The sequence below is a fragment of the Erinaceus europaeus genome, chromosome 2, assembly GCF_950295315.1.
Source record: "Erinaceus europaeus chromosome 2, mEriEur2.1, whole genome shotgun sequence".
Lineage (NCBI taxonomy): Eukaryota > Metazoa > Chordata > Mammalia > Eulipotyphla > Erinaceidae > Erinaceus > Erinaceus europaeus.
In genome coordinates, this window is record NC_080163.1 from 151,401,133 (window position 1) to 151,470,260 (window position 69,128).

The 69,128-nt window shown below is 48.1% G+C and overlaps 4 protein-coding genes and 1 pseudogene across 13 annotated transcripts in view; 2 read left to right on the forward strand and 3 right to left on the reverse strand.

Moving 5' to 3' along the window:
• Positions 1–14,091: 14,091 nt before the first annotated feature.
• Positions 14,092–34,678, reverse strand: USB1 (U6 snRNA biogenesis phosphodiesterase 1). Of its 3 annotated transcripts, XM_007520087.3 has the most exons (7): positions 34,393–34,678; positions 32,434–32,600; positions 28,072–28,255; positions 26,612–26,665; positions 22,410–22,515; positions 19,200–19,283; positions 14,092–16,458 (listed from the first exon to the last, which is right to left on the reverse strand). In XM_007520087.3, exons 1-7 carry the CDS (start codon positions 34,488–34,490, stop codon positions 16,354–16,356), a joined length of 798 nt encoding a protein of 265 aa, XP_007520149.1. In that variant the 5' UTR covers positions 34,491–34,678; the 3' UTR covers positions 14,092–16,353. The 3 variants fall into 3 exon arrangements, with proteins under 3 accessions (XP_007520149.1, XP_007520151.1, XP_060041438.1); XM_007520089.3 differs by lacking the exon at positions 26,612–26,665; XM_060185455.1 differs by lacking the exons at positions 14,092–16,458; positions 19,200–19,283 and adding an exon at positions 19,325–19,429.
• Positions 34,679–34,682: 4 nt separating this feature from the next.
• Positions 34,683–41,275, forward strand: ZNF319 (zinc finger protein 319). Of its 5 annotated transcripts, none has more exons than XM_060185454.1 (2): positions 34,683–35,274; positions 37,521–41,275. In XM_060185454.1, the coding sequence occupies exon 2, from the start codon at positions 37,761–37,763 to the stop codon at positions 39,513–39,515; it is 1,755 nt and encodes a 584-aa protein (XP_060041437.1). In that variant the 5' UTR covers positions 34,683–35,274; positions 37,521–37,760; the 3' UTR covers positions 39,516–41,275. The 5 variants fall into 5 exon arrangements, with proteins under 5 accessions (XP_060041437.1, XP_060041433.1, XP_060041434.1 ...); XM_060185450.1 differs by lacking the exon at positions 34,683–35,274 and adding an exon at positions 35,286–35,511; XM_060185451.1 differs by lacking the exon at positions 34,683–35,274 and adding an exon at positions 35,582–35,780.
• A 4,034-nt stretch (positions 41,276–45,309) lies between these two features.
• LOC103110921 (mitochondrial import inner membrane translocase subunit TIM14-like) lies at positions 45,310–45,898 on the reverse strand (annotated as a pseudogene).
• A 4,218-nt stretch (positions 45,899–50,116) lies between these two features.
• On the reverse strand, positions 50,117–56,510 carry SPMIP8 (sperm microtubule inner protein 8). 4 transcript variants are annotated; one of them, XM_060185459.1, is made up of 8 exons: positions 56,391–56,510; positions 55,093–55,320; positions 53,221–53,282; positions 52,788–52,962; positions 52,279–52,340; positions 51,670–51,734; positions 51,295–51,327; positions 50,117–50,285 (listed from the first exon to the last, which is right to left on the reverse strand). In XM_060185459.1, the coding sequence occupies exons 2-8, from the start codon at positions 55,316–55,318 to the stop codon at positions 50,255–50,257; spliced, it is 654 nt and encodes a 217-aa protein (XP_060041442.1). In that variant the 5' UTR covers positions 55,319–55,320; positions 56,391–56,510; the 3' UTR covers positions 50,117–50,254. The 4 variants fall into 4 exon arrangements, with proteins under 4 accessions (XP_060041442.1, XP_060041440.1, XP_060041439.1 ...); XM_060185457.1 differs by having other exon boundaries at positions 55,093–55,336; XM_060185456.1 differs by having other exon boundaries at positions 55,093–55,377.
• An 8,177-nt stretch (positions 56,511–64,687) lies between these two features.
• The window catches only part of CNGB1 (cyclic nucleotide gated channel subunit beta 1), an 80,851-nt gene continuing 76,410 nt past the window's right edge, over positions 64,688–69,128 (forward strand). Inside the window, 3 exon segments of the mRNA XM_060172105.1 lie at positions 64,688–64,846; positions 68,018–68,078; positions 68,327–68,399. Coding sequence (XP_060028088.1) covers positions 64,688–64,846; positions 68,018–68,078; positions 68,327–68,399 — 293 coding nt within the window.

Here is a 69,128-nt window from a genome sequence, read left to right on the forward strand (position 1 = left end):
AGGAAGAGTGATGGCAAAATAGGTATCCCAGTGGATAAAAAGGACTTGGAAAGTACCAGATGGATCCACAGAAAGGGGACATATTTGCAATAGTTTGTAGCGCTAGGATTTGGTCCAAGTTTGGTAAAGCTTCAGTGGGCAAAACTGACTTGCTGAGAGGAAAAGAAAAAGAAAAGTGGGGAGCAGGAGAGAATCAGGAAGTCCTAAACAAAGGGACAGAAAAGTGAAAGCAGAGACTCTTCTCTGGGAGAAAAAGTCCTGGTGGAGGCAGGGAGTCTCTCGGTAGGAAGAAAGCTTCAAGGCGAAGGTTGAAGACAAAGCAGGAAGGGGAAAAGAGAAGGGGCCTCATTATTGGGTGGTAGTTGACCACCTTCTGGTGTCATCTACTTGTACCTAGTTTTTTTTTTTTTGGGGGGGGCGGGAAGCTGTCTACATCTGGAAGTCATCTGCTTCTGGAGGCTTTTCAAAGAGCCTCCGTTTAGTTTTCTTGAGATGTTTCTATGTTGTGAGGTGGTTCAGTGGATAAAGCCTTGGACTCTCAAGTATCACATGTGCCAGAGTGATACTTTGGTTTCCTCTCTATATAGATTAAAACAAAACAAGACAAACAAACAACGACAACAAAAACTGTACAAGATGCCTTCCATCTAGGCTCAAATTGCTTTTCCAGTGGCGGTGTTTCCAGAATACATGATTACCCACTTAAAGTCATGTTAAACGGTGATCAGGAAGTTCCCCTCCCTCTCCCTGCCTCCCACCCTCCAAGCCTTCCTTTCTTCACTGCCTCAGCTGATTTTTTCAGTTAGAAAAACAAAGAGAAAGGGCCCAAGTGGTGGAGCGCCTAATTAAGCACATGTTACCATGCACAAGGATTTGAGTTTGAGCACCCACTCCCCACCTGCAGGATGGGGAAGCTTCACCAGTAATGAAGCAAATACTGCAGGTGTCTATCTTTCTTTCTCCCTTTCTATCTCCTCCTCCCTTCTCAATTTCACTTTGTCCTATCCAAGAAAGGAAAGAAAAATTGGCAGGGCTGGGTGGTGGCACACCTGGTTGAGTGCATGTTACAATGTGAAAGGACCTGAGTTCAAGCCCCCAGTCGCTACATGCAGCGGGGGAAAGCATCATGAGTGGTGAAGCAGGTCTGTAAGTGTCTTTCTTTCTCTCTTCCTCTCTGTTTGCCCCTCTCCTTTCAATATCTGACTGTTTCTATCAAATAAATAAATATAATTAAAAAATAAAAATCAACAAAAAATGGCTGCCAGGAGAGATGGGTCCATCATAAAAATAAACAAATAAGAGAGAAAAAAGGAAGGAAAGAAGGAAGAAAGAAGACATAACATCCGGGAGTCTGGCGGTAGCGCAGTGGGTTAAGCGCAGTGGGTTAAGCGCACGTGGCGCAAAGCGCAAGGACCGGCGTGAGGAGGATTCTGATCCCGGTTAGAGCCCCCCCCACACCTGTAGGGGAGTCACTTCACAGGCAGTGAAGCAGGTCTGCAGGTGTCTGTCCTTCTCTCCTCCTCGCTGTCTCCCCCTCCTCTCTCCGTTTCTCTCTGTCCTATCCAACAACGACATCATCAACAACAACAATAACTACAACAATAAAAACAAGGGCAACAAAAAAGGAAATAAATATTTTTTAAAAAAAGAAGACTCAACATCCAGTGGGGGTAGATAACATAATGGTTATGCAAACAAACTCTTCAGACTCATGCATGAGGCTCCAAAGTTCCAGGTTCAGTCCCCCACACCATCATAAACCAGAGATGAGCAGTGCTCTGGTAAAAAAAAAAAAAAAAAAAAAAAAAAAAAAAAGCCACAACATTGAATCTTCCTCCTTCCACAGGAGTTGTGGATTTGTCATGGAGGCATTGAGTCCCAGAGATAACCCTGGTGGCATAACTAACTAACTAACTAACTAAATAACTAAATAGATAAATAGTAAATTCCTCAAGGATAGGCCCAGGAACTGAGCACATATTGGCAGCCTTGTGTTTTTGGTAGCTGGATGAAATCTCTTTACCAATGAAGGAAGGGTGGGGGGTTCCCTTCTCTTCCTTGCCCCACCTCTGCCTTTTTTTTTTTTTTTTCCCTCCAGGGTTGTATTTCTGGCAGTTGAGCCATATGGTGACTACTTAGTCCAAATAAAAGCTGAAGGCTCTAAGGTCTGGCAAAACAACTCACTGGGATACTGTGTCACGTTGCCATGTGTGCTACCCAAGTTGTTTTTTTTTTTTAAAGCTTTTATTTATTTATTTATTTTAAAAAAATTTTTATTTTATTTATTCCCTTTTGTTGCCCTTGTTGTTTTATTGTTGTAGTTATTATTGTTGTCATTGTTGGGTAGGACAGAGAGAAATGGAGAGGGGGAAGGGGAAGACAGAGAGAGGGAGAGAAAGATAGACACCTGCAGACCTGCTTCACCGCTTGTGAAGCGACTCCCCTGCAGGTGGGGAGCCAGGCCTCGAACTAGGATCCTTACACTGGTCCTTGTGCTTAGCGGCACCTGCGCTTAACCCGCTGCGCTACAGCCCAAATCCCCACTACCCAGGTTTGAACCAGAAAGAAAGAAAGAAAGAAAAAGAGAAAGATCATTGTGGAGCTGTGAAACCCTGGTGTACAAAACAAACAAATAAACAAACACCAACACACACACACTCAGCCCAGCCTGACACAACGACTTAAGAGAGGAAAGACTTTTCAGCTACCAAACATCATCTTGGTGTTCCCAAAATTCATCTACATGGACTGACTTTTTTTTTTTCTGAGTCTGTAGTTGTTAAATGTGTTTTGTTGAATTCTTTTATGATTTCCTTAGGACTGGTCCTAAATTAGTGCTCTTCATTCAAGGAAGAAGACTAATCCCACCAGGAGCCTAGAGCCTCAGCAGGGGATCCAAGAATATAGTTCCAAGACCTGGAAACCATTTGGGTGGATGAAGAAAAGAAAGACAATTTGGTGTGTATGTCAGTGAATCTTTTTTCCTGGACATCATGTGGATTTTCTGTTATGTCCCTCAATTTTATTTGTAGGCTGGGAAGAGAGCATAATGGTTATGCAAAAGACTTTCATGCTTGAGACTCCCAGGTTTAACTTAACCCCCAGCACCACCATAAACCAGAGCTGACCACTGCTCTGGTATTCTCTCTCTCTCTCTCTCTCTCTCTCCCTCCCTCCCCATATGCCTCTCCCTCTCTCTCTCTGTATCTATCTCTGTTTCCCTCTAATTAAATCAAATTAATAAAATGTATAAAATTATTTTTAAAAAGTATCTTTGGGTGGAAGGTCCCAAACTCCAAATTCTGGGGATGACCGCTGGGGTAAGATTGTCATAGAGATACTAGGCATCCGGGGTCACATGGTGGTGCACCAGGTTAAGCGCACATAGTGCAAAGTGCAAGGATCCTGGTTTGAGTCCCCAGCTCTCCACCTGCAGGGGGGTAGAGTCACAAGCGGCAAAGCAGGTCTGCAGATGTCTTTCTCCCTCTCTATCTCCCCTCCCCTCTCAATTTCTCTCTGTCTTATCTAACAAAATGGAAAAAAAAAAGGCCATAAGGAGCAGTGGACTAGCACCAGCACTAAGCTTTAGCAATAATCCTGGAGGCAAAAAAAAAAAAAAAAAAAGAGAGAGAGAGAGAGATACTAGGCATCACACCCAACACACACACACACACACACACACACACACACACACACACACACACACACACACACACACACATAGTTGCTTGTGTGTTGTCATTTTCCTCCAGGCAAGGAGGACATTTGAAAGTAGAGGCTAGTCTGTGGAGCTAGTTTGGGGACCATTTTACCTGGAGCTGAAATCTAATGACCCAGATAGGAGACAGCACAGCTGAGTTTTGTCACCAGCCACCGTTTGGCCCTTGCTTGTTAATGCCTCAGGAAGGTCTACAGTGTATAAAGGGGCCTGTCAGAACTGTCGGAACAAGAAAGGAGGTCACCTGCATATTAAAGTGGAGTTCCCTGGGGATTTTGAATTTGTCAAATTGTCATTTTAGCGTGTATGTAGGAGCCTCACTAAATCCTCAGGGCACATGGATGCAAACATATTGTTGGTTATCCCATGGGAAGTCAAGCTTTGGAATTCTTTATGAAGTTGGATTTCTTTATGAAGGGGGATAATGAATGAGGCAAGGTGTAGACAGAGGGCAATGAATACTTACTGTTAGAAGGAATGGTAGACAGGGTGGTGTTTGGTCTAGACTCCAAGACAAATATGGGTGTGACAATTGTTTGTTTCTTTTCTTTTCTTTTTTCTTCTTTCTTTTTTGCCTCCAGGGTTATTGCTGGGGCTCGGTGCCTACACTACAAATCCACTGCTCCTGGAGGTCAATTTTTCCCATTTTTGTTGTCCTTGTTGTTGTTGTTGGACAGGACAAAGAGAAATCAAGAGAAGAGGGGAAGACAGAGAGAGGGGGAGAGGAAGACAGACACCTGCAGACCTGCTTCATGGCTTGTGAGGCAATGCCCCCCTGCAGGTTGGGGCTGGGGTCTCAGCCTGGGCCCTTATACATGGTGACGTACGCTCAATTGGGTACACTACTGCCCAGTCCCTTTGGTTTGACAGTTATATTGCAAGAACTCAAACCTTTGACTGATAACCTTGCCCGTTTGGTTCTTCTGTTCTTATCAGTGGATAGAGAAAGGGAGAGACAGAGTAGAGCACTGCTTTGTTATTTATGACTTCCTACTTGTTTTTGCCTTTGTCTCTGTGCAGTGCAAGGCATGTACTCTTCTACTGGGTCACCTCCCTGGCCCTGCTAACTTTAACTTTGTTTGTTCTAACAAACCTTAGAGTTTCAGATGGAGCCCCTCAAGTGCATTTGACTTTAGATGATATTGGGGAATTAAACACTGCTCAGTTCTGATCTGTGGTGGTGGTGCTATGGATTGAATGAACCTGGGACTTTGAAGCCTCAGGCATCAAAGTCTTTTGCAAAACTATCATTCTGTTTCCCCAGTGTTGTATGCTTTACATTGGGTTGTTCTAGTTCTCCCCCGCCAAGAAAATTGGATCAGTCCTGCTAGTTTCGCGGCCCGCTTGGCCCCGCCCCTAGGAACCCCGAGAGGGTTCCAGGGTTTGAGAGTTCCAGAGTTCCAGAGTTGGAGAGTTGAAGAGTTAGAGAGTGCTTGGCGCCGTGGGGGAAAGAGGCAGCAGAGTTCTATTTGGTGATTAGTTTGTCTTAGTTTAGAAATCGTTGTTCCTGAATAAAGAAATACAGCTTCCCTGCCCAGCTGTATGTCTCTGGTCGTCTCTGTTACCCACCCGTGAAGCTAGCCCGGCCAGCTGGAGCCACCGAATTTTAACAACACCCCAGATTCCATAGTATCTTTTTTCTGTGTTAAGGGTCTCTGCACCCTTATGTGTTCCACATTAGTATCATTTATTCCCCCCAAAGAAGAAAAGCAGCCCAGGAGGTGGCACAGTGGATAAGAGTTTGGATTCTAAAGTATGAGGTACTGAGTTCAATCTTCTGCATGGCAGGTGCCAGAGGTATGCCCTGGTTCTCTTCCCCACTCTTTAATAAAATATAGATATTAAATTAGTAAATCTATAAAAAGAGAGAATAGGGAAATCTAATGGTTGATTTAAATCATTGATGAAGTAAGTGCTAGAATGAAGGTGTAAAGGAACACAGGAAAGTTGAGCAAAACCATCAGAGACATAGAAGGAGTTGGGGGTTTGGTTGTAGGAAGGGTCCTTCTGAAGCACAGTGGGTGTTCATACCCTAATTCATGAGAAGAAAGTGAGGTTCCAGATTTGATCCCTGGTACTCCAAATGTCAGAGCTGAGTAGTACTCTGGTCTCTCTCTCTCTTTTATTTCTTTATTGGGGAATTAATGTTTTACATTCAACAGTAAATACAATAGTTTGTACATGCATAACATTCCCCAGTTTCCCATATAAACAATACAACCCCCACTAGGTCCTCTATCATCCTTCTTGGACCTGTATTCTCCCCACCTACCCACCCCAGAGTCTTTTACTTTGATGCAATATGCCAATTCCATTTCAGGTTCTACTTGTGTTTTCTTTTCTGATCTTGTTTTTCAACTTCGGCCAGAGAGTGAGATCATCCCATATTCATCCTTCTGTTTCTGACTTATTTCACTTAACATGAATTTTTCAAGGTCCATCCAAGATTGGCTGAAAACGGAGAAGTCGCCATTTTTTACAGCTGAGTAGTATTCCATTGTGTATATATACCACAACTTGCTCAGCCACTCATCTGTTGTTGGACACCTGGGTTGCTTCCAGGTTTTGGCTATTACAAATTGTGCTGCCAAGAACATGTATGTACACATATCTTTTTGGATGGATGTGTTGGGTTCCTTAGGATACATCCCCAGGAGAGGAATTGCAGGGTCATAGGGTCCATTTCTCTCTTTTTAAAAAAAAATATACATATATACTTTTATTTATTATTTATTTTTATGGTCTTTATTTATTTATTGGATAGAGATAGCCAGAAATTGAGAGGGAAGGGGGAGATAGAGAGAGAGAGAGAGACAGAGAGACACCTGCAGCACTTTTACCACTTGTAAAGCTTTCCCTCTCAGGTGGGGGTTGAGGGCTCGAACCTAGTTCCTTGTGCATTGTAACAAATGTGAACAACCAGGTGCACCACCACATGGCCCCTGACATAAGTATCTTTATATTTTATCTATTACAATAAGAGCAGATTTCACTGGGCAGGGGACGGGTAGAGCACTACTGTGGTACATGTGATGTCAGGGATTGAATTGGGAACCTTACATATGTGCAGGCAAGGATGATTTTCTATCATTTGACCTATTTCCCCAGCTGTTAAATAAATCTTTTTTTTAAATAGTCTATTAATTGATGTTAGAGGGAGAGAGAACCAGAGCATCACTCTGGCATATGATGTTGGGGCTCAAACTCAAGACCTCATGCTTGCAAGTCAACAGCTTTAGCACTGCATCACCTCCTCCTGGACCATTAGGCTTGAATTCTTTAGCTGCTTTTAGACACCACACACCAATGGGGGAAAAAAAGAAGACAATATGAATCAAATATTTAATTTTTTTAAGTATTTATTTATTTTCCCTTTTGTTGCCCTTGTTTTTTTTTTATATTGTTGTTGTAGTTATTATTGTTGTTGTTATTGATGTCATCATTGTTAGGACAGAAAGAAATGGAGAGAAGAGGGGAAGACAGAGAGGGGGAGAGAAAGATAGACACCTGCAGACTTGCTTCACTGCCTGTGAAGTGACTCCCTTGCAGGTGGGGAGCCGGGGCTCAAACCCGGATCCTTACGCCAGTCCTTGCGCTTCGCACCACGTGTGCTTAATCTGCCATAAATGAGTGTGTTCACTCACACACACACAAAAACAAAAAAAACTGGTGTCTCATGCGTGAGCTCATTCAGATAGACACACACACATACACACAACTGGTGCTTCATATGTGTGCTTACTCAGACACACACACATACACACAAGTGGTGCCTCATGAGTGTGCTTACTCGGATAGACACACACGCACACACCACAGCACTAGTTTGCTCTGGTGCCATAGCTTTTCCCATGAGGTGCCAGGGTTCAAATTTGGACCATATGCATGGCAAGGCATGGACCCTACCTGTTCTTTCTGGGTCCCAACTATTTTGCAAAATAAAATGTTATTATCATCATCATCATTATTGTTATTTTTTAATTTAATTTTATCTATTTACTGGATAGTAACAGAAATTGAGAGCAGAGGGGGAGACAGAGAGGAGGATAGAGAGACAGAGAGATACCTGTAGCCCTGCTTCATCACTTGTGAAGCTTTCCCCCTGCAGGTGGGGGCCAGAGGCTTGAATATAGCTCCTTGCGCACTGTAACCTGTGCACTTAACCAGGTGCGCTACCACCTGGCCCCATCATTATTGTTATTTATTTATTTACCTTTAAAAAAAATTTTTTTTTATTTAAGAAAGGATTAATTAACAAAACCATAGGGTAGGAGGGGTACAATTCCACACAATTCCCACCACCCAATCTCCATAACCCACCCCCCTCCCATGATAGCTTTCCCATTCTCTATCCCTCTGGGAGCATGGACCCAGGGTCATTGTGGGTTGCAGAAGGTAGAAGGTCTGGCTTCTGTAATTGCTTCCCCGCTGAACATGGGCGTTGGCTGGTCGGTCCATACTCCCAGTCTGCCTCTCTCTTTCCCTAGTAGGGTGGGTCTCTGGGGAAGCAGAGCTCCAGGACACATTGGTGGGGTCTTCAGTCCAGGGAAGCCTGGCCGGCATCCTGATAGCATCTGGAACCTGGTGACTGAAAAGAGAGTTAACATACGAAGCCAAACAAGTTGTTGAGCAATCATGGACCCAAAGCTTGGAATAGTGGAGAGGAAGTGTTAGGGGGGTACTCACTGCAAACTGTAGTGTACTTCTGCTTTCAGGTATATATTTTGCAGTAGTTTACGGATACATGTGAACATATGCTCTCTCTCACAGAAACTGGTGTATATCTAGGTTTTGGGACTTTGTTAGAAAGTGAACCACCTGAGATGGAATTAGAGTATACTATGAAAGGAAAGGTCTCACCCGAGTAATGAAGCTGAAGGATTGTCATTCCACATGTGAAGTCTCTGGACACAGTCTGAAGTGAAGCATGTTGAGGTGGCAATCGTTGCGTTGATTAGGTTGTGATCGGCAGATGCAATATTATTTGATATGGATTGGGAGAGGCATACGGGAAAGTGGGCCCTATCCAAGGGTTCTAGGACTGGGGGAAGTAGAGGCTCTATAGTGGAGATGTGAGGTTCCTGCTGTCTTAGGGTTCAAAAAGACAATCGATAGTTAATGTGATCATCACATTAATTGGTAATTGGGTTAACTTTGAAAAGTCCTTTTGTTAGGGTTTGCTATACAGTGCCCAGTATCTTGGATATAGCTGTGCTATTGGTTGCTTCTGATCTACTTGGTCTAGGCTTTTGAGAGAGTCTGCATATCAAATACACAGCCTATATATTGAAAAGATTCAGTTTGTGTTTTGAAAAACTTCGAGACATACAATTAATTTTCCCCCTCTCGTATTAATTAACTAGTGATTTATATGACTACATTTTACTAGGAGTGTACATAAAAGTGTACACTAGGAGTGTACAAAAAGTGTACTTTGGTGCAATATGCCATATTTTTAACTTTTATTTATTTATTTATTTTTTTAAAATTTTTTATTTAAGAAAGGATTAATGAACAAAAACATAAGGTAGGAGGGGTACAACTCCACACAATTCCCACCACCCAATCTCCATAACCCACCCCCCTCCCATGATAGCTTTCCCATTCTTTAGCCCTCTGGGAGCATGGACCCAGGGTCGTTGAGGGTTGCAGAAGGTAGAAGGTCTGGCTTCTGTAATTGCTTCCCTGCTGAACATGGGCGTTGACTGGTCGGTCCATACTCCCAGTCTGCCTTATTTTTAACTTTTAAAACAGAGCATTCCTCAACTCTGGTTTATGGTGATGCAGGGGATTGAATCTGGAACTTCAGAGCTTTAGGCATTAAAGTCTTTTCCATAACCATTATGGTATCTCCCTAGTCCTATTTGCTTGATTTATGAGGGAGAGAGAGAGAGAATGCTTTGTTCTGTCATATGTGGTGAGGTGAGTCTCTGGCCATCATCAGTCAGTTTTGAGAGTTTGGGCAGTAGTGTACCTAGTTAAGTTCATGTAATACCATGTACAAAGAACCAGGTTCAAGCAATACCATGTACAAAGAACCAGGTTCAAGCCCCCATCCCCATCTACAGGGGAAAGCTTCAGGAGCATTCAAGCAGTGCTGCAGGTATCTCTCTTTCCTTCTCTATCTCCCCCCTTCAGTTTCTAAAAAGAAACAAAAACAAAAAAACAAGGGGCTTGACAGTGGCGCACATGGTTGAGTGCACATGCTACAATGTGCAAGGACCTGGGTTTAAGCCCCAATTCCCACCTGCAAAGGGGATGCTTCATAATCGGTGAGGCAGGTGTGCAGGTATCTCTCTGTCTCTCTATCTTCTTCTCCCCTCTCAAATTCTCTTGTCTCTATCCAGAATAAATGAATGAATAAAAATACATTTTAAAAAGTCTTTAAAAAATACAGCTGTAGGGGGTCAGGCGGTGACACAGCAGGATAAGCGCACCTGGCACAAAGTGCAAGGACCAGCGGAAGGATACTGGTTGGAGCCACTGTCTCCCCACCTGCGGGGGAGTCGCTTCACAGGCAGTGAAGCAGGTCTGCAGGTGTCTTTCTCTCCCCCTGTGTCTTCCCCTCCTCTCTCCATTTCTCTCTGTCCTATCCAACAACGAATGACATCACCAATAACAATAATAACCACAACAAGGCTACAACAAGGTCAACAAAAGGGGGCGGGGAAATGGCCTCCAGGAGCAGTAAATTCATGGTGCAGGCACTGAGCTCCAGCAATAACCCTGGAGGCAAAAAAAAAAAAAAAAAAAAGATAATAATACAGCTGTGAACATTGCCAGGTTTCTTCTATACTCTAGCTCTCCTCCCCAACCCCACTCCCCCCTTCTTTCTGAGGCCCCATGTAGTGTGAAAGGCTGCACAGAAAGCCATGGCTGGGGTCCGACAGTGCTGGGGCATCTGGCTGAGTGCATACACCACCATGTGCAAGTACCCTGTTCAAGCCCCCAGTTCCCACCTGCAAGGGTGAAGCTTCACAACTTGTAAGGCAGTGCTGTAGGTATTTCTCTCTTCAATCTCAATTTTTTGTTTGTTCTTTTTTTTTTTTTTTTTTTGCCTCCTGGGTTATTGCTGGGGCTTGGTGCCTGCACTACAAATCCACTGCTCCTGGAGGCCATTTCCTCCCCATTTTGTTGTCCTTGTTGTTGTCATTATTCTTATTGTTGCCATTGATGTTGTTGGATAGGGTAGAGAGCAATTGAAAGAGAAGGGGAGATAGAGAGGGAGAATGATAGACACTTGCAGACCTGCTTTACCACTTGTGAAGCGACCTCCCTGCAGGTGAGGAGCCAGAGGCTCGAGCAAGGATCCTTGCACGGGTCCTTGCACTTTGTGCCATGTGCACTTAACCTGCTGCGCTACCACCCAACCCCCCCCCTATTTTTTTTTTTGCCTTCAGAATTATTGCTGAGGCTTGGTGCCAACACTACAAATCTACTGTTCCTGGAGGCCTTTTTCTTTTCGTTTTTTTTTCTTTTTCCATTTTGTTGTTGGATAGGACAGAGAGAAATTGAGAGAGGAAGTAAAGACAGAGGGGGGAGAGATAGACACCTGCAGACCTACCATGGGCTCAAACTTGGATCATTATGGCAGTGAATTTTCTGTTTCCATCCAATAAATAAATACAATGTTAAATTAAAAAATTCAAAATTCAAAAAATTATCTTTATTTATTTATTGGATAGAAACAGCCAGAAATTGAGAGGGTAGGGGGAGGTAGAGGGGGAGAGTGACAGAGAGACACCTGCAGCCCTGCTTTACCAAAGTTTTCTCCCTATAGGTGGGGACTGGTGGCTTGAACGTGTGCCCAACCAGGTGTGCCACCACCCGGCCCCAAATAAATTCTTTTTTTTTTAAGACAAGATGTCATCATTTAAAAAAAATTATCTTTATTTATTAGATAGAAACAGCCAGAAATTGAGAGGGAAGGAGGAGAGAGACCAGCAGCCCTGCTTCACCACTCGCAAAGCTTTCCCCCTGCAGGTGGGGGCCAGGGGCTTGAACCCTGGTCCTTTCGCACTGTAACATGTTGCTCAACCAGGTGCGCCACCACCCGGCCCCAATAAATAAATTCTAAAAAATAAATAAATAAATAAATAAAAGCAAGTAAGCAAGCTCTGGCCTAGCAGCTAGGTCTCTGGACTCCTGATCCAGCTTTAACACCTGGATTCTCCTCTTGCCGTCTTGAATGGAAGGTTCTGGCTCAAGTGGTAAACCCTGGCTCTCTCGCACTGTAGGAGGCACACTGTGGTTGGACTAGGCTTGGCCCTTCCTCCCCTCCCTAACCCCTCCCCCCCATACCAAGACAAGGAATAAACAAATAAGCCGAGGTAATTTCCCTCGCCCTTGGAGACGAAGCAGGGGTGGTCTGGAGAGGCGCGGGGAGAGCCCGGGTGCCAGGTGGAGCGCGGCCAAACCGGCCTGAGCGCCTGGGCTCCCCACCCTCCTGCTGGAAACACGAGCACAGCCCACCAGAGGGGTGCATCTTGCACTCTGCCTGGTGTGGTAGCACCCCTGGAGAGAGCTTTATTCCCGCAGCCCGCCGGGGCGGGGATGGGGTGGGGTGGGGTGGGTGGCCCCCATGCTGCCCTGGCCTAGCCCAGAACATCTCCTCTTATGGAAGTGCCAGGGGCTCCTGCACCAGCCATCGTGCACCCCTGGAGGCGGGCTCAGCTCCCGGGGCGCAGCACCCCTAGTTCCCCGGGCTTCCTTCCTTTATCACCACCTCCCATTCTCCATTGAAGGTCTGTATTGATCTTGGCCCGTCTCTCAAAGTAGCCGCACTCTAATTCCTTCCGATCCCCCACATCCTCTCCCCAGGGGCCCCCTTCAGTCCTGCCAGGGTTGATAATGCTGGTGCTACATCCCAGCTTGCACCCCGCCCCCCCAAAGTAAGTGCCCCGGAAGCTGTTTTTTCCCCTTTTGTTGCCCTTGTTTTGTTGTGGTTATTATTTTTGTTATTAATGTTATTGTTGTTGGATAGGAGAGAAGTCAAGAGAAGAGGGGAAGAGAGAGAGGGGGAGAGAAAAATAGACACCTGCAGACCGGCCGCCTGTGAGACGACCCCCCGCGTCAGGTGGGGAGCCGGGGGCTCAAGCCCAGATCCTTAAACTGGTCCTTGCGCTGCCCTGTGCACTTAACCCGCTAAGCTACCGCCCAGCCCCCATGGAAGCTTTCTCTTCTACTCACCCTCGCTCCCCTTAATGAGCAGGGGGCAGTGTCTGAGAGATCCCATGTCCAGTTCAAGGACAGCCTTAGAGCAGCTGTCAGCTGCGCAGTCAAGTTGTTGTGTTCCTAGCGGGCATGGAAAAACCTGGCTTCAGCTCCAGCTTAACCTAAAGGCCAGAACCCAGTGACCTGAATCAGCAGATCAGTGCGTGGGGGTGAGGCTAGGGGTAGGGAGCAAGGCAGAGAGGGAGGGCACTCACAGCACCTGGGCAGAGAACTTTTGATGTCTCAGTGACCCCAGGCTAGTCAGATAAATTTCTTTTACATTTTTATTACTTTTTTTTTTTTAACAGAGTACTGCTCAGCTCTGGCTTAAGGTGGTTTGAACCTAGGACATCAAAGCCTCAGGCATGAAAATCTTTTTGTATAACCACTATGTTATCTCCACCCCCCATAACCCTTTTTTTTTTTTTGGCCTCCAGGGTTATCACTGGGGTTCAGTGCCTGCACCATGAATGCACTGCTCCTGGAGGCCATTTTTTTCCCCCTTTTGTTGCCCTTGTTGTTTTATCGTTGTTGTGGTTATTGTTATTGATGTCGTTGTTGTTGGATAGGACAGAGAAAAATAGAGCAGAAGACAGAAGGGGAGAGAAAGATAGACACCTGCAGACCTGCTTCACCTCTTGTGAAGCAACCCCCACCCCTGTAGATGGGGAGCCAGGGCTCGAACGACGGTCATGTGGATTACGGTCATGTGCACTTAATCTGCTGCACTACTGCCCAAACCCCCACCCCCAACATTTCTACCCAGTCTGCCTTTCTGGGGGCTGCTGGGATGGGGTGGGGAAGGCCCAAGAAAAGGCTTTGGAAGTGCTGTAGCAGTACAAGTGCCAATGTCTGGGTTAATGAGGGATGTAATGGGACTCTCTCCCCCACACCCCTTTCCTGAAGACTGGCCTGGAAACAGTGTGACTTCTCTGGGGAGCAGGTCCTTAGGGGAGGCCCAAGTCTTCAAACTCATCCACGAATTCCTGAAATCCTTTCCCTGAGGGGAAGCATCACTTACACCTCTCCAGGCTACATGAAAAATCCTGGCAGAGATTCCCAGAGCGCCCCCCACCCCATGACACAGTTGGGGCAGAAAAGCGGCAGAGGAAGTCATTTTTTTGCACTTTAGTTTTGAATAGAAATATTCCAAGCCAAAATCCAAAATAAAGTTTTTAATTGTTAAAGATCAAAAATGAAAAATACTCTTCACCCAGGAGTCGGGCTGTAGCACAGTGGGTTAGGCACACATGGCACAAAACGCAAGGACTGGTGTAAGGATCCAGGTTCCAGCCCCCCCCCCCCCCCCCCCCCGCAGACTCGGGAGTCGCTTCACAGGTGGTGAAGCAGGTCTATAGATGTCTATTTCTCTGTCCTACCTAACAATGATGACATCAATAACAATAACTACAACAATAAAAAAACAACAAAGGCAACAAAAAAAGGGAACATAAAACAAACAAACTCTTCACCCACCCCTAGAATTTCAGATGACAGCTGGAAAGGATTGGTTCTATCTCTGCTGAGAGGCTGGTGAAGAATTAAGCCCCCCCGCCCCTGTCCTCCACCCCTCAGAGAACCAGCAGCATGGCAGGAAGCACTTCTGGCAAGCCACTGGGGAGCCAGAGGTCACAGCGTTGAAGGCCTGGCTTAAAGCCACCAGCCAAAATGCAACATCTGCTCAGGGTTCCCCTGGCACCTGGCTAGGGGCAAGTGGGAGGAAGAAATGGAGAGAATGGATGCCCAACCACAAATTAGTACCCTGTACCTTGGCCCTCAAGTGGCCTTCAGTGGCACCAAAGGGAGAGAGGGAAATGTAAGTAAATAAAAGCTACAGGGTTAGAGGAAGGACTGTGATAGGCCCACTGAAGCACCCTCAGTCCTGGCTGGAGCAGAGAAGGGCCTGGACAGAGTGATTTAAAAACAAACAAAACAAAAACTCTGGTTGGAGGAAAGGACAGGTGTTGGAGAGGTTGTAGAGAGAAGGGAACTCTGCTACACTGTTGGTGGAAATGCAAACTGGTACAGCCCCTTTGGAAGACTGTATAGACAGTCCTTAAACAAATAAAAATGGAATTACCTTATGATCCAGCAATACCACTCTTAGGCATTTATCCAGCGGACACTCAAACACTGATTAGAAGGGACATATGCACCCCTATGTTCATAGCTGCATTATTCACAATAGCCAAAGAGTGGTAGCAGCCTAAATGCCCATTAACAGATGACTGACTAAAAAATAATAAGATATATATTCTTTTTTTTTTTTTTTTTACCAGAGCACTGTTCAGCTCTGGCTTATGGTGGTATGGGGGATTGAACCTGGGACTTGATGGAGCCTCAGGCATGAGAGTCTGTTTGCATAGCCATTATCCTATCTACCCCCGCACGAGATATATATTCTATGGAATATTATTCTGCACTCAAAAAAGAAGATATTGTGTCCTTTGGGACAAAATGGATGAAACCGGAGGTAATTATGCCTAGTGAAATAAGAGATGAAAAACAGCTATCAGATGGTTTCACTCATTTGTGGAATCTAGAGATCTGATTTATATGAACTTGCCAAACAAAACAAAACAAACAAAACACCAGAAGCAAGCCAACTGTAAGATCTGTGAGAACTTTAGTGGTGATCTTTGGGAGGTGGGAGGTTGGGGACACAGAACTCTGGTGGTGGGTGTGGTGTGGAGCTGTACCTTGTAAACTTACAGTCTTATAACAAACTATTAATAACAAAATTAAAAACAAACAAGCAAGCAAACAAACAGAAAACCCTGGTTGGGGTGGGGAGACGGCATAACATTTATGTAAACTGCTGTCATGCCTGAGGCTCTGAGGTCCCAGGCTCAATCTCCAGCACCACTATTAATCAGAGCTGAGCAGTGCTTTGGTATCTCTCTGTATCTCTCTCATGAAAATAAGCAAAAACAAACACAACCTCCCCAAACACACAAACAAAAAAACCCCAAACCCTGGTCTGAGGCCAATGGCATTAAAATGTAAACAGCAGTCCTGGTAGTGGGAGGGAGAAACCAGCCATTGGTGAGACTAGGGGGGTGGGGATGGGGTGGGGTGGGTTAGTGGTATCTGACTGAGCATGGCTGGGCTCACCAGGTGATTCCTTCCCCCCCCCCTTTTCTTTGCTTTAACAATCATTGAGCAAAAACTAGTAAGTCCAGGCTGCCCTCTACTGGTGATTTGGTGATTTCTGGGAGTGACCAAAACAGTATAGCACAGAACCCTCTCAGAAGGGCCAGGAGACAGAACCAGTCCCAGGGGAGCCCAGCATGGGCTGCACTCCCTGGGGGACTCCCATTGCGAACAACCCCTCCATTGGCATGACACCCCCCCCCCCCCAATCTCTGTGTGGCCTGCGGAAGGTGGAAGGTCTTGGGACAGGTGGGGGAGGGCGCTGGTGCTCATTTCAAAGGCACTGAAAAGAACTTGTTTCCAGACTTGCAGCGGACCTGCTGGGCCAGCACACGCAGCAGCAGCTCTGAATCTTCAAACTCATCCACGAGTTCCTGAAACTCGGAAGAAGAGAGTCTCGTTTAAGGGGAGGGGATAAGCTGAAGTGTGTGTGTCTGTCTGTGTGTGGGGGGGTTGGTCAGAGGGCCCTGCAAACACTACCAGTGACTGAGGTCCTTCAGGCCAGCACCAGGCAGGCTCAGGGTGCACGTAGGGCTCTCTGGTCCAGTCTGCTCTGCAACCTTGTGAGGTAAGGTCGCTCCTGTCAACTACACTGGCCTGGCCGAGGGGAAATGGGTGTCCAAAGCCATGGGTTACAGAGACCAACAGAACCAGGGCTAGGGATTGGATCTGCAAGATGGAGCCCAGAGCCAGAGCTCTGATGCCGCTAGCCTGACAGGACCTGTTGGGAAATTGTGCAGATGTGGTTGAGTTAGGCAGGACCCACAAACCACCATATTTCCACACGAGTATTATTATTTACACATCAATCTTCTGCCTTGTTTTAAAAATGACTCCTCCGCCACATTATCCCCTCAGGGTATTGCCCATTCCTGCCAGCAAAAACACTATAGCAACCATAACTAAGGAAGTTTCCAGAATGCCTTTTTCTTTTCTCCACCCTCTTCCCTAGCCAATTCCGCCCCAACCCTATAAAGCCTGCTGCTGTTCCTGGTCTCGCCCTCTTTTTTCTCTTCTGCATCACGACCTGGAGAAGACCTGGAGAAGGGCTGGTGTGCATAGCTGGCGGTGGCCATTTTGCTAGCTCCACGTAGCCAAAACCTGCTGTGCTCACACCCAACTCTGGAGTGTCCACATAAATAAAGATTTGCGTTCCCGCTCCACCATGAGTTCCTGGTCTCTTTCTCGCCTGCAACGCTAGCCAGGCAGGGACCAAGGGCAAAGGTGGCCGCTGAAGGGCCTTGGGTCCTAGCCTGTACCCACTTTGTTTGGATTGCAAAATAAATAATAAATAAAAAATAATAATAAATAAATAAATAAATGGAGGGGATGGGCAGTGGCTGATCTGGTAGAGATCTTACACGTATTACAATGCACAGGGACCCTGGCTCACGCCACTAGTCCCTACCTGCAGTGGGGAAGCTTCACGAGTGCTGAAGCAGTGCTGCAGGTTATCTCTTTTCCTCCCTTCTTTTCCTTTCAGGATTATCACTGGGGCTTGGTGCTGGCACTACGGATCCACTGCTCCTGTGGCCATTTTTCCCCTCTCTATTTTACTGTATAGGATAGAGAGAAATTGAGAGGGTAGGAGAAGTTAGAGAGGAGGAGAGAAAGGCAGACACCTGCAGACCTGCTTCACCACCTGTGAAGCCACCTTCCTGCAGGTGGGGACCCGGGGGCTTTAACTGGGATCCTTGTGCTTTGTACTATGTGTGCTTAGCCTGGTACACTCTCTCTTTTTCTTTATCTTTCCTCCTTTTTTCTATTCAAATATAAAAAAATAAAGTCAGCAATAAATAAATCTTAAAAAAAAATTCAAAGTAGTTGCAGACATCTGTCACAGGGAGATAAGAGGTTATATCTGCATAATTTAAAAAAATTTTAAAAAATATTTATTTATTCCCTTTTGTTGCCTTATTGTTGTAGTTATTATTGTTGTTGTTATTGATGTCATTGTTGTTGGATAGGACAGAGAGAAATGGAGAGAGGAGGGGAAGACAGGGGGAGAGAAAGGTAGACACCTGCAGACCTGCTTCACCGCCTGTGGAGCGACTCCCCTGCAGGTGGGGAGCCGGGGGCTCAAACTAGGATCCTTACGCCAGTCCCTGCGCTTTGTGCCATGTGCGCTTAACCCGCTGTGTTACCACCTGACTCCCTGCATAATTTATTAAACCCTATTAAAAGAAAAATAATAATGAAGAAAACCCAAGCTGGCTATCAACATTTGCAAACAGACATAACAATTAGGACTTCTGGATTCTCTTGTAAAAATAACACAAAGGGTGCCAGAGACAGCAGCAGGTTCATACCCTGGCACCTGAACATGTCCCACTGTTTTCCTTGCAGAGGCAGAATTTCTCTCAGCCCTTATAGGGTGCTGACAGGACAGCTGGATTCGTCACTTGCTTACAACATATCGCCAGAATGGAAGGTCCTTCACATTTGCCACCCTTCACTCATTTGCAGGGCCTACCAGGCTCCTGACCTCTGGGAGTAGGGCTGGGGTTCAGAGGAGGTCTGCAGCACCCTCCCCTCACCCCCCATTCAGTGCTTTAGGGCAGCACTTTGCAGATTCCACAACCCTTGGGAACTCGTGAGATTGTACTTTTTTTTTTTTTAAATACTGATTTAATACACTTATTTTTTTTATTATCTTTATTTATTGGATAGAGACAGCGGGAAATTGAGAGGAGGAGGGAAGCTAGAGAGGGAGAGAGACAGAGACACCTGCAGACCTGCTTCACCACTCGCAAAGCTTTCCCCCTGCAGGTGGGTACCGGGGGCTCGAACCTGGGTCCTTGTGCACATGTGTAGCATGTGTGGGGGCGGGGACACTCCTGCCATGCCAGGTATTTCCCAGGGTTCAGGTGTGTGAGTCTAAGCCTCAGGCTAACTTGCTCATCATTATTAATTATTATTATTTTTATTAGAGCACTGATCAGCTCTGGTTAACAGTGGTGCAGGGGGTTGAAGCTGGTACTTTGGAGCCTCAGGCATGATAGTTTGCATAACCATTATGATATCTAACCACCCCCCCCCCCCCCCCCCCCACACACACACTTGCTCATTTTTTCTGGGGCTTGGCATCCTTGGGGCTCCCACACCTGGAATTCACCTGGAGTTCCTGCAGACACTGAGCTTCTAGCTGTAGACGTGCGTCGCCCACGCACCAGGCCAGACTGATGTGGAAGGAGGGGTCCTGCAGAAGAACAGCAGGGGGCAGGCGGTCACCAGGGGTTTACAGCAGCTTTGTGGCAGAGCTGTGGGGGGAGGGGATGTGTGTTGAGATCCCTGCTATCGCACACTGAAATCAGACCCTCCATGATCAGTGTTGATTCCAAGGTCCTGCAAACAGAGAAGTTAGCCCAGCGTGGGTCCTTGGAATGGACTGAATTCTCTCCCTGACTCCCGTTCATATGCTGAAAACCCTAACTCCCAATGCAATAGGTTTGTATTATTTAATAATTAGGGTCTACTGGGTGGGATTAGTGACTTTTGTAAAAAAAGACAACAGAGAGCAGGCTTTCCCTCTCTGCTCTGTGTTAAGATAATATCGAGACAATGGCTAATTATCAGCTAGGAAGAGAATCCTCACTGGAAAGTGACAGCACTTTGATCTTGGACTTCTGGGCTCCAGAATTATGCGAAAATAAATTTCTGTTGTTTAAGTCACCCACTTTCTGGTATTTTGGTTTTGGTTTGGCAGCCCAAGCTAGGAAAGTTCTAGTCTCACAGGGTTTCCTTTAAATAGCATACAGAGATTCAACAAATCTGGGGGTGGGAAAGAACAAAATCAAATTTTCTAAAATTATGAAGAAACAAGGATCGCTGCCATTCACGGCCATGCTTCTATATAACCTCAACATGGCTTTAACACAATGTGGGATGGGGTGGGGGGGATGGCTGGTATAATGGCTATGTAAATAACTTTTAACTCTGAGGCTCTGAGTTCTCAGGTTCAATCCCCAGCACCACCATAAAACAGAGTTCAGGAGTGATCTGGAAATAAAACAAAACAGAATATAGGAAGCCAAACCAACAACCCTTTAAAGCTTTGATACAGGACTTGGTATTCAAGCTAACCCTAGAGGCACTGGGCAGGTGAAGGAGGATATGTGATGTTACCACTTTTCCTGGAGTGTTATTTATTTATTTATTTATTTATTTATTTAAACCAGAGCACTAGTCAGCTCTGGCTTATGGTGGTGCAGCAGGGGTTGAACCTGGGATTTTGGAGCTTCAGGAATGAGAGTCTGTTGGCAAAACCATTATGCTACCTAGCCCTGCAAAATGTTCAGTTTTTTTTAAAAAGTTTTAAATTAATTTTCTTTTTTTAAATTGCTACCAGGGCTACTGCTGGTGCTGAGTATCTGCCCCATGAATCCACCATTCCTGGCAGACAATTTATTTATTTAAATTATCAGAAAAATCGAGAGGGGGAGGGGAGACAGAGAAGAGGGAAAGAGAGATACCTGCACCGATGCTCTATGGCTCCTCAAGTTTTCCCCCTGCTGGTGGGGACTGGTGGCTTGAACCCAGGTCCCTGCACATTGTAATGTGTGTGCTCTACAAGGTGTGCCACTGCCTGGCCCTCTGAAGAGTCAATTTTTTTTTTTATTAAGTCATGACACATTTAAAAAAAAATTATTCATGAGAAAGAAATGGAGAGAGGAGGGGAAGACAGAGAGGGGGAGAGAAAGATAGACACCCTGCAGGTGGGGAACCGGGGGCTCGAACTGGGATCCTTATGCCGGTCCTTTCGCTTTGTGCCACCTGCACTTAACTCATTGTGCTACGGCCCAACTCTCTGGAGAATCAATTTTATGGGGAAAAAATTGTAGAAACTACTTCTTAGAAAAATAAAACTGGGAGTCGGGCTGTAGCGCAGCGGGTTAAGTGCAGGTGGCGCTAAGCGCAAGGACCAGCGTCAGTATCCCGGTTCGAACCCCCGGCTCCCCACCTGCAGGCAAGTCCCTTCATAGGCGGTGAAGCAGGTCTGCAGGTATCTGTCTTTCTCTCCCCCTCTCTCCATTTCTCTCTGTCCTATCCAACAACAACGACATCAATAATAACTACAACAATAAAACAACAAGGGCAACAAAAGGGAATAAATAAATAAAATAAAAATAAAAAAAGAAAAAGAAAAATAGTGGTCTGGGAGGTGGCACAATGGATAAAGCGTTGGACTCTCAAGCTTGAGGTCTTGAGTTTGATCCCCGGTAGCACATATACCAGAGTGATGTCTGGTTCTTTCTCTCTCTCCTCCTATCTTTCTCATAAATAAATAAAATTAAAAAAATTAAAAATATAGGGTTGAGTGCACCCATGAGCAAGGACATGGGTTCAAGTCTCCAGCTTCCCATCTGTAGGGAGGAAACTTCAAGAACGGTGAAGCGGGTCTTTTAAGTGTCTTTCTCTCTTCCTCTTTACCTCCCTTTTCCCTCTCAATTTCTCTCTGGCCTAGCCAATACAAATAGAAAGAAAAAAAAAATGGCTAGGAGCAGAGGATTCATAGTGAAATTCCTGGTGGCACTTTAAAAAAAAAGGGGGGGCTGTTTGATAGCTAATCTTGGGAGTGACTGGTTTGCCCTGAGTGTGACCCAGGTTTGAGGCCAGCCCCCACCAAAATGGGGGAATCTGTGGTTGCTGTGGTGTCTATTCCCTTCTCTGTCTCCATCTTTCTACTGAAAAATCTGGCCTAGAGCAGTTAAGCTCCAATGATAATAACAATACTAAAAAATCAAAGATGACCACATTATAGAGTAGAGACGCAAATCTTGTACACATTGAGCAGATAGAACACTCTATGAGGGGAGTCGGGCTGTAGCGCAGCGGGTTAAGCGCAGGTGGCGCAAAGCACAAGGACCGGCGGCATAAGGATCCCGGTTCGAACCCTGGCTCCCCACCTGCAGGGGAGTCGCTTCACAGGCGGTGAAGCAGGTCTGCAGGTGTCTATCTTTCTCTCCTCCTCTCTGTCTTCCCCTCCTCTCTCCATTTCTCTCTGTCCTATCCAACAATAACAACAATAATAACTACAACAATAAAACAACAAGGGCAACAAAAGGGAATAAATAAATAAAATAAATATTTAAAAAATAAAAAACAAAAAAAACTTAAAAAAAAAAACACTCTATGAAAGACAGACTTCAGTGGGCTGCATCTGGCCACACCTCAGCTCCCTAGGGCCGTGCGTCCCCTGCAGACTGGCACTGCAGATGCTTTACATGGGAAGGTTCTGGAAGGCTCTTCAGTTTGCCTCTCACAAAGACTCATCTAGGTACAGTTCTAGATGGGCTGGTGGAGAAGCAAAAGCCAAGCTCATTACCTGGTAGAAAGTGGTGAGGTCGAATTCCTCCATGACTCTGTCTACCTCTGACACCAGGTCCAGGAACTGAGCATGTCCTGAGGTGACTTCCAGTCCAACAAAGGTCCTATGGGGGACAGAAGAGGGTCCAACATGGGTGTGAGATGCAGAACCAGAACTTAAGTCATGCGAGCTGGGTCAGTAAATAGAGAAGATGCAACAAATAGAGTCCATGGGGGAGGGGGGGGCGAAGAAGAAACCAGAGCACAGATTGATTCTGGTCTGGTATATGTGGTTCTGGGGATTGAACCTGGGGCCCCAGGCATGGAAGACTTACAGTCTGCTGGTTAGGCCACCTCCTCAGGTCACTGGACCTTGAGTTCTTGTCCATTCCCAGGAAATTCACTTTCCTGCTCTCTGAGCTATCATAGCCCTACTCTCCTCTGTAAAGCTTCCTCTGACAACTCAACCAGGCATCTCTCTCCTCCCTCCTGATGGTCTGATAACTTTTCCAGGACAATCTTCCTCTGACACTGCCGTGTACAAACCCTCAACTTTCTTTCTTTTCTCCTTCCTTCCTTCCTTCCTTCCTTCCTTCCTTCCTTCACCTCCAGGGTTATCACTGGGACTTGGTGCCTGCATTACAAATCCACTGCTCCTGGAGGCTTTATCTTTTTTCCCTTTTGTTGCCCTTGTCATTTATCATTGTTATTATTATTGTTGCTGTTATTGCTGTCATTGTTGTCTGATAGGACAGAGAGAAATGGAGAGAGGAGGGGAGACAGAGAGGGGGAGAGGAAGATAGACACTTGAAGACCTGCTTCACCACTTGTGAAGCGACTCCCCTGCAGGTGGGGAGCCAGGGGCTTGAACCCGGATCATTGCGCTGGTCCTTGCACTTCGAGACATGTCTGTTTAACCCGCGGTGATACCGCGCGGCCCCTAGACCCCCAATTTTTTTTTTTTTGCCTCCAGGGTTATTGCTGGTGCTTGGCGCTCCACTGCTCCTGGAGGCTATTTTTTCCCCTTTTGTTGCCCTTGTTATTTTACCATTGTTGTGGTTATTATTGTTGTTATTGATGTCATAGTGGTTGGATAGGGCAGAGAGAAATGGAGAGAGGAGGAGAAGATAGAGAGGGGGAGAGAAAGATAGACATTTGCAGACTGGCTTCACCACTTGTAAAGTGACTCCCCCCCCCCCCCCACCGCAGGTGGGGAGCCAGGGGCCTGAACCGGGATCCTTACGCTTCGTTGTGCCATTGGGCTTAACAAAAGGGAATAAATAAATAAATAAAAAAAAGGTGAGGGAGAGCCATGAAGAGAGTAGAGACAACACATCACCACTGCACCATCCCTGGAGCTCTCGATTCCTAATGATTCTATCTCTCTTTTTTAAATTTTAAATTACAGGCCCTTCAGGATCTGTTCCTATCACCTTCACCAGTACCAGGCCTGCCATTATATTTCTTGCTTTTTCTTAAAAGACTTTATTTATTTATTTATTTTAAATTTTTTAAAATTTATTTTATTTATTTTTTCCCTTTTGTTGCCCTTGTTGTTTTATTGTTGTAGTTATTGTTGTTGTCGTTGTTGGATAGGACAGAGAGAAACGGAGAGAGGGAGAGGAAGACAGAGAGGAGGAGAGAAAGATAGACACCTGCAGACCTGCTTCACCGCCTGTGAAGCGACTCCCCTGCAGGTGGGGAGCTGGGGTTCAAACCGGGATCCTTATGCCGGTCTTTGTGCTTTGCGCCACCTGCACTTAGCCCGCTGCACTACAGCCCGACTCCCTAAAAGATTTTATTAAGAAAAAAAAGAATTTATTTATTTACTAATGAGAAAGATAAGAGGAGAGAAAGAAAGAACCAGACATCACCCTTGGTACATGTGCTGCCAGGGATTGAACTTGGGACCTCATGCCTGAGAATCCAATGCTTTATCCACTGCACCACCTCCCAGACCACCCTAATGATTCTCTTTCAGACATTTCTTTGGTCATTGTCATGGCTTTGCTGCTCCAGGCTTGTTTTTTCAGACAGAAACAGATTGACAGCAGATGCTGACCTGGTGTAGTGGCTCTGCGCATGGACTCTGAGGCCGACAGAAACAGACAGATGAATACAGGGAAAGCAGTCACAGCACTGAAGATTCCCCCAGTGGTGGGAGCCAGACTTGAACCTAGCTGATGCACAGGAGAGCAGATGCACTAGTTACATATGCTATCTTGCAGGCCCAGTAACACCCTCTAGTTTACTCTGAGAGTATAATATAATGTGTATATAATAATATGTAGTATATAGTAATAAATATAACAATATATATCATAATTGGCTGTTCATGTTGTCAGGAAGGCTGGTCAATAGTAGGCTATAATGTTTTGGGGAAGTAAAAAAAGTTTTTTAAAAATAATTTATTTTTTCACAAGAAAGATAGGAGGAGAGGGGTCTGGGCGGTGGCACAGTGGGTTAAGTGCACGTGTTATGACACACAAGGACGGACACAAGGATCCCGGTTCCAGCGCCCTGCTCCCCACCTGCAGGGGAGTCGCTTCACAGGCGGTGAAGCAGGTCTGCAGGTGTCTATCTTTCTCTCCCCCTCTCTTGTCTTCCCCTCCTCTCTTGATTTCTCTCTGTCCTATCCAACAACAATGATAGCAATAACAATAATAACAACAAGGGCAACAAATGGGGGAAAAATGACCTCCAGCAGCAGTGGATTTGTAGTGCAGGCACTACGTCCCAGCAATAACTCTGGAGGCACAAAAAAGATAGAAGGAGAAAGAGAAAGAACCAGACATGACTCTGGTAACATAGGCTACTGGGGACTGAACTCAGGACCTCATGGTTGAGAATCCAATGCTTTATCCACTGTGCCACCTCTCAGACTACGGGAAGTCAAAAAATTTTCAGGATTTTTAGCTGTGTGAGGTCCAGGGGCACAGGGAAGTTGGTGCCTTTAACCCTGAGTTGTTCAGGGCTCAACTAGACTTTGATTCTTCCTCTTTCTGCTCACGGATCCCAATGCCATTCCAGTTGACTCCACCGCTAATATATCAGGGCTGTGTCCACTTATTGGCTCTCCCGTGGCTGTCACCCTATTCCTGGCCATCATCAACCCCACCCCTGGCCACTGACACCTGCCTCTTCTTTACCTTCCCATGCCCACCCTCACTCCCTTACAACTCTCTCACAGGAGAGCCAGACTGACATTCATGAACATGGAGTAGATCATGTTTCTGGTCTGTTCAACCCCCTCCAATAGAGAGTGAATGAATGAAAAAGTGAATGAATAAGAATGAATGAATGAATGAATGAATGAATGAATGAATGAATGAACAAGCCCTCATATCAGATGTGCTAAGAGTAGCATCAGCTCAGTGTGTGACTCAGACAGGGTAAGTTGGCTTTGAAGTCTTGATTTTTTTTTCCTCCTAATATTCAGGTAATAAACTTTTTCTTTTTCTTCTTCTTCTTCTTTTTTTTTTTTTTTTCCTTTTTAACTGCCTCTAGGGTTATTGCTGGGGCTTGGTTCCTGTACAATGAATCCAGGGCTCTCAGCCATTATTATTATTATTATTATTATTTTCTTTCTATTTTTATTTTACATAACAGAGCTAAAGTAAGAGGGGTTGGGAGACAGAGAAGGAGAGAAAGATAAGACACCTGCAGACCTGCTTCACTGCTCACGAAGTATACCCTCTATGTGGGTATTGAACCTGGGCCCTTGCGCAAAATGGTGTGTGCTTAACCACCTGGGGCCCCTCAGCTAATACTTTTCAAAACATGTTTGGCTTATGTAAACCTCAAAACGCCCACTGATGGTATGACAAGGACAGCAGTGAGATGGCACAGAAGGGAAGACTGAGTGGGGGCAGAGCTGGGCAGGTACCCAGGTCATCTTTTAGTCTTGGGCTTTTTGTACTAATTCAAGATGTTTTTCTCTATCTCTCTGCCCTCTCCCACTCCATCATGCTCCAGCTATTTTTTTTTCTTAATGACAGGTTCAGATATGAGAACAACTGACTTTGTAGTCATAGAGCTGGTTAAAAAACAAACAGAGAATGAGGGCAGACAAGGTCAGAAGGCAAAATAACCCCTCAGACTCTTCCCCAAAGAATCAATCCATCTACTGTCCCTCCCTCCCTCCTTCACCCCTTTCCTCCCCCTTCCTTCCACTTTTTCTTTCTTTTGGAAATTACTGGGGACAGAGAAGGGAAGACCTACCTGGTTTTCTCTTGATTGGTATAAATTTTCACTCGGTTAGCTGTAAAGAAGAACCTGAAATTTAGAAGAAGAAGAAGACTGTATTTCAGGGAGAATGAGAAAAATAATCAACTCTTGTACCACCTTAAGCTGGAGCTGAGCAGTGCTCTGGTAAAGAATAAAAAAAGAAAGAAAAGAAAAGAAAAGAAAAGCAATCATAAACACACCACTTTGAAAACACCATCACACTCAGCACCATCACCCTATTATACAGGCAGTAACCTGAGCCCTAAAATACTAGAGCTGGGCAGAACTTTAAAATCACCTAACAGCTGGAAAAACAGCATAAAATCATACAAAAGACTTTCGTGCCTGGGGGGCTGGGCAGTGGAACACTGTGTTAAGTGCACATAGCACAGTAGTGTAAGGACCCATGCAAGGATTCCAGTTCCAGTTCCCAGCTCCCCACCAGTAGGGGGTCACTTTACAAGTGGTGAAACAGGTCTGCAGGTATCTATCTCTCTCCCTCTCTGTCTCTCCCCTTTCAATTTCTCTCTGTCCTATCAAAAAAATCGAAAAGATGGCCACAGGATTCGTAGCGCAGGCACTGAGCTCCAGCAACAACCCTGGAGGCAAAAAAAAAAAAAAAGTATACCTATACATGTATGTACACAAAACAAAAGAAAAAAATCACCATCTAAATAACTCATAACTTTAGTCAGATGCTAGCAAAAAGTGTACTTTAGTAATAGCAGTCTATTCAATAGACAATTGGAGACTATGCCAAAGTCTTATTCATCAAGTCAGTGATCATACAGGTCAATTTGCTCCTTGCAAGGTAAAAAGAAAGGAAGGAAGGAAAAGAAAGAAAATTCTGATGTGGAGAGTCAGGCAGTAGCACAGTGGGTTAAGCGCAGGTGGTGCAAAGTGCAAGGACCGGCGGAAGGATCCCAATTCAAACCCCCGGCTCCCCACCTGCAGGGGAGTCTTTTCACAGGAGGTGAAGCAGGTCTGCAAGTGTCTATCTTCCTCTCCCCCCTCTCTCCATTTCTCTCTGTCCTATCCAACAATGACGACATCAGTAACAACAATAACTACAACAATAAAGCAACAAGGACAACAAAAGGGAATAAATAAATTTAAAAAATAAATAAATAAACTGGAAAAAAAAAAAGAAAATTCTGTTGTGGTCTAAGCAATAAGGATATTTCCTGTATGTCACAGGCTGAGCTTGTGCCTGTCAACTTTGGGAGTCTTCACACAACCCTGAGACAGCCACCACGCTCCTCTGACTTGCACACAGAGGTGAGCCTGGAAGCTTCCAGGGTGTTCATGGGTTATCTGAGATCACACAGGATGGTTGTGCAAGCAGCCCCAGGAGACGTAGCACCCAAGAGATCTGGCCTATTTGCTGGGATAACACACCCGCTGGGATACAATGGCCCAAAAAGAAGAGGCAGAGGGAAAGGTTCAGTGCTCACCTCTGGAAGGAGGCCATGCGGTCTTTCAGGGTCTGTACAAAGGGGAGGATCCAGTGATGGCGCAGAACCACACTCTGGGACAGGCTGAGGTGGAAGGCTTCCATCCTGACCAGCCGGGGCACATATGTCTGTGCATGTGGCAGCAACATGTCAAGCAGCTCCAGGAACTCCTCCCTGGCTTCATCTGGTGGGGCAGAGAAGATGGAGGGTAGGATTCTCTTAGACTGGCTGAATGAAGAAGCCCCAAAGGCAGAGGGCTTCTTTGCCACTCTGGGCTTTAGGAGAAAAATCCCTTTGAGAAGAGCCTATGTCTGTGGATTCCCATAATATTTTAATGTGTTTGTGGTCGTAGAAGTAGCACATATGCGTTCACTGTAAGGAAATCAAATGAAAACAAAACAAAAACCCTATACAGGAGAAGCATAGAATCTGAAATTCTGTCACCTTGAGCAGTGGTCTCCAAATTACTGCAGCAACATGGGCCATTAATAAAAGAAGTTTGCACACATACCTTTATTTTATTTTTTTTCTCTCTGGATAAAGACAGAGAGAAATTGAGAAGGAACGACTTGAGAGACAGAGAGAGAAAGCAGGACTGCTTCACCACTCATGAAGCTTGCCCTCTGCAGATGGGGACCTGGGGCTGGCTTGAACATGTTAAAGTGTGCATTCAACCAGGTGTGCCATCACTCTGATTTTTTAAGTTTTTTTTTTTATTGTTGTAGTTATTATTGTTGTCATCGTTGTTGGAGAGAAGTGGAGAGAGGAGGGGAAGACAGAGAGGGGGAGAGAAAGATAGACACCTACAGACCTGCTTCACCGCCCGTGAAGCGACTCCTCTGCAGGTGGGGAGCCGGGGGCTCGAATCGGGATCCATAAGCTGGTCCTAGCACTTTGCACCACCTGCTGCGCTACCTCCTGGCTCCCTTAAAGTTTTTAAAAATATTTATTTATTTATTCCCTTTTGTTGCCCTTGTTTTATTGTTATAGTTATTGTTGTTGTTGTTGATGTCGTCGTCGTTGGATAGGACAGAGAGAAATGGAGAGAGGAGGGCAAGACGGAGACGGGAAGAGAGAGACACCTGCAGACCTGCTTTACCTCTTGTGAAGAGACTCCTATGCAGGTGGGGAGCCGGGGGCTTGAACTGGGATCCTTGAGCCTGTCCTTGGCGCTTTGTGCCACCTGCGCTTAACCCGCAGCGCTACCGCCCAACTGCCCCACTGATTTTTTAACTGCCACCAAGGTTATCACTGGGGTTCAGTGCCTGTCTAGTGAGTCCACCTCTTCCAGAGGCCATTTTTCTCCTCCCTCCCTCTCTTCCCCTTCCTTTCTTTTGGACAGAGAGAAATTGAGAAGGGATGACATAGAGAGGGAGAAGGAGCATAAAAGGGTGATACCTGCAGTATTGTTTCACCACTTGTGGTGCTTTCTCCCCTCTGCAGGTGGCAACTGAAACTTGAACCTGGGTTCTTTTTTTTTTTTAATATTTATTTATTCCCTATTGTTGCTCTTGTTTTACTGTTGTAGTTATTATTGTTGTTATTGATGTTGTTGTTGTTGGATAGGACAGAAATGGAGAGAGGAGGGGAAGACAGAGAGGGGGAGAGAAAGACAGACACCTGCAGACCTGCTTCACCACCTGTGAAGGGACTCCCCTGCTGGTGAGGAGCTGGAGGTTTGAATAGGGATCTTTCCGCCGGTCCTTGTGCTTTGCGCCATCTGCGCTTAACGCGCTGCGGTACCACTCGACTCCTGAACCTGGATTCTTGCACATGGCAACATGTGTGCTCTACTGGGTGCACCACCTGGCTCCTCTGCATATAGCTATCTTTGATAATGTGTGCTTATAAATTATGGACATGTGCTACACTGTGTGTGCTATGAAACAATGCACATATTTCTAAAAGAAAAAATACATTTAAAATTCTTTTTTTTAAAAAAAAATTATTCATTCCCTTTTGTTGCCCTTGTTACTTTATTGTTGTAGTTATTATTATTGTTATTGATATCGTTGTTGTTGGATAGGACAGAGAGAAATAGAGAGAGGAGGGGAAGACAGAGGGGGAGAGAAAGACAGACACCTGCAGACCTGCTTCACCGCCTGTGAAGTGACTCCTTTGCAGGTGAGGAGCCGGGGGCTCAAATAGGTATCCTTTGCTGGTTCTTGCGCTTTGCACCACGTGCACTTAACCCGCTGCACTACCGCCCGTCTCCCTTAAATTTTCTAATTGGGGCCAGGTAGTGGCACATCTGGTTGAGGGCACATGTTAAGATTCACAAGGACCCAGGTTTGAGCCCCTGGTCCCCACCTGCAGGGGGAAAGCTTTGTAAGCGGTGAATCAGGGCTTCAGGTGTCTGTCTCTCTCCCTATTTCCTCTACCCCTCTCGATTTCTGGATGCCTCTATCCAACAAATAAAGACAATTAAAAATGTTATAATTAATTTTTTTTTTGGTCTCTCTACATCTAACACTATATGCTGTACACCCCTCCTCTCAGTGTAGAGGTCAAGCTCTTGATTACAATTCCACAGTGGTCCTTTCAACACTCTCCTATCAGACATACAGAGTGCTCTTGATTTTTTCATAAAGGGTAAGAACACTACCACTTCATATTTTCTTTCTTTCTTTCCTTTTCTTTTCTTTTCTTTTCTTTTCTTTTCTTTTCTTTTCTTTTCTGCCTCCAGGGTTATTGCTGGGGCTCAGTGCCTGCACTATGAATCCACTGTTCCTGGAGGCCATTTTTTCCCCCTTTGTTGCCCTTGTTTTATCGTCGTCGTTGTTGTTGATGTCACTGTTGTTGGATAGGACAGAGAGAAATGGAGAGAGGAGGGGAAGACAGAGAAAGGGAGAGAAAGATAGAGACCTGAAGACCTGCTTCACACTCTGTGAAGTGACCCCCCTGCAGGTGGGGGGCCGGGGGCTCAAACCCAGATCCCTGAGCCAGTCCTTGTGCTTCGAGCCATATGCGCTTAACCCACTGTGCTACCGCCCCCCCCATATAGTCTTATCATTATCATTGTGACCCAAAGTGTGACTAGTGCTGCATGATTAGACAGTCTACTCATGCTCAGTATACCACTCAATTTGCCAAAATTCCCTAGCAAATAGGCAGACTGGGGAATCATTATCATTCTGTGGAAGGGGAAATATAAGTTCCAATAATTTACTTGCTCTGATACAAAATGAGAGTTATTACAATAGTCAGCCCAAGGGCCAGGTGGTGGCACACCTGGTTGAGTGCACATGCCGCAATGCGCAAAGACCCAGGTTCGAGCCCCCACTCCCCACTTGCAGGGGGAAAGCTTTGCAAGTGGTGGAACAGTGTTGCAGGTGTCTCTCTGTTCTCTCTCCCATCTCTATCACCCCCTTCCCTCTCGATTTCTGGCATTCTCTATCCAATAAATAAATTAAGATAAAAAAAAAAGTTATTACTTAAGAACTTGGGTATAACCCCGGCCCTCCACCTCCTACCCATTCCTGGCCATTTGGGGGTATAATTTTGCTCTCACTTTACACATTTTTCTGCCTAATAAACCTCGAGTCATTTCACTGCAAACAATAATAAAAATTTAAAAAAAATGAAATAATAAACAAGAGAAACTGGACATAGCTAATCTGACTTAACTTTCACATAAGTACAGATATTACTGCTATTCTCATTTTAGAGAGAGGAAAACTGAGGTCCTCAGAAGGCCAGTAGCTTATTAAAGGGCACTCAGAAGAGTGAGTAGGGAAGTGAAGGCTGGACACGTTCTTCCTCCCTCATGAGGGCTGGGGTAGAACTTGAATTCAGCACAATCAGGGCTCTCTCGGCTACAGCTTCATTCTGGGATGGCCTTGACACTCAGCCCTAGAGTCTCCATTGGTCTGCTGTGAGCAGGAAGAATGTTCTACTTAGGGCTAACAAAAATTATTTTAGGGGTTTATGAAATAGTTCAGTGATAGAGTTCATGGCTTACAATGAGTGACGCCCTGGGCTCACTCTTTGGTCCATGGACAGGACCAAAGGGACTTTCACAGAGGGTAGAACATTACTTTGGTGTCTCTACTCTTCTGTTTCTCCCTCTCCTCCTTCTACATATATAGAATAAAAAAATTGTGTCCAAGAGTTCACTTGGCAATACTGTGCATGTGCCAGTATTGGTTAATTCCCCGGTGCCATGTTAGAAAAACAGTCAGCAATGAATTCAAAGCTGAAATTAAGTTTCCAGAAAAAGTCCCCAGTTCTTGAAATAGTCTCTGTTTCAGCTGAATCAATCTCTTTCCCACTACCCATATCAGAGGTTTCTGGTCTCTGCCTCTCCTCACTGGTTGGGGCTATTTCCCTTCCTACTATTCTTGCCTTTCACACATTACTCACAGGGCACATAGACGTGAGTTGCCCAGTTACCCCGCTCATGAGGGAAGGTGCGCAGCCGGCCCCCATGCTTTTCACTGTCATCCTCAGGCTCCTCCTCGGTGCCTAGGAACATGCGCAACACACTGTCTGGTACAGGCAGCCTCTGGCTGGTAAGGGGGCTGTGGTCACTGCAAGAGAAAAAGAGAAAATGATACATTTATTCCACCAGCATTCTCTCTCTCCCTCTCTTTTTTAAAAAAGATTTTATTTATTTATGAGAAAGATAGGAGAGAGAGAACCAGACATCACTCTGGCACATGTGCTGCCGGGGATTGAACTCGGGACCTCATGCTTGAGAGTCCAAAGCCTTATCACTGCGCTACCTCCCGGACCACTCCCCCTCTCTTTTTTAAAAGAAGCTTTTATTTATTTATTTATTTATTTATTTGATAAACACAGCCAGAAATCAAGAAAGAGGGTAGACAGAGAGTGAGAGAGACAAAGACATCTGTAACATTGCTTTATTATTCAAAAAGCCTTTCCCCCTGCAGGTGGGGACTGGGGGCGCAAACCTGGGTCCTTGCACATACTAATATGTGCACTCAACTAGGTGCGCCACCCCTTGTCCCCCCATCCCCCAGAATTTCTATCTCTGTACATACCACAATAGTGGTAACCTCTTGTGGTAACTCTAAGAGCTATATGCTCTTCCCCCCATATTGTCTTCTTGGGATCTCCCAGTTAACTCCAGAAGCAAACCTTAGCAGGGAATGTGGTCCATGGGAAGTTAAGTAGACAAGCAGCAAATATGTACAAGACCATGCCCTAACTTCTCATCCATATTCCTTTTTTCCCCAGTGCACTGCTCAGTTCTGGCTTATGATGGTACAGAGGATTGAAGCTGGGTCTTTGGGGCCTCAGGCATGAGAATCTCTTTGCATAACCACTAAGCTATCCCCCCCCCCACCCTTATGCCCTAACTTCTTAAGTTTGTCATCTTAACCAGCCACTTGTCATTGTTGTCACTCTCAGTTTCCTCATCTGCAAAATGCGCTTTACCCTAAAGGACACTTTTGAGTTCACTGAGATATATTTGAGAACTTCAGCAACCAGCAAGAAGAAAGCTTAGTACTAAGAACCAAACTTCTCGAAAGTAAGAGACTTCTATGGCTTTGTTCACTGCTGAGTTTCCCGTCCCGAGCTCCTTGCAGAGTGGGCACTGGCAATGCACTGAATGAATGAAACAATTCTCCATAAATTGCTGTTACTACTGCAACTGTGTGCAAGTCAGGGAACTGACCCAGGATGGCACAATCTTCTTCTTCTTCTAGCGTTTGCCCTTCTTCCGTAGCCAGTCAACAGCATCAGGTTGAGCCTGATGTAAAGTTTCGAGACCTCCTTTGAATCTGGAGAGGTGGCAGTTGTTGACTATGTGGGTCATAGTCTTGTCTGTAGCCTCAGGGGCAATTCGGGTGTCTCTGGCTCCCCAGCGGTGGAACATAGCAGCGCACCGGCCATGGCCTGTTCGATAGCGATTGAGGAGGGCCCAATCATAACGTGCTAGGTCAAAGCCGGGTTGACGCTTGCAGGGGTCTGTGATGAGGTGTTTGTTCTTTACCTCAGCTGACTGCCAGCTCTGTTTCCAAGAGTCTGGAACAGAGAAGTTCAGTGTAGGCGTAGGGGACCAGATTGGGTGACGACAAGCGTTGGACAGGGTGGGCGAAGATATCCCCGTATATTGGCAGGTCGGGTCGAGCGTAGACGTGGGAAATGAACTTAGATGATGTGTGCCAACTGGAAGGCTGGATCCTGCCTCCTAAGCTTGACTTAAATAGGTGGGAGCTCTCAAGAGCTTTTGTCCGGGGCTGTCCTCTGTATCCCCAGTTCCTCCTGCACCCCACTTCCTCCCTGGCCAGCCGCCCCGCACTCTGCACCCCAGGACCCTCCACCTAACCCCAGTTAGGATTCTCAGCTCCTCACCGACTGCTGCCTCCCGTCCTGGGCCGGGGCCGGGCCGCAGCCTCAGCCTCTTCCTCCGAACCGCTGCTGCTGTAGCCCACCAGGGGCGCCGCGCTCATGTGGCCTGCTGTGCCCCGGCGAAGCCAAGGCGGGGCAGCGGCGGCCTGCACCCGGATTTCCGTAGCCCGGAAATGCCCGCCCAGGGGGCGGGGCTTGTCTGAGCACCGCCTGTGGGCGGGCCCTGGAGAGGGCGGGGCCTGGAGGGGCGGGTCCAGCCGGACCTTGGCGGAGATCCCGCTTCTTACGGGTTGGCTGCGCCCGGAGGGCTTCCCGGAGGCCCCCTAAACAGCCTCCGTGCGTCTATTTCCCACATCCCCCTGGGCCCAGACCTCACTGTCCGCTGCTTTGTCTGCAGCCACCAGACCTCCCAGCACCGACGACCCCTGGGTCAGCGGTCAGCACTGGGCGGAGCCGCCCTGCCTCGGGGCCGGCTGGGTCCCGCAGCCCGCTCCGCACACCTGCCCCGTAAGGGCCTCGGGGCCCCTTCCCTGGAGGAAGCCGAGCGGTGTCAGTCACTTCCAGACTGGAGGGTCTAGGTGTCCGTGTGTGGGGCCGCCTTTCAGGGCCGGGCTGGACCCCGAGGGTCTGCGCCGAGCAGGGTGGCCCGGGACGCAGCGCCCCCGCCCTCCGGCCAGCTGGGGCGACGGGAGAGCCAGCCCCGCCCCTGGCCTGTCCGATCCGGCCCGGCCGCGGGGTCCCCGGCAGGGGGCGGCCTCGCTCCGCGCCGCCTGCTCCTCCCGCCGCTGCCGCCACCGCCGCCGCCCGGGCTGCCGCTCCTCCTCCCGCCCCGCCTCCTTGGCCCCAGCGCCGCCCGCCTGTCCGCCGGTCTCTGCAAGGCCATCGGTCTGTCCGCCCGCCCATCCTCCCGGCGCTCCTCCTCCACGGTCCCGCTGCTTGGGTCGCGCGCGTCGCTTCCTCAGTTCCGGTCGCCGCGCTTCCCCGGTCTCCTGTCCCCAGGCTCAGCCGCCGCCGCTACGCGAGGCCGGGGCTTTGGCAGCGCGCGTAGGCCGCGCCGCCGCCGCGACTGGAAGCGGAATAAAGGGGCGGCGGGGAGGGCAGCCGGCGGGCGGCGCAGAGCAGGTGAGCGGCGGGGCGCGGGGGGCTGCGTCTGGGGGCCACGCCCGCGCCCGCCGCACCCCTTCCTCAGCCGGCCGGGCCGCACCCCCACCCCACCCCATCCCCAGGGCTGGACCCGGCGCCTACGAGCTCCCTCCCGGGTGGCCCCGGCCGCTTGGTCGCGCTGCGCCATCCGGGCCCGGCCGGCGGCTCCGGGGCCTTTGGGCACGATCGCCCGCGGGGACTGCGAGCAGCCTGGACACCCCGCGGGCTGACAGAGGGCGGCGCACCGGGTGGGCTTTCATTCGGTTTTCCAGGGAGGAACAAGGGCTGGCAGGGGGGCAAGTTGGGGACCCCTTTGCCCCCCTACCCTTGTTGTACACCCCCCCTTTGTGCGAGTTCCCGGGCGGCACTTCTAGCAGGGGGGCGGGTGTGGGCAGTGGGGCTGAATAGCCAAGGGCTGGGGCAGCCATTTGTGTCAGGAGAAAAATCAGCTGGCTTGGCACAGCTGGAGACAGCTGTGGGGAGCTCAGGTGATCTGGCTCCTCTGTGTCCTGGGGAGGTTTGGATACCTGCTTGCTCGTGCAACCTGCTGCTTCCACCCATCAGCCCATCAGCAAACAGCTACATTCCTTCCTCCCTTTGTGGAAGGTGCTGGTGTGTGTGTGTGTGTGTGTGTTAGTTTTTATCCTGACTCCTGTGTTTCTGCCGTGGCACAGCAATCAGACTTTCTCTTCCTGTCCTCAGGAGAAAACTTAGAGAAACTTTCCAGCGTTGTTAGAGACAGAGGAGCTGGGGACCTGAAAGTCTAGTCCAAAAGTCCCTCCCTCTTGCTGTCTTTATCTTATGCTGCCACAAAGTGGTGAGTTAGAGATTTGCCTGTGAAGGCGAGCTTTACTTGCCATTGATGACCCTGATGATGGGACTTGGAGTCCAGGGAGGTGAGAAATACTCTAGTCAGCACACTTCCCACACCACAGAGGCAGGCTCATGACTGCTTATATTTTCCTCCAGGGCCTCAAAGTGTGAAGATTCTGAGGGTTGAGGACTTTTGGTGATGCTGCAAGAGAGGACTAGAGGGGGACTCTGCTGTATAGCTAGAGGTTGACTTGGTTCATGGACCTGCAATCCCCACCCCCCCCCAATACTAGCTCAGATCTTTGCAGGACTGTCCCTTCTTGTGTGTGGAGAAAGACCGGTGCATGGTTGGGTCAGGAGACCTGGGACACAGTTGTAAGGGATGTGAGCCAGCCCCTCATAGGAAACTTTTAAAATGGTTCTCTTTTACATGTAGTTGATTTGACTGTTCATTGTCTGAGGCTATTTGCTGTGGGGCTGTCTGATCTGGGAGTCCTGGACCCAGCAGGCTGTTCTGAGCAGTCCCAAGTTAGAATTCAGGGCAGCGAGGGGAAAAGGAGATGGCAGATCTCAGGGAGACCTTAGAGCTTCTCTGTTTCTAGCTGTCTTGTATGTTGGACTGCCAAATAAGAATTTATTAACTTATTATTTTTCATCAGCACTGCTCAGCTCTTATTTATGGTGGTGCTGGTGATTGAAACTGGGACCTTTGGTATATCGGGCACAAAAATCTTTTTGCACACCACTATGCTACCTCCTTAACCCATAATAATTTATTTGCCGTAAGCAAGAAACCAAAACAAACAAATAAAACAACAGCTCCAAAACATACTTCTAAAATAATTGTTTTGACCACATAAGCCTAACTCCTCACCTACCCCTCCTCCTTCTCTTGGAGCCTGAACAGAATTTGTGACACCTTTGTATTGTGGCAGATCAGCCTAGATTCTCATCTGTGAAACCAGTCTTGGCAGGAAGTGGGAAGCTGGGCTGCCTTGGCCCAGGGACGGGGACCTGGAGGTGGTTGGAGGTAGAAACAGACCATCCCCTTGACCAGAGTTGCTGAGTTGTAAAAAGAAGAGATCTCCCTTCCCTGATGTTGTTTATGTCCATGTGGTGAGTGTAGGCAGAACCGGGAGAGGGCCTCAAATTCATGATTTCTCTCTTCCCTACAGAACCCATCACTGGGAAGGCAGAGTCTCCCTGGAATTGCTGGGACCCTGAGTCGAAGAGCCCCTCATCCTGTAGGAAAAGCCTTCTTGTCTCTGTTGGTTAATGACTTGGGCTGTCTGATCAGTCCCTCTTCTGTGCCTTGTCTGAGGTCTGAGGTCTTAAGTCCTTCCCCTCTGGGTTGGGTCACCTTAAGCAGGAAACTGAAGCCACTACACTCCAAATCCTGTTTTATCTTCTCAAGCATGTCAGAAAGTTGGCAACAGTCATCGCAGACACAGCCACAGCAGCCACAGCCCCCACAGCCACAGCACCATGCAGAGCCCCCACCCGCCCTGGCTGAGCATGGGCTACCTCCTGGCACGGCTGAGAACGCCCTGGGCTGCGCTGTTTATGGCATCCTCCTGCAGCCTGACCCAGGCCTGCAGCCCCCCCAGCACCCACCTCCCCTGCAGGCAGCAGGTGAGCCGGCCTCCAAGTGTGGTGTGTGCGGTCACGACCTAACACACCTGTCCAGCCCACACGAGCACCAGTGCCTGGCGGGTCATGATCGCACCTTCCAGTGCACGCAGTGTCTCAAGATCTTCCACCAGGCTACTGACTTGCTGGAGCACCAGTGCGTGCAGGCTGAGCAGAAGCCTTTCGTTTGTGGGGTCTGCAAGATGGGCTTTTCACTGCTCACCTCCCTGGCGCAGCACCACAGTGCACACACAGGTGCTGCGGGTGTGGTGAAGTGCTCCATCTGTGAGAAGACCTACAAGCCGGGAGAGGCCCCGGAGCCAGGGCCCACAGCGGCCCCCTCGCTGACCCCTGCAGCGCGGGCAGTGGCACAGGCTGAACAGGTCGAAAAGCCCTATAGCTGCTCCATCTGCCAGAAGCCCTTCAAGCACCTGTCAGAGCTCTCCCGCCACGAGCGGATCCACACTGGCGAGAAGCCGTACAAATGCACGCTGTGTGACAAGAGCTTCAGCCAGTCGTCCCACCTGGTTCACCACAAGCGCACTCACAGCTCCGAGCGGCCGTACAAGTGCGCGGTCTGCGAGAAGACCTTTAAGCACCGCTCCCACCTGGTGCGCCACATGTACGCGCACTCAGGCGAGCACCACCTGTTCCGCTGCAACGTGTGCGAGCTGCACTTCAAGGAGTCGTCGGAGCTGCTGCAGCACCCGTGCACGCCCAGCGGCGAGCGGCCCTTCCGCTGCAGCGAGTGCCAGAAGGCCTTCAAGCGGCCATCGGACCTGCGGCAGCACGAGCGCACCCACAGCGCGGAGCGGCCCTTCAAGTGCGACCTGTGCCCCATGGGCTTCAAGCAGCAGTACGCGCTGATGCGGCACCGGCGCACGCACAAGACGGAGGAGCCCTTCAAGTGTGGCCTGTGCGAGAAGGGCTTCGGGCAGCCCAGCCACCTGCTCTACCACCAGCATGTGCACACCCTTGAGACCCTCTTCAAGTGCCCGGTGTGCCAGAAGGGCTTCGACCAGTCGGCCGAGCTGCTGAGGCACAAGTGTCTGCCGAGCACGGCCGAGAGGCCTTTCAAGTGCCCGGTGTGCAACAAGGCCTACAAGCGGGCCTCAGCCCTGCAGAAACACCAGCTGGCCCACTGCTCGGCGGCCGAGAAGCCCCTGCGCTGCACCCTGTGCGACCGCCGCTTCTTCTCCTCCTCGGAGTTTGTGCAACACCGCTGTGACCCTGCCCGAGAGAAGCCGCTCAAGTGCCCCGACTGTGAGAAACGCTTCAAGTATGCCTCCGACCTGCAGCGGCACCGCCGGGTCCATACTGGGGAGAAGCCCTACAAGTGTCCCAGCTGCGACAAAGCCTTCAAGCAGCGGGAGCATCTCAACAAGCACCAGGGCGTGCACGCCCGGGAGCAGCAGTTCAAGTGCGTGTGGTGCGGTGAGCGCTTCCTGGACGTTGCGCTGCTGCAGGAGCACAGTGCACAGCATAGTGCTGCCGCTGCAGCCGCGGAGGGGGCCTACCAGGTAGCTGCTTGCCTGCCCTGAGGCTGAGCTGGGGCTTCCCGGCCAGCCCAACAAGCCTCCCACACCCAGTCCCTACCAACCCCGGCTACGTGTTCTTAGGCCCTGAGCATGAAGGTAGAAGGACACAGGGCAGATGGAGGAGGTCAGCGCTCCTGCCACTCCAGGCATCAGCGTGAATCAGATGAGGGGAGCCAGATTGCTAAGGCTGCTCTTGATTCTACAACCTCTTCCCAGTCTCACTGGACTCGCTTGTCTCTAGGGGGCTGGCACCAGACTAGAAATTCAGTGGCCTCTTCATCCCCAGGAGGGGCCATGGCAGCCCCACCTTCTCTAACATTTCTGCCTCATCAGAGAGCAGATAGGGTAGGAAGGAGGGTGGTTACTATTGGGCCCCCGGTTGGTGTTCCCTTCAAGCTGTTGTCTGAGGGTGAAGGCCGGCCCTGGGATATCTTCCTGCAGAGCCAGACACCGTCCACCACAGCCCTTGCTCTCTGCTCCAGTTAGTGTGGCACACTTCCCAGGTTATTGACAGATAAGACTGCACATCTGCGGGGGTGGGTCGGCCTGGAGAACCATTCACCCAGCTTGGAGTGAGGAGGCAGAAGGGTCCTCCTATGACTGCCAGCCAGGACCACGCTGTCTGTGGGGAGAGGGAGAAATTAGCCTCTCATCTGAGCACAGGAAGCACCCCTCCAGCCTTTGCCGCACAGCTCTGAGCTGGTGATGGGGAATGTGCTCCCAGCAGACAGAACTGCTGGCTTGAACAAGGGACTGATAGGCCACTTGGTGCTGCGGAGGAGGTGAGGCCAAGCCTGCAATCTTCCTGGTAAACGGAAACTAGTGAACCATAGGAACCAAAGCGTCAGGGTATGACCTCACCCCTGGGCCAGGCCTGGGTGCCCAAAGTGCGCAGGGCAGTGGAAAGGACTGTGCGTGTGACCTCTGGCCCCACAGTCCCCTCCCGGCCCTGGGAGGCCCACCCCCATCAGTCTGACTGCTGCACTGGACCCCAGGGGTCTTGCACAACCAAGATGCCCTGGACAACATTCAGCTCCTTCCAAGGTCAGAGCATTCTCCCTTGGGGCCTCTTAGGACCCACCAACTTCCCTCTCCCCACCCCCAGGTCTCTGTTTAAGGGCTTGTGGAACCTAGGGAGTTCAGAACACGGGGACCAGTTGGTTGAGGGGAGAGTCTTTAAAAGTGGATGGAGTGGACTGATACTGCTGGAGGCAGGGCCCTCCTCCAGAGACCCAGAGGACTGATATTTTAAAATGAATGTTTTGAACCCAGCTCTGCCCCCGCCCTCTTCCAGTTCCCCCACCTCCACCCCCACCCCTTCCAGATTGCAGATCTTGAAAGATGATGTTAATCAGTGCATGCACCCAGGGCCTGGAGGTGCAGGGAGATCCTAGTCTCCTACCTGCAGGAATTCTGGAAAGCCTACAGCACCCCCTCTGTCTGGCAGGGTTCCCTTCCCGTACCTGCAGAGCCTGGCTGGCTCCCCTTCACCAAGGCGCCTCAAAAGATGAAACCCAGGCTTGCAACCAGCTCAACTGACTGACCATCGGTTATTTTTATTTTGCTTTCTAAAAGCAGTTGTTATACTCTTCATAATGCTGTACAGTTTTCTTTCATGTCATCTTTTTGGATCTTCTAAAAAAAAGTGAGAATTTGAATTTTTCAAAAGAATGACTCCGTTTTAGATAACCCCCTTTTGATGTTAATATATAGTGAGTCCAATGTATGCTTTAGAAGTAAATATATTGACCAACAGAGACCAAGGCATGCTTGTTCTAGTCATTCTTCCACAGAGGAATGTTGGCACACAGAAAGGGAAGGCTGCCGGCCAGGGTGACAGCCTGGGGCTAGGGACAGAAAACAGGATTCACATCTTGAGCTTTGGGTGTTGTGGTTCTGTGACCTTGGGCAAGTCACTTCACCTCACTGGGACTCAGTTGCCTTGTCTGTACAAGTGGAAGGTTAACCCTCACCCAGCTAGGCTGTTTGAAAATGAAATGGAATCATAGGTGGAGGACCTAGTGGAAAACTGTGGTAATATGCTGACCGTATCAACCACATGGCACCTGGGACCCACAGCCCTTGAGGGGACAGGGCCCCAGGACCAGCAGCTCATGGATGAGCAGAGACTGAGGACTTGAGCTGCTAAACCCAAAGGCTTCTTCAGCCCCAGTGGGAAAGTAGAGGCCTCCTGGGAACAGCAGGGGACTCAACCAGATAGACCCAGAGGGTCACTGACTCTCACCTGTCACACCCTCACCCACTGTCCACACCCACCTGTTACGGCCCCAGTTAGCTTCCCATGCACTTTTCCTTCTCTGCCTTCCTGGGCCAACTGTAGCTAGTACACCTTTACTTTTTTTTTTTTTTTTTTTTTTTTGCCTACAGGGTTATTGCTGGGGCTTGGTGCCTGCACTATGAATCCACTGCTCCTGGAGGCCATTTTTTTTCTCTCCTGTTGTTTATTGTTGTTGTTATTGTTGTTGCTATTGCTGTCGTCGTTGTTGGATAGGACAGAGAGAAATGGAGAGAGGAGGGGAAGATAGAGGGAGGAAAGGAGGATAGACACCTGCAGACCTGCTTCACTGCTTGTGAAGCAACCCCCCTGCAGGTGGGGAGCCAGGGGCTCAAACCAGGATCCTTATGTGGCTTCTTGTGCTTTGCACCATATGCGCTTAACCCACTGTGCTACTGCCCGGCCCCCTTTACTCCCCCCTTATTGTTGTTGTCATTATTGCTGTCATTGTTGGGTAGGATAGAGGAATTGAGAGAAGAGGGGAAGACAGATGAGGAGAGAAAGATAGACACTTGCAGATCTGCTTCACCGCCTGTGAAGTGACCCCCCTGCAGGTGGGGAGCTAGGGGCTCAAACTGGGATCCTTACTCCAGTCCTTACACTTTGCCTCATGTGTGCTTAACCCACTGTACGACCACTGGGTCCCCAGTGCCTTTGCTTCTCCAGGGAAAGTGGAGGTGAGGAGAGAGGGGGGAAATAACCTCCCTAGGGTGGGACATCTCAGAGACAGTGCCAAGTGGTCCACAGGGACACTCTGTCCTAGGTGGGTGTGAGGAGGGTGGGTTTGAGAAATCCCAGAGGACAAGAAGCTGCCTGTGCTGCCTGGAGCTCAAAGCTTGGTTACCGAAGGCTTAGTTGAAGCACGGGTGGTGGCCCAGATGTGACGGCCCAGATGTAACCTGGCTTCTCCATGTGTGGCCTCAGGAGAATCCCACCACTAGGTGCCACATGGTTTTACTCTGAAGAAGGGAGCCCAGGACCCTAGCGTCTATACTGGCTCTTTTTTTTTTTTTTTTTTTTTTTTTTTTTACTGCTCAGCTCTGGTTTATGGTGGTGCAGGGGCCTGAACCTGGGACTTCAGAACCTTAGGCATGAGAGTCTTTTTGCATAACCATTATGCTATCTACCACCCCTCCCTACTGCCATGGTGTTTTCTTTTTTTAACTATAGTTCAGGTGACCCTTCCTGCATGGACATTTTTTTTTTTTAATTTCTGTTTATAAAATAGAGATATTGACAAGACCATAGGATAAGAGGGGTACAGTTCCACACAATTCCCATCACCAGAACTCCGTATCCCATTCCCTCCCCTGATAGCTTTCCTATTTATTCCTCTGGGAGCATGGATCCAGGATCATTATGGGGTGCAGAAGGTGGGAAGGTCTGGCTTTTGTAATTGCTTCCCCACTGAACATGGACATTAACTGGTTGATCCATACTCCCAGCCTGTCTCTGTCTTTCTCTAGTGGGGCAGGGATCTGGGGAGGTGGGGCTCCAGGACACATTGGTGGGGTTGTCTGCCCAGTGAAGTCAGGTTGGCATCATAACTTGCATGCCCAAGGTCCCTAGTTTGACTCTGCACAACTTAGGCCAGAACTGAGTGGTGCTCTGGTTTCTCATAAAAATGCTATCAACTTCACATCTTGCAGTTTGTGATTCTGCAGCCTGGGAGAAAAGGCTCGGGGGAGGGAGGTGGTCCTGGAAGTCACCTCCAGGTAGCCTGGGCCACTGAAGACAACTCTCCCATGGGGGCTATTACTCATGAAGCTTCTTTAAGCTTAAACCCTCTCTGTCCCTGGCTGGGCAGGAGATGGTGGGAGAGAACCTTGTGCTCATGCACTGTGATGACGGTGTTGTGGCATCATGGTTGAGAGTTGCAGCGTCAGGCCTAGCTAGAGCCAGGCCACACTGAGCCTTGTGCTCTCCATCTGTCAAACGGGCAGTAATGCTGTCCTCCAAGCTTAGGGAAAGGGCATAGTGAGGTGAGTGCAGTGGGGCCTCTCGGAGCAGTGGGGAAGCAGAATGCTGGAGGGAGCCCACCCAGTCTGTCTGTCACTGTGCCAGAGATCTCCCTGCTCTGACACCCTGTTCCCTAAACCTTTCTTTTAAATCTTATTTATTTACTTTGATAGGACAGAGAGAAATTGATAGTAAAGAGGAATATAGGTAGATAGAGACCCAGAGATAGGGAGAGAGCAGCACTGCTTCACTATTCATGAAGCTTCCCCCCCTGCAGGTGGGGACCAGGGCTTAAACCAGGTTTCTTGCACATGGTGACACAGGCACTTCACCAGGTACGCTACTTCTCGGCCCCTTTCGCTAAAGCTTTTTCTTCTGCTGGCTACACAACATCTCTATGACACCAGGGAATGGTTTGACCCTTGGGAAGTCTGGGGACTGCCATATAATTAGTGACAAACATAGCCTGAGTGTGGGGACTGGCAGGTGGACCAAGAGGATGGTGGTGGGGTGGGGACAGTTCCAGTGCCCTGGACACACTGACCTCCAGCTCTGGTCACTGCAGCATGGGATTCTGGCTCCAGCCCTCTCTGTGCTGACCAGGAAGCCAGCAACAATGGCCGGGACTGGTGCTGGCATGGGCTCTGGAGGGAGCAGGAAGGCTCTTCCTCAGTTCCCTGAGGTACAGAAGCAGTCCCACAAAGGACTGGAGAGGAGGGTGTTCTCTGTCCCCCGGCCTTCAATGTGACTCCCGCACCCCAGCCTCCTACCTCAGTCCTCCAGACCCTGCCTTGCACAGGACCGCAAGCAGCCAGGCCTTCGGTGCTGGCCCAGGGCCCCCTGCCCAGCCAGGCTAGCCTGTCATAAGCTCTTGTCCCATCCTCTAGCTGTGGTTTCTTTGTTCCTTTAAGGTCATGGCTCCAGGAAAAGCCTTGTCTGTTATCAGGTTTTTTTTTTTTTTTGTTTCGTTTTGTTTGTTTTTCTCTAATCTACAAAGATTGAGGTAGGAATGTCCAGTCTTCTTCTTCTGGGCCATGAAAAGGAGGTCAGGGGTCAAAGGGAAGGGCTGGGTTGGGAGGGGCCTGGAGGTTTCCTCCTTCCCCATGCATGCATCCACCCTCTCTGGGTCTGTACTTCTGACCTGGTTCATTCTCAAGCTCCACCAGATGGGTTTTGAGGCATTTATGTATCTGAAGGTGGAATCAAAAGTGTCAAAACTGTTTATTTTTTTGTACAAAGTTTGTGCAGGAGCCCTCCCTGTCCCTCACCTCGTGGTTCCCCTCAACCTCACCCCATGTGTGATCCTTGAATTGTCAACCACCACAGAGATGAGGGTGTGGGGACTCCCATGTATTACTTTATAATAAACAGGATAACTGCTCAGTCTTTGTCTCATTCAATCTAGATCCCTGGGTGGTGGCTCTTGGAGGCTCACCCTATCCCAGTGCTGCAGAGGAGGTGAGAGAGGTCAGAGGAGGCTGCAAGTACTTCCCACAGGCCTGTGTGGGTCAGAGGCTGTAAGTCAGCTTATGGCTTCATGATCTGGGAGAGGAGGAGGGGAGGAGGCAGGACTGGAGAATCTTTCTTGGAAGAGGGAGTGGGCTATAGGTGGGGACAGGAAGCATTTCTTTGTTATTATTTTTTTATTTTTTTGCTTAGTCATTAAAATGTAGTATTGAGGCATTGTATTATTTAAAAAAGGTATGCATATGCATAAACTATTAATTTAAATTTCATCACACATGTACTTCATTTTATAGCTTGACCTTCTAGTAAATCTTTATTTTCATTGATTTTGGCTGCTATATAAGGAGACTCTCCTTTATCTGGGTGATTTAAAAGCATAATTCAACAACGAGCATCTCTTCTTTTTCCTTTGTTGGCAGTAGGGCTTACACCTAGCATTAGTGCTGCTTCCCATTTTGTCATTTTGGGTTCAAACCCACCTCTGTAGTAGCCACCACTGAAGGCAGATTTCGGTAGACTTTGAAAAACTTGTTTTACTTGAGGCTCCGTATGCTTCATGGCTTGCAAAACATAGCGACCCGCAAATCCTGCAGCTGCAATGGTCAGTCCAACTGCTACCACGCTGCTCGCCATGGCTCTGGCTCAGTTGCCCAGTCTTGCTGAGAGCGTGGCTCATCCCACCCCTGAGCGGCCCCATGCCTCAGTGGAAAGCAACAAGGCCACCAGCAGGAACCTGGCAGTTCAGGTAACAGGAAGCATTTCAAGGGAAAGACAGTTTTTAGAACAAGGCTGAGAAGCAGACAAGAGCCTGGGGTGTTTGAAACAGCAAGAGGCTGCTGGCAGGGTCTGCATTGGAGTGAAGGGGCTGAGAGCCAGGGTGGTCGATTAGGGTTAGGTCTGGAAGGCCTAGAGGGGATGTCATGGAGGTGGGCTGTCCCCAAGGCAGTGGCCAATGAGAGGAGTTTTAATTTAGTCTGTTGACCAAAGAACTACCTTGGCACTAAGGAGACACAGAGGCCGTGGCATTGTGGCCCAGGTTGGTTGGGCATGGGACTTCTTTTCATGTTGGAGCTCTGGGGTAAGTTTTCAACCTGCCACTGCCAGCAAATCAAAGAGAGCTTCCTGGTGTGTGCAAGCCCCAGCCAAAGTGCTTGCACCTCTAAACAGCCCCCCTCATTATTTTCCTTCTTTTTTTCCTTCCTTCCTTCCATCTTCCCTTCCTTCCTTCTTCCCTCCCTCCCTCCCTTCCTCTCCCTCTCTCACTTCCTTCATTTCTTTCTCTCTTTCCTACCAGGATTATGACTCTTTCTTGGTGCCTACACAATGAATCCACCACTGCTTCCAGTGCCCTTTTGTTCTTTTTTTCCTTTTATTTGATAGAGACAGATGACTTGGGGTGGGGGCAGGGGGAAGGAATAGACAGACACACAGAGAAAGAGAGAGGAGAGAGAGAGAGAAAGAGAGAGAGAGCCTGCAGCATGGCTCCACTGCTCATGATGTACTCCCTGCGCTACAGGTGAGGACTTTGTGCTTGAACCTAGGTCCTAGTGAATCTGTGTGCTTTACCAGGTGTGTCACCACCTGGACCCAAAGCCCTAAGTTTTGACTTGCAAGTGTCTCTTAGCAGGAAGGCAGTGGAGTGCAGTGGTCTCAGACTGAGGGGTCAGGCATAGGCTGGCTTTAATTCCCAACTCTGCCACTTTCCAGTTGAACTTCCTTGGGCCTCTTCTTCAGGCCACTTAACTTCCTCAAGCCCATTTCTCATCTGAAAGAGGGCCTAAAATCACTCCCCTTGTGCAGGACTGAGAAGTGCTTGATGCATATTGCCTTCCATGTAAAAGAAACCGTGGAAGGTACATACTGAATCATGCTCCGTCGTGCTCACCTACTCCACAGTTCTTTTCTTCTTGAGCATGCATTTTTTTTTTTTTTCAGTCTGAGACCATCAGGACTAAATGTACAATTGCTGGGCAAGGGCCTGATTGAATCATTGGTGTGGGTTCCCATTCCTGTTCTCTTAGGTGCCAGGAACATGGTCCAGGTGGTGCCTTCATTCTCATCCTACTTTAGGGTTTGAACTGGGCCTGTCTCTCTCACACTGAACTGGAAGCATCTCAAAGGCAGGGATGACATCCGGTATGTGTCCTCCAGCCTCTGGCACTAGACTTGTTAAGATCTCAAATATCGGGAGTCGGGCTGTAGCGCAGCGGGTTAAGCGCAGGTGGCGCAAAGCACAAGGACCGGCATAAGGATCCCGGTTCAAACCCCGGCTCCCCACCTGCAGGGGAGTCGCTTCACAGGCGGTGAAGCAGGTCTGCAGGTGTCTATCTTTCTCTCCCCCTCTCTGTCTTCCCCTCCTCTCTCCATTTCTCTCTGTCCTATCCAACAACGACAACAACAATAATAGCTACAACAATAAAACAACAAGGGCAACAAAAGGGAATAAATAAATAAAATAAATATTAAAAAAAAAAAATTAAGATCTCAAATATCTGCCAGACCAGGTCCTTGGAGAGGGCCTTGCACTGTCATTCAGTGTCCAGGAAGCAGGGCCAGGAAAAAGCACCCAAGTACCTCGTTACTCCTGCTAGGTTTCAATGTGTTCTCTGGAGTTCTCAGGTGACCTGGGTCTTACACCTGACTGGCATCTTAGGTGTAAGCCTTAGACAAACCCTTCTCTCAGCTGCAACTTGACCTCTGACACCTGGGGGGGGGGCTCTCAATGGCTTTCTCTTTCGTTTCCTTCCTTTCCTTTCTTTCTTTCTTTCTTTCTTTCTTTCTTTCTTTCTTTCTTCCTTTCCTTCTTTTGCCTCCAGGGTTATCACTGGGACTCAGTGCCTGCACTACGAATCCACTTCTCCCGGAGGTCATTTTTCCCATTTTTGTTGCCCTTGTTGTTATTGGATAGGACAGAGAGAAATTGAGAGGAGGAGGAGAAGAGAGGGGGATAAAAAGACACCTACAGAACTGCTTTACCACTTGTGAAGCAGCCCGCCCCCTACACGTGGGGAGCCAGGGGCTTGAACTGGGATCCTTATGCCAGTTCTTGTGCTTTGCACCATGTGCACTTAACCTGCTGTGCTACCTCCTGGCTTCCTTGCCAATGGCTTTCTAAGGTTCAAGCCAGGTGGACTGCTTGCCAGGCTCAGAGGAAAGGAATGGCCTTTTTTTTTTGCCCCCAGGGTTATCACTGAGGCTTGTGCCTGCACTATGAATCCACTGCTCCTGGAGGACACTTTTTTTACCCTTTTGTTGGCCTTGTCCATCGGTGTTGTAGTTACTATTATTGTTGTCATTGTTGTTGGATAGGAAAGAGAAAATTGAGAGAGGAGGGGAAGACAGAGAGGAGGAGAGAAAGATAGACACCTGCAAACCTGCTTCACTGCCTGTGAAGCGATTCCCCTGCAGGTGAGGAGGCGGGGACTCGAACCGGGATCCCCACGCCGTCCCCGTACTCTGCGCCACGTGTGCTTAACCCGCTGCGCCACTGCCTGGCTCCCAGGCCTCTTCTTTTTAAAGATTATTTATTACTAATGAAGAAGACAATGAGAGAGGAAGAGAGAAGCAGAGCATCACTCTATAATATGAAATGCTGGGGATTGAACTTGGGACCTCATGCTTGAGAATCCAGTGCTTTATCTACTGTGTTATCTTCCAGGCCATGAAAGGGCTTCCTCATAAAAAAACCATGAGAGGCCAGGTAAACCTGACAGGTGACTGAGGATGAAGTGGATCTCAACACTCCCCATCTTCTTCACTTCACTTTCCCCATTCTGGCACTGCACTGTCCCTAGAAATGGAAGCTAAGGCCCCTCTCCTGGGAAACCAGGGTAATGATCATCACCTCCAGCCCTAAGAAACATTAAAGCCAGCTTTGAGTCTGTGAGGCAGGCCTTGTTTGCATAGCAAATACATCACCATTTACCTTGTTTCTTACCTTGTTTCTCAGGTTCTCTCTCTCTCTCTCTTTCTTTGGAGCTCTTGGCACACTCATGTGCTGTGCCAGACTCCCTGAGCTCAGGTCCCCCTGAAGAGGTGGTGGCAGGTCTGGAGGACTGGACAGGCCTATGGCCTCCAACCCTGTGGAGCAGCAGAGTGAGGAAGCCTGAGCTTGGATGAGGTGCCAAGTGCACTGAGGGGAGGTGGTTTCCTACTCCCCAAGTCACCACCATGAATACAACATGTAAGCAAAATAATATTATCGTCTCTATTCACACAGTTTCAGAACTAGCTTTGATCTAGCTATCACCTTATAGAGACAGAATGTTTTACGGACAACCAGGGCACTACTGGACAAGACCCAGAAAAGCCCACTCCACAGAGCTAAGGTCACAGACCTCAGGGGCACCTGGGAGTGAGCAGAAGCAATGCTATCCTCTTTTCATGGAACCTATGCTTTCCTCTTTCACGGATGGGAAAAATGACACCCAGATGAGTAGTACACATCTGGTCAAATCCAGAATCCAGGACCCAGAGCAAGACCCACACCTGGCAGTGTTCACAAAGCACGGGAGCTCAGTGTTCGTAGAATAAGGGATTTCCCAGAATGGTGGTCTTTCTTTCAGCATTTTCTTTCAGCCTGTGGTAGAAAGGGCTTGAGGCTATAAGTGTGTGTGTGTGTGTGTGTATGTGTGTGTGTGTAGAGGCACAAAGAAAACCCAGCTCTCACACCTGCCTCTCCCTCAACCCCCAGTGGGCCTTGAGACCCAAGTCTGTGACTGTCTGGAGAGACCATGCATCTCCTGTAGCCCACCACCCCATCCTAGGCTTCCAGGAGTTGGCAGATGTGGGATAGAATGAGACACTGTCCTGAGGTACTGGAGGTACTGGCTTTCTCTCTCTCCCCCTTCCTGCAGTGCACACACACAAACTTGGCACCTCCTTGAGAGAATATTAGATTTATTGCTAGTTAGTTTGGACACTTAAGGGGATAGAAGATACCACAATACATCTTCTGTTCTGCTGGGGTACCCAAGGTGGCACAGCCCAGCAGCCTGGAGCTTGAGCTCTTTTTTATACATTAGCGCCAGGGGCTCAGATAGTTGACACGGCTGTGGAGAGACATTAGGGAATAAGATGTTGCCTCCTGGTATTGGGGGGGGGGTGTCAGGCTGTCTTTTTTGAGGTTTCCCCCTAAAACCTGCTCCTAAGGCTCTGAAAACATAGCCTCCTTTAGTGTCTCAGTGTCTCCTTATTTCTTTATCTCTTTTCAGATTTCCTTCTGTTTTACCTCATTCTAATTTTCCACTGACCCTCCCCCACCAACCATGTACTACCTTACTCATTGTTTGGTTACTTCACAAACTTTTTCTGGCAGATGTTACATAGTAGTAAAACAAAACAAAACAAAACAAACAAACAAAAACAACCCAAAACTAAGTTCTGCAAGTGTATGAGAGAAGACAAATTATAACACAATCATCTGTGCATATGGCGACCAGCTTGAACTGGAAGAGGGAGAGGCAGGGGGTGGGATGACCCCAAGGATGGGACATTTAGGCTAGGCATTAAAGAGTGAAGCATTTCCCCAGCAAAGAAGGCACACAGGCAGCACATGCAGATTCAGAGCACATGAGTGAGCTGGTGTTCAGTGAGGTGCCATTCAAGTGTTGGCAGTGGGGTGGGATTGGGTCCTTTAGGAAGATGCTTGAATATATTACACCTTTCTGCTGGTAATGCTGCTGGCTCTGACCACCCACTCACAGCCTGAATCTTGCTTCTCTCCATCCCTATGTCTGTTTCTTCTCCTGACCCCAGATTTCCTGCCAGCTACTTCTTTCAGCTTCTGTTGAGCCAGATTGGTTGAGACATTTTGTTCTGGGTCCCCCCTCTTGAGGAGCTGGTTTGCCCTGAGCAGGTCCCACCTGAGTAAAAGAGCTTATGCCCCCCCCTTGACTTTATCTGGGAGGGAGCCCTCACTCCCACTTCCTCCCTGAATCACTGTCAAGGTCCCAGAGGTAAAAGAAGAGTCTGAGAATCACCTGAGCCTACAGGTCCTCCCTCACCCAAACCGATAGGGGCCTGGCCAGGTGTGGGGTGTGGGCGAGGCCAAACTCTTACCTGTAGAGTGAGCCGAAGCGTCGGAAAGTGTTCCTGCCCAAGAGGAAGGGAGAGCCTGAGGTGGGGAGAGGGGACCCTCTCCCAGGCTCTAAGTTCCAAGGTGGAAGCCCCCAACTCCCCGCCTTTGTTCCACTTTAAGACCTCCACTACAGAAGGGTGAGGCAGCCCAGGACTGAATGATCATGTGCTCCGTTAGAGGATTAAATGCACATTTATTGTGAAATGGAATTTTTTCCCCTTGGTGCGTACTGGAGTCAAGCGATTCTTCCCAAGTGACACATACCACAGGAGCATTAAGTGTTAACTGGAGCAAGTGGCCAAGCCCCCACCCTCCCTCTTTCCGGTCTGCATCCCCTGACCTGTGGATCCACTTACAGAGACTCAAAAGGTAGGGGCTTTTGTCCGTAGCGGTCCAGGCTGGGGTTCTGGTTGAGACAGAACTGGGGCGGGACAGAGGGATGGGGGGGGGGGGAGTCCGTGAGTATTACGCTCCCCTGCGCAGCTGTTCTCTCTGGTGAGTCACCGTTTATTTACTTATTTATTTATTTATTTTTGCACTTGCTGTTACCCTTGTTGTCATCATTATTATTGTCGTCATTATTATTGTTGTCATTGCTGCTGTTGTTGGATAGGACAGAGAGAAATGGAGAAAGGAGGGGAAGACAGAGAGGGGAAGAGAAAGATAGAAACCTGCAGACTTGCTTCACCGCCTGTGAAGCGACCCCCCTCAGGTGGGGAGCTGGGGGCTCGGATCAGGATCCTTAATGCTGGTCCTTGCGCTTTGTGCCATGTGCGCTTAACGGGCTGCGCTACTGCCCGGCCCCTATGAGTCACCGTTTATAGGGACTGACTTTCTCTGTCTGGGACACGTCCATGGACGGGCTTTAGGTCTATTTCCCCCCTCCCCGAAGCTACACCCTGGAGTGGCTGCTCCTTTTCCTCTCCCTTGAATTCCCAGGGACCAGTAGTCGCAGCCTTTCCTACCCGCCAGGTCTGGGTGACCTCCGGCTTCAAGTACCGCACCGCGTAGCCGCTGAAGCCCTCCACTAGGGAGAGAGAGTGCACCTGTTGTCCCCATCCTCCCCACAAGCCCCGCCCCAACTCTCACCCGAGCCCCGCCCCCAGAATAGACCACGCCCACACCAGGCTTGAGCCAGCCTCGCCCCTGCTGTGGGCAGAACAAGCCCCGCCCCTACCTCAGCTCCGGGGCACGCCCCCAGGAAGGCCACGCCCACACTTGGGCTTAGACCCAGGCCCGCCCCTGAAGTCCATAGAACAAACCCCGGCTTCAGCCGCTGCCCCTTGTACCCGTACCCCAGTTCCCGCCACAAGGGGCGAGGCCCCCTCCATGTCCCTTTGCCAGTCTCAGTCCTGCCCCCTGTAAATGTGGAGCGCCCCCTAGTTTCCCCAGCCGGTTCTCCGTGTCCCTACTCCAGAGACCCAGAAGCCAGGCTCTCTCTTGTCCCGGGGACCCCCGCGCTCGCCGGACAGACCTCGGTTGCAGGCGCAGGGCAGCTTGAACTCGCCCGCAGAGGAGATGAAGCGGGACCAGTCATCTATGGCATGCGTGAAGGAGGGCCAGTCGACTCGGTTGATTCCCGGCGCGATGGGAGCCAGCTTCCCCTCGCAGTACTTGCTGCGCAGGCTCCGGCCGGTCGTCGTGATGTCCTGCCAAGGGTGGTGGGGTGGTGGTGGTGGAAATCAGGGCCACAGGAGCAGGGGCAGGTGTAGAAGCCTGGGTGCCAACACTGGGCTCTGACTGTGGGTGGGAAGGGGGCATCTGGAGAAGACGGAAAGGTGCGGGGTCCCAAGGCGGCAGCTGAGGAAGTTTGAGCAGTAAAACCCAAGTCCTGGTGGCTCCGTGCTGCGGACCTTTCTCTCATTCTTCCCTCAAGAAACCCTGGAATAAGGGCAAAAGATACTTACCAAACACTGCAGGGGCTTGTTGGGGACGCCAAGGAGTGTGAATTGGGCATTGTCAAACTCTTCTGGAGACAGGAAAGAAGAGATGTCACTCCTCTAGGCATGCAACCCTACTAGGTCATTAAAAAGATGTCTTTATTCCTTTAGGGACTTGAAGAGGAGTGAGAGTTGGTAAAATGTGCACCCTTGCAGCATACTGAAGTTTGAATGCCTGTCTACCACCACACCACACAGAGTACTCCCTACCACAACCAACATTTGAATTTCTGACTGTAGTTTTTATTAAAAGCACAGATATCTGTAATAAAATACACACTGGGGGCAGGGGTATATAGCATAATGGTTCTGCAAAAAGACTCTCATGCCTGAGGCTCCAAAGTCCCAGGTTCAATCCCTCACACCACCATAAACCAGAGCTGAGCAGTGCTCTGGTTAAAATAAATAAAATAAAATAAAATAAAATAAAATAAAATAAAATAAAATAAAATAAAATAAAATAAAATACACACCTAAGTCAAGAAGATGAGTTTCCCTCACAGTGTAAATCATGGGTAACTGAGAACCTGGATCCCAACACCCCCCGCCCCCAACACTTGCTGGTGTCAGGAATGACTCAGGGCATCTTATATGTTCTTGCTCTTCACACATATTGGCACCAAATTCTGTTTGTTTACTGGGGATTAGTGCTTGCACAACAACTCCACCACTCCTTGTAGCCATTATTTCCCCCCCATTTTTGATAGAGACAGAGAGAAATTAAGAGAGCAGAGGGGAGAGAGAGAGAGAGAGAGAGAGAGAGACCTGCAGCACTGCTTCACTTTTGTGAAGTTTTCCCTCACTGGTAGAGAGAGTGGCTTAAAGCTGTATCCTTCTGCGTGGTAATAGGTGCACTCTCCTGGGTGTCCCTTTGGTCTCTTAAATGCCTTCCTGTGGTCTGGGAAGTGGTGCAGTGGCTAAGGCACTAGACTCTCAAGCATGAGGTCCTGAGTTCACTCCCTGGCAGCACATGTACTAGAGTGATGTCTGGTTTTTTTTCTCTCTTCTTTCTCATTAGTAAATAAATAAAATCTTTTTTAAAAAATGCCTTCCTAAACCCTCCCTGGTAGCCAGGATGTTACGGCCCTTTCTCAAAGACAGTTAGACCCTCCTAATGTCCTCACTACACAGGCTCCCTCAACCTACTGTCACTATACTTCTGGAATACTCAGACCTCTTTTCTGCTTAGTGTTCAGGTGTTCCCATTTTAAGTGAGAGGAGAGGACAGAGAAGAGAGGAAGAGGGGGGAGAGAGAGAGAGAGGAGAAACAAAGAGAGAAAAAAGGGTGGAGGGTAGATAGCATAATGGTTATGCAAACAGACTCATGCCTGAGGCTCCAAAGTCCCAGGTTCTTTTCCCCAGACCACCATAAGCCAGAGCTGAACAGTGAGTGCTCTAGCAAAAGAGAAAAAAAGAAAAAAGGAGAGAGAGAGAACGAGAGAAAGAGAGAGAGAGAGAGACCAGGCTCCAGAGATTAGCAGCAGGGCCCTATCTGAACCTCAACTGCTGTTGCCCAAAGAAACCTCTCAAGGTCACCCAACACCTCAATTAGCCTCTCTTGCAGCCTTTACTCATGCTGTTTCCTCCAGCTGGAACACCCTTAGCTTCCTGGCAGACTTAGCACAGTGCCAGACACAAAGCAGGTACTCCATAAACATGCAGAAATGAGCCTGTGATACTGTGTGGCACCCCGACCTCCACACCTGAGTTTCTCACTCTGACAAAGGGTTATTTCCTGGGTCTCTCTAACCCTTCTATCTGCTGCATGCAGCTGGTCCTTGAAGGATGACTTTCCTGGAAGCCAGTTACCCTTCCCCAGAGGCCCTGAGGTGGGCTGACCTTTGCTGCAGCAAGTAGTGGACTGGCTGTGCTCGTCGGCAAGGCAGCCTTTGATGGAGTCCATGTCCATGCGGCGCAGGCTGGGCAGGGCCGGGTTGTACAGCTGCTGCTTCACCCCAGGCAGCTTGTTGAGCTGGCGGCGCTCCATGGGGAGTGGGATGACAGGGGCCGTGTACACATGGGTGCAGCCATCGTCCCAGGGCACCAGGTCAACGATGCGGGCCATGGCTGGGGAGCAGAGTGACTAAGGAAGCATACACTGGGCTCAGAACAGCCTGATGCCTCCTGTGTGGGAGTGTAGTCTGGATTAGTGCTGATGTGTCTGACAAGCCAACATTTATTGAACACCTACTATGGGCCAGGTGCTCCCATGTGATATCTCTCTCTCTCTCTCTCTCTCTCTCTCTCACACACACACACACACACACACACACAGATGTGCTCAGTGACAGCAGTCAGTACAGGCTGTGTATGTGGGGTGTCTGGGGCAGGAGAATTTGGGGAATGATCTCCAAGAGGTGGCTTGGAGTCTATTTTTAAATAAAGATCAGGACCCCACCAATGTGTCCTGGCACTCCACTTCCCAAGAGCCCCACCCTACTAGGAAAGAGAGAGGCAGACTGGGAGTATGGATCGATCAGTCAATGCCCATGTTCAGCGGGAAGCAATTACAGAAGCCAGACCTTCCACCTTCTGCAACCCACAATGACCCTGGGTCCATACTCCCAGAGGGATAGAAAATGGGAAAACTATCAGGGGAGGGGATGGGATATAGAGATCTGATGGTGGGAATTGTGTGGAGTTGTACCCCTCCTATCCTACAGGTTTGTTAATGTCTCCTTATTTAAATAAATAAATAAAGAAATAAAAATAAATAACAATCAGGAAGCAACAGCAACAAGTGGGTTCAGAATTTAGCTTAGAATGCTGCTAGGTAGCTAACTATGGACTTTGGGTCTTAGTGAAGGTATCTGCTACTCCCTCAAGATTCTACAGCAAAACAGAAAAGTTTTTTTTTTTTAAGATGAGGAGAGACATGATAGGCACAAACTAGAAAAACATGGCTGGCTACTCACTGCCTTCTTTTCAAAAGTGGATATTCTCCATGAAGATTTTCAGTCATTTACATCTTAGTGATAAATTTTGTATTCCCAGTCAGAGTGGGAGGGAAGTAGGCAGGAGGAGTGGAGGGGCAGAGATAGGGTGACATGGTGACAGGCATGGCCAGGGATGGTCCTGCATAGGAAGGGACAAAGTGGAGCGCTGGTGGGAGGGAAGAAAGCACCCACATGAGCTACCTTATCTGTAATTTGCAGGTCCCGAGCACACTAGGGTATAAGGACCTTCGGCTCTTCTGTCTGTTCAGTGTGGGAGAAGAGGAAGGAAAACAGGCCAATGCCCAGTGCCTCAAGAGACAAGAGAATGAATGGACATTCTACTGAGACAATGGCCTTTGTAGCCTGGTTGTGAGGACACCCATTCCTTGGCAACCCTGGGTAGCACCTCCCCCACCCCACCCCCTAGCCTTTCTGAAAGCCATTGTCTCCCAGACCTCAATACCACTGAGCATCTTGGGAGATATTGGCCAGGGCTCTGGGGTTCCCTGGGTGTAGCCTGGGTACGCTGTGTGACGCTGGACTCATTTTTATCTCTCTCTAGGCCTCTAGCCTCCTGTCTGTGGTAGGAAAGGGCCTTTGGTTCTGAGGGCTATCTGGGAACTTGGGGGCCTCGTCACTCCCTGCAAACCTCAGGAAAGTGGGCACCGCTCTGCCTGCCAGCCTCTGGGCCTGCAAGGATGGGGATTTGTGGCAGCAGGTACCCAGGGTCAGTGTAAGGGGATCAGGAAGAGTGGTGTCCTCAGCAGGGCAGGGATTAGCAGGTGATCCCCTTCCCACTGCACCCTGCAGGTCAGATGCTCCCCCTCCTTGCCAAGAAAGCAAGGTCATGAGTGCCTAAGCCCAGCGCACTATCCAAGTGAGCTCAGTATCCTGTTATTCTTCTTCTAGCGTTTGCCCTTCTTCCTGTTATAATAAAATACTACATAAAAATAGGGCTCAACTAAGCCTATTCTGATTCTTTTAAAGCTATAAGTTATAACTAAATAAAGAAAGTAATCATCTGTATAGTTTAACTGATAACTTTAAAGTGGGACCCTGCATAGCTACCACCCTGGTTAAGATAGAAGGTCCACTGGTCCCCACCTGCAGGGGTAGAAGCTCCACAAGTGGTGGAGCAGTGCTGTAGGTATGTCCATCTCCCCTCCTATCTCAACTTCCTTCTTTCTTTCTCTTCTTTCTTTTCTCCTCCTCCTCCTCCTCCTTCTTTTTACCAGAGCACTGATCAGCTTTGGCTTGTGGTGGTATGAGGGACTGGACCTGGGACTTGGGAGTCTCAGGCGTGAGAATCTGTTTGCATAACCATTATGCTGTTTATTCCCATCCTCTCAATTTCTTTCTGTTCTATCAAAATAAAATAAAGGAAAAAAAAAGATGAAGAAAGAAAATGGCCATTAGGAACAGTGGATTCTTCTTTTTAAAAATATTTATTTATTTATTTATTTATTTCCTTTTGTAGCCCTTGTTTTTTTTCTTCTTTTTAAAATTTTATTTATTTATTATTGGATAGAGAGGAGAGGGGAAGATATATATAGAGAGAGACAGAGAGACACCTGCAGCTCTACTTCACCACTCATGAAGCTTTCCCCTTGCAGGCAGGAACCAGGGGATTGAACTTGGGTCCTTGTACCTTGCAGTGTGTGTGCTTAACCAGGTATACTGCCTCCTGACCTCAGGAACAGTGGGTTCTTCATGCACATGCCAAGCCCCAGCAATAACCCTGATAGCAATAAAAATAAATAAATAAAAGAGATAGAAGGTAATTCTTTGTATTTCTTACATGCACACGCACACGCACACACACACTTCCCATCTAAATAAGTCATGCTGCCCTAAGAATCTTCCTGAGAGATATCAGAATGGAAGCCCATATTGAGTCTTGCAGAGAAATACTCATGGCAGCGTTGTAGCTAATATCCCTATGTGGAAACTACTCATGTCCATTGACTAATGAGTGGGTGTGGGTGAACCTCAAAGCCATTATTCTAAATGACACATGCACCCTTCATATGTTGTCTGGATGTGAGGGCGATCTGGCTGCGACATCTGTTACCCCATTGATCGCCAAGGGTTGATTCAGCTGATCTGGCTGGCTAGGCGTGTGGCCCCTTCTTCCCTCACCGCTCCATGTGCGTCCCTCCCGAAGCTGCAAGTTAGGTCGAAGAGGATGGCCTTCCCAGAATACACATGGACCGGTCTTCGGTTGAGGGTATATGAGTACCTGCTCTCCCCTGCTAGAACCTCTGAACAAGCTCTCATATGTTGTATGATTTGTTTATTTAAAATGTCCAGAAGAGAGAGTCGGGTGGTAGCACAGTGGGTTAAGCACACATGGTGCAAAGCGCAAAACCTGTGGAAGGATCCAGGTTGGAGCCCCCAGATCCCTGCGGGGGAGTCCCTTCACAGGCAGTGAAGCAGGTCTGCAGGTGTCCATCTTTCTCTCCCCCTCTCTGTCTTCCCCTCCCCTGTCCATTTCTCTCTGTCCTATCCATCAACGATGACATCAGTAACAACAACAGTAATAACTACAATAATAAAACAAGGGCAACAAAAGAGAATAAATAAATATTAAAAAATATTTTAAAAAAATGTCCAGAATAGGCCAAGCTTTAGAGAGAGAGAAAGCAGATTAGTGGGGGCCGGGACTGGGGATAGGAACTGTACTCCAGCAGGAGGGATCTTACTGTGGTGATAGAAATGGCTTGAAACTTGATGGTGCTAGATGCACAGTTGAGTCAGTTTACTAAAACTAATTGAGGGAAAAGGGGCTGCATGGTGGCACACCTGGACCTGGTTGAGTGCACATGTTACAGTGCACAAGCACCCAGGTTCAAGCCCCCTGGCCCCACCTGCAGGGGGAAAGCTTTTCAAGTGATGAAGCCGTGCTGTAGGTGTCTCTCTGTCTCTCTTCCTCTCTATCTCCCTCTTCCCTCTCAATTCCTGACTGTCTATATCAAATAAATAAATACAGATAATTCAAAAATTAAAAAAAAATGGTTGAGATGGCTGGGTTGTGGTACATTTGGTAGAGTGTACATGTTACAATGCACAAGGACCCCTGTTCAAGGCCTTGGTCCTCACCTTCATGGGCAAATCTTCACCAGCAATGAAGTAGTGCGGCAGGTGTTTCTGTTTCTGTCTTCCTCTCTATTTCTCACTCCCCTCTCAACTTCTCTCTGTTTCTCAGGAAAAAAAAAAAGGTAAAAATGGGGTTGGGGTATAGCATAATGGTTATGCAAAGAGACTTTCATGCCTGAGGCTCTGAAGTCCCATGTTCAATCCTGCATACCACCATAAGCCAGAGAGCTGAGCAGTGCTCTGGTGAAAAAAAAAAAAAAGTAAAAAATGATTCAGTCACACATTTTAAATGGGTGAATTTTACAATGTATAAATTATACCTCATAAAATGATTTAAAAAATAGATGGAGAGCCCGTGAAATAGCTCATTTGGCTAGTGTGCTGCTTTGCCATGTGTCCCTACCACACTGAAGGAAGCTTTGGCACTGTGGTCTGGAAGCTTTGTTGCTATGATTTCTTCCCAGCCACAACTCCCAAATGCCTGGCAAGTGGCAAGTCTCTCTAACCCAATAATATAACCATTGGATTTTATTTTTTATTTTTTGCCACCAGAATTATCACAGGGATTTACTTGGTGTCTGCACAGCTCCACTGTTTCCAGTGGCCATCTTTTCTCCTTTTTCATTAATACTTTATTTATTTATTTATTTATTTATTACCAGAGCACAGATCAGCTCTCGCTTATGGTGCTGTGGGGGATTGAACCTGGGACTTTGGAGCCTCAGGCATGAGAGTCTGTTTGCATAACCATTATGCTATTTACCCTGCCCCCTCCTTTTTTTTTTTTTTTTTAATAGAGAGGAAGAAACTGTTAGAAGGAGAGATAGCTGCAGTACTGCTTCACTGCTCATAAACCTTCCCTTCTGCCAGTGGGTATCAGGAGCTTGAACCCAGGTCCTTATAGGTAGTAACATGTATACTCTACTGGGTGAGCCATCATCTTACTCTTTTTTGTTTTATTTATTTAAATGTATTTTTTACTATCTATGTTTGTAGCTATAGAAAACCTAGACTGGTTTTTCCCTTTTGAACTTTGTATATAAAGAGTGTTGAGGGCCTTTTGATTCTATCTCTTATCTATATCTACATTTACATATCTTTATTCCTATCACCCAGCAACACCACTCTTAGGCATATACACAGAGGGCATGAAAACAATAGTTTAAAAGGGTATACTCACCTCTGTGCTCACAGCTGCATAATACACAGTAGCTAGAATAGAGAATCAGCCTAGATGCCCATTGACAGATGTAAGACATTGTGGGGTATTTATTCAATGGAATACTACTCTGCAATTAAAAAAGGCGAGATTGTTTGGAATAAAATGGATGGAGCTGGAGGTGATTATGCTCAGTGAAATAAGTAAGGAGGTGAAAGACAACTACAGAATGATTTTTGCTCTTGTTTGGGATATAGATATCTAAAGCAAATGAACAGGCAAAAGAAATAGTAATCAGACTGTCTCTTTGACCTTGTGAGAACTATAGTGTTTAGCAAAGGGTAGGGGACAGGAGCTTGGTGATGTGTACAGTGAATCTCATACAAACAAACGGGTGTCAGACTGTATCCCTGAAATCTTTTTTTAAAAAGATTTTATTTATTTATGATAAAGATAGGAGGAGAGAGAAAGAACCAGACATCACTCTGGTGCATGTGCTGCTGGGGATCGAACTCGGGACCTCATGCTTGAGAGTCCAAAGTTTTACCACTATGCCACCTCCCAGACCACTATCTCTGAAATCTTATCATCTTGTAAACCACTGTGAAATCACTGCTAATAAAAAAAACACATATAAAAAGGATTGATGTCAAATCGCACACTCTTTCACTGACACACCTTCCTCCAACCCCAGCCCAGGTCCTGTCCCCTCACTGAGTGCTTCTATCTGGTGGATTCTTCTGTCTCTCCCAAGATGCCTGGAGATCCCATCTCAGATCCCCGTGTGGACTCAGATGTACTCAGCCACGTGTCAGGCCTCGGATGTCTCCTGAAGGCCCAGCCCTGGGCCTCCGTCCTTCTGGTAGAGACTGTGCAGCACTGCAGCAGACTGAGTCCTGGCACTTAAGGCTGGAGAGCTGTGTATGCCATTTGCCCTTACAGGTTGAGTGCCCCCTGGAGGAAGTTCTCAGGATCACAGGGGCTGAAAACTGGGATGCTTTCACTGTGGCCTGAGTCTTAGACATGGTGCTTCCCGCAATGAGTAGGTCCTGGCTCCTGGGCGGGTCCCCAGAAACTCACAGTGTTCTAATGTTGAGCCATATAGGGTTCCTCTATCTCATTCACCACCACCTCCCCACCCCTATTTGGCACCTGCTAATCCTTTGCACACAGCCCGCTACAGCTCTTTAATCCTCCTGTGTCTAAGAGGCAACTTTGTGGCAGGAAGAAAGCAGTTCCTGGCAGGTGGTCGGCATCTGAACAGGTAATGGTGTTGGTGGCTAGGGGAGACCCCAGCGGGGACCCTCACTCTCTCCTAGCAAGGCATTTAGGTGTGGAAAACTGGGCAAACCTGGGGAACCTAGGTTTTCCCTCATCCACTGTGATGCTTCAGCCTTAGCGTGTGACCATCCCTTCCAGGGAGCTTGTAAAATGCAGACTTCTGGACCTCCAGAGAGTGTGTGTGTGTGGGGGAGATCTGTCTTGTTACTGTCTCTCTAGATGATCCTGACAAGCTAGTGCTCTCAGTATCATAGTTGTCCTGGGCTGCCTTCCCAGCTGCCCCCCTTGACCCTTCTCACGGGCATCTCCTTCATCTATGTGTTACCCAGCAGGGACCTGGCTGTCCAAAAGGTTGAAGGGACCTTTCATGTTTTTTTTGCTCAGGAGGGTGTTGCTGGGCCTGGGGGTAGAAGACAAACTGGAGTGAGGGAGGCTCCCCCGGACATTTCCAGGAGGTTCAGAAACACAAACTGCCCTCTGGAAATGGTCTGGCCAAGCTAGCCCACAGAAATGCCTGGATGCTGGAGGTGGAGGTGGGGCTTCCAGGGTCAGGCAGACCTGAGTGGGAATTACAGGCCTGCCGAGTGAATGGCTGTATAATCTCCGGCAAGGCTGCTGACTCCTCTGTGCTCCCTCTCCTTAGTAGGGAAGCAGCAGCAAAGACACTCAGTTCACTGGGGAGGTGGTGAGAATGAGGCTGAGTAGGATGCCCGGTGGAGTGCACTTAACTGGGTTTAGGGGGAGTCGGGCGGTAGCTCAGTGGGTTAAGCGCACGTGGCGCAAAGCGCAAGGACTGGCATAAGGATCCCAGTTCAAGCCCCCATTCCCCACCTGCAGGGGAGTCGCTTCACAGGCGGTGAAGCAGGTCTGCAAGTATCTATCTTTCTCTCCCCCTCTCTGTCTTCCCCTCCTCTCTCCATTTCTCTCTGTCCTATCCATCAACAATAAAACTACAACAACAATAAAAAAAAACTGGGTTTAAGTTGGTGGTGGGACTCCCTGCACCCTTTTCAGTTTGGGCTTGAGGTCCTGAGTCAGGGAGGGACATGGAGCACTTACCAGCACCTTGGGGCAGTGCCTTCCATATCAGACTCCCTTCCAGCTGAGAGTGTGCCCACAGTGACTTATGGGCTGCTTGCTGGGCCAGGCATTCTGTGGGGATTTGGTGATAAGGTCAAGGGTTGCCCATTCTGCGAGATAGATGATACCAGAAACGGAAGTAGTAAATATCATGGTAAACCATAAAGAAGGGGTTAACTATTATTTTATCATAATTTAAAAAGTATCTATTTGTTAATGGGGTGAGCGGTAGGTGAAGAGACAGTGCCAGACTATCACCACTCTGGCACATACGATCCTAGGGATGGAACTCAGGACCTCATGCCTGAGAGTCCAGTGCTCCATCCATTGGTCCACCATAAAAATGTTTAAGTCATGAAAATACGTTGATTTCATCTCATATGAAAAAAAAAAACACATTTTCATGTTACTCATTCATATGTTGCTCATTGAATTTTTTAAAATCAATTTTCCCCTCTCATATTAATTAAATAGTGATTCATATGACTACAAATTAATAGGAGTGAACATAAACACCATTCCCACCACCAAAAGACTGTGTCCCATCCCATTCCCCCCCGTCATTGCTTGCCCCATGAAGTTGAACATACACCCTTACCCTTAATCTAGGGTTTAAAACTCATTGAGTTTTTAAAGATATTTTATGATAGTAGGATGCTGAGCATAATTATTCAACACTAAATAATATTCATCGCCAATATTTATATTAAGCCCTTAGTATAGACCAGGCACTAATTTTTAAATTAAAAACAAATTTTTTTTTCCTCACCAGGGATAACGCTGGGACTTGGTGCTTGCACGACAGCTCCACCATTCCTGGTGGTGTTTTTTTTTTTTCTCTCCCTCCCTTCCTGCCCTCCCTCCTTTCTTTTGTTCATTCATTTGTTCCTTACTTTTTTTTTAACTGATAGAGACAGAGGAGAGGGAGAGAGAAGGAAAGAGACAGAGAGACACTTGAAGTACTGCTCTTTTTAAAAAATTTTAGAAATTATTTATTTTCCCTTTTGTTGCCCTTTTTTATTGTTGTTGTGGTTATTATTATTGTTGTTGATGTCTTCGTTGTTAGGTAGGACAAAGAGAAATAAAGAGAGGAGAGAAAGACAGAGAGGGGGGAGAGAAAGATAGACACCTGCAGACCTGCTTCACCGCCTGTGAAGCAACTCTCCTGCAGGTGGGGAGCCAGGGCTTGAACCAGGATCCTTACCCTGGTCCTTGCACTTCACACCATGTGTACTTAACCTGCTGCACTACTGCCCGACCCCCTTCACTGTTCTTGAAGCTTCCCCCTTGCAGATAGGGACTGAGGGCTTGAACTAATGTGTGCACTTTACTGGGTGTACCACCACTCAACCTCAATATGCTCTTTTAATATACGTAAATTTGGGTACTTTCCAACACTCCTTCTCCTATTGGAGAATATTTGTATGCTTTTTTGTAATACAACAACCCTCTTCAGTCACATGGGCTTGTTTTTATCTACAAGGTAAATTCCTGGAGGTAAAAGTAAAAAAAAAAAATCCATTTTTATCAGAGCACTGCTCAGCTCTGTTTTATGGTGGTGCTGGGGATTGAACTCAGGACCCTGGAGCCTCAGGCATGAAAGTATTTTTGCTTAATCATTATGCTGTCTTCCCAGCCCAGACTTCACTTATTAAGAAATTAACTTATTTACCTCATTGAGAGACCACTATAGCATATGTAGTGCTGAGAATGAACTCAAGACTTCTCACAGGTATGTCATGTGCTTAACCTCCTCCACCTCCTCGGTCACTCAAAAATAGTTTAAAATAGGATGAGAGAAAAGGGAAATGTGTAACCCACAAAAGCAGTCCCCAGATGGTGGGAGCAGCTCCTGAGAACTCTGTCTCTTACAGGTGTCAGGATGTTGGGCTGGGTCCAGAAGGTGCTGCCTCAGCCCCCACGGACACTTCCGAGAACCATGATGGAGGAGGATGAGGGGGCAGAACCAGAGCCAGAGTTGGAGGCAGAAACCGAGGCAGAGGCAGTGCCAGATCCTGAAACAGAGGAAGCTGAGACCCTGGTGAGAAGCGAAGGGAGGGGGCCCTGCTGCTCAGAGAACTCTGGCTTTTTAACTTCCCCTTGACAAAGGGGAGAGTTGGAGCCAGAAGCAACCATGGAGGGCCCCTGGTATAGCACATCTCAAAGTTGTTCAAATAAAAAAGCTAAGGAAGAAAGTGGGTAAGGCTTTTTTTTTTTTTTTCTGTTAAAGACTAGATAGTAGTTATTTTAGCTTTTGTGGGTCATGCCATTTTTTTTTTTTTTTTGCCTCCAGGTTTATCACTGGGGCTCCATGACTGCACTACAAATCCTGGAGGCCATTTTTTCCATTCTTGTTGTTGTTATTGGATAGGACAGAGAGAAATTGAGAGAGGAGAGGAAGATAGAGAGGGGGAGAGAAAGATAGACATCTGCAGACCTGCTTCACCACTCATGAAGTGACCCCACCCTGCAGGTGGGGAGTAGGGGCTTGAACCGGGGGCTCAAACTGGGATCCTTGCACAGGTCCTTGTGCTTCACACTATGTGAGCTTAACCCAGTGCGCTACCGCCCACCCTCGCCCTTAGCCTTGAATTTTACTGTATTTACATATTTGATCATTTGAATAAAGGTTGTCATAGGGACAATGATTATCCTTTATTGGATATAATTTTTTTTGCCAGCTAATAAGGCATTTTTGATTAGAAAGTAGTGTATTGATATTGCAAACTGCTTATTCACTTTGTTCCTGCGGACCAGTTACAGTTTTCAGACTGACAGAGGCTCATGGGTAACTTTGAGAAGAGTTGCTCTAGAACCTTCCTTCAAGGACATCAAAATATGCTAGTTCTGCATCCCTTCCAGCCAGGAACCTGGTGACAACTCTTTCAGAAGCTCAACTGAGCAGATGTTATTTAGCTCCTGATTGCTGTTAGGCTCTATGTGTGGAGCTGGGAGTGTAATATCAATGAGGTAGTGTCCCTGGGGATCAGCAGACAAGTACCCAGCCAGGCCATTCTTCCAGAAGATAGTGAGAAACAGGGGCTGTGTTGAGCTCAACACTGGCCTCAGCACAGTCCTTCTGAGAGGACCACATGGGTGCTTCAGACTGAGAACTGTGTCAGTCAATTCAGGGGAGAGAGAGAGTCATCTTTACTTTGGAAAGAGGAAGCTGAGGGTTGGGGAGACAGCATAATGGTTATGCAAAAGACTTTCATGCCTAAGGCTCTGAGGTCTCAGGTCCAATCCCCAGCACCACTGTAAGCCAGAGCTGAGCAGTGTTCTAGTCTTTGTTTTAGTCTCTCTCTCTCTCTCTCTCTCTCTCTCTCTCTCATTGAAATAAAAAATATTAAAAAAAAGAGGAAGCTGATGGGTGGTGAGTGCTTCTCAGACACAGTGTGCTGGGCTAACTTATAACTGGAGGAGAAGAGGTGGAACATTTCTGGAGAGGCTGTTACAGGGTGCTGGGTGTATTTAGGATACAATGAGACACTTAGGTACAAGTGTGCACATACATGTGTGACTTGTGTCCTTAGTGGTAAGCCCATGGAAATGTGTGTATTTGCAAATTGAGTGTACCATTTCTAGATATGTTTGTGTATGTGCCTGTACATTCATGCTTATGTAAGGGATTGGTGTGTATGTGGCTCTCTTGTTCCTGAGTCTGAGTATATTCATGTTTGTACTCGCATGTATTTGTGTGTCTGTGACTATGTGCATATAAATATATTTCATGTGTTTTCCTATGCACATGTTTTGTGGGTCAGTGCAGAGGTGCCCATATTTGTGTGTGTGTGTTTTTAAAGATTGTATTTATTTATTAATGAGAAATATAGGAGGAAAGGGAAAGAATAAGGCATCACTCTGGTACATGTGCTGCCAGGAATTGAACTCAGGACCTCATGCTTGAGAGTCTAATGCTTTATCCCCTGTGCCACCTCCCAGACCACATCATATCTGTGTTTGGCAGCCCATGAATCCATGCATATATGTACATATGGTTGTGTTCTTGTAGTCTGCTCCTCTGTGTGCATGTACTCGTGTGCTGCTGTACACACAAAGTCATGTGTGCATGAATATGTGTTTATGTGCCAGGGCAAGAATGTTAAGCACATGTCTATGTTTATCTCACTGAGCATAATATCTAGGTGAATGCGTGTGTACACATAGGTCTGTAAGGGCAAATGTCTATGGGTACATGTGCACATGACTGCACTTCTTTTTTTATAATTAAAAAAAATATTTATTTTCCCTTTTGTTGCCCTTTTTTTCATTGTTGTTCTTGTTGTTGTTGTTGTTGTTGATGTCGTTGTTAGGTAGGACAGAGAGAAATGGAGAGAGGAGAGGAAGACAGAGAGAGGGAGAGAAAGATAGACACCTGCTTCACTGTATGTGAAGTGACTCCCCTACAGGTGGGGATCTGGGGACTCAAACTGGGTTCCTTACGCCCGTCCTTGTGCTTTGCGCCACATGCACTTAACCCTCTGTGCTACCGCCTGACTCCCATGACTGCACTTCTATGCCTATACATTTGCAAGTATACACAAGTCTAGCCACATTCATACAGTGTGGGTGTGCACCTTCCCACATGTCTGTGTTCACATATCTGTCTTGGGGCATGCATACACATGCACACAGAAATGTTGATGCATATGTGTTTTGCATATATGCACAACAGGCACACCCAGAGATTTTGTGTCTGTATCACCATATGTGTGTGCCCATGCTGAATATACTTGTATGTGATGGTGAGTGTTTTCATGCCTCTGTGTGCATATGCCCCAGGAAGAGGTGTGCAGGGCAGAGGCTGAACTCCACGGGCTGTTAGACAGGAGTGGAAGGCCGAGCCCAGGAGAGGGATCTCTGCAGCTGGAGTCAGGTCTGGGGTGGGTTCCTCTATTTATTTCCCTACTCCTCTCAACTTGTCCCAAATCTTCACAATTCTAACATTCCTCACTCTTCTCAGTGGAGTGAGGTGACTTCCTGGAGGATATGCTAGGTCTGGGGAACACTTCGGGGGTGTATGAGGGTCCAGCCCTGGGTAAGAGGGGCTCAGGGAAGGGAGTGTCCCATGCAGAAGTTGTGGCCTCCAGGACTCACAGAGACAGTTGTGAACAGAGTTGTTTGATCTGGGGTGGATGGGATACTCATGGGTGGGACTAGGGTCAGGCTAGTCTTGCTGAGCTGCTTACATAGTTCCTTCTGAACCCTTCAGCCACCAGCAGAGATGTCACTGGAGGAGGAAGAAGTAGCAGTGGTGAACCTAACCTCTCAGGGTGAGTGCTGGAAGCCCAGGCTGGCAGGGCCCCCTCAGGTCCTGGCTGCAGCCCACTAGACTCACAGGCCCATCACTGCTCAGAAGAGTCAATGAGGGCTCGGAGGTGCTAAGGGAAATTGGGCTCCTGGGGACTTTCTTAACTGAGTTGAGTCACAGCTGCAGCCTTCTAATCCATTGGGCTGTGCCCACTCCCCATAATTCTGACTTAACCTCTCCAGCAGAATAGAAATGGGGACTCTTTTTCAGGAACCCAGGAGGCCACCCTGACTCTGCCCACATCCCTCCAGGCTCAGGTCGCTGTGGGTCCTGAAGTAAACAGGTACAACTCACACCCTGGTCATCGCTGGGGAGCCAGTGGGGACGGGGACCAGCACTGCTCCCAGGTCACGGGCATTCTCCAGGTCAGATCAGAACATTTGGGGAATTGGCTGACAGGGGGGTGGGAATTTTCAGCAGAGTGTGGGGGATCTCCTGGGTCAAATGGGAGATATGACCCAAAGAAATGGGGGTGGGAGCCAGGTAGTGGTGCACCCACTGGAGTATATACATTACTATATACAAGGAGCTGAGTTCAAGTCCCTGACACCCAATTGCTGGGGGAAGCATCACAGGTGCTTGAGGTCTCTCTCTCTCTCTCTCATTAGTGATTTAATATTGATTTACAAAATTGCATGTCAACAGGGGTATAATTCCACATCATTCACACCACCAGAGTTCTGAATCCCTCCAATTGTAAACTACTGTAGTTCCCCCAAGTTTGCAAACATGGGTGAACTATCATCTCTATAACTATCTGTCTAGATTTGTACACAATTGCCCCCATCTCTATCATTAAAAGAGAGAAAGAAAGAAAGAAAGAAAGAAAAAGTTGCTTCAGGACATGATGGAGTTGTCTTATAGCACTAAGCCCCAGTGATAATGTTGGTGGAAAAAGAAAGAAAGAAAGAAAGAAAGAAAGAAAGAAAGAAAGAAAGAAAATTGCAGAGTGAGGTTTGGAGGTCTCCCAGTTGTTGAAAGGTAGGAACAGTACAGCCAGATCTGCTCATCT

Excerpts from the sequence above, each read along its gene's own strand:
- ZNF319 (XM_060185454.1), top strand. The coding sequence starts at position 37,761 with ATGTCAGAAAGTTGGCAACAGTCATCGCAGACACAGCCACAGCAGCCA.
- SPMIP8 (XM_060185459.1), bottom strand. The coding sequence starts at position 55,318 with ATGGCCCGCATCGTTGACCTGGTGCCCTGGGACGATGGCTGCACCCAT. Across the intron at positions 53,283-55,092 it reads CACTACTTGCTGCAGCAAAG|AAGAGTTTGACAATGCCCAA; the intron begins GTCAGCCCACCT and ends TCCTGTCTCCAG. Across the intron at positions 52,341-52,787 it reads GCCCTGCGCCTGCAACCGAG|TGGAGGGCTTCAGCGGCTAC; the intron begins GTCTGTCCGGCG and ends CTCTCTCCCTAG.
- USB1 (XM_007520087.3), bottom strand. The coding sequence starts at position 34,490 with ATGAGCGCGGCGCCCCTGGTGGGCTACAGCAGCAGCGGTTCGGAGGAA. Across the intron at positions 32,601-34,392 it reads AGGACGGGAGGCAGCAGTCG|TGACCACAGCCCCCTTACCA; the intron begins GTGAGGAGCTGA and ends TTTCTCTTGCAG. Across the intron at positions 22,516-26,611 it reads ACCAATCAAGAGAAAACCAG|GACCTTTGTTGGACTGGAAG; the intron begins GTAGGTCTTCCC and ends TGTCCCCCATAG.